The sequence below is a fragment of the Eutrema salsugineum genome, unplaced genomic scaffold, assembly GCF_000478725.1.
Source record: "Eutrema salsugineum unplaced genomic scaffold, Eutsalg1_0 scaffold_9, whole genome shotgun sequence".
In the NCBI taxonomy this organism is placed as follows: Eukaryota; Viridiplantae; Streptophyta; class Magnoliopsida; order Brassicales; family Brassicaceae; genus Eutrema; species Eutrema salsugineum.
In genome coordinates this window covers 10,793,714-10,865,802 of record NW_006256342.1, presented here as the reverse complement: position 1 = coordinate 10,865,802, position 72,089 = coordinate 10,793,714, and the positions used below count along the sequence as shown (strand labels likewise).

General features: G+C 37.4%; 1 protein-coding gene and 3 non-coding genes across 4 annotated transcripts; 3 read left to right on the top strand and 1 right to left on the bottom strand.

The window, feature by feature from the left end:
- Positions 1 to 26,721: 26,721 nt before the first annotated feature.
- On the top strand, positions 26,722 to 28,346 carry LOC18007964 (LOB domain-containing protein 6). Its single transcript, XM_006391472.2, has 3 exons — positions 26,722 to 26,807; positions 27,234 to 27,350; positions 27,644 to 28,346. The coding sequence occupies exon 3, from the start codon at positions 27,686 to 27,688 to the stop codon at positions 28,292 to 28,294; it is 609 nt and encodes a 202-aa protein (XP_006391534.1). The 5' UTR covers positions 26,722 to 26,807; positions 27,234 to 27,350; positions 27,644 to 27,685; the 3' UTR covers positions 28,295 to 28,346.
- An 11,775-nt stretch (positions 28,347 to 40,121) lies between these two features.
- LOC112087162 lies at positions 40,122 to 40,228 on the bottom strand. Its single transcript, XR_002899928.1, has one exon. It is a non-coding gene; the product is annotated as a small nucleolar RNA R71 (small nucleolar RNA).
- Positions 40,229 to 56,368: 16,140 nt separating this feature from the next.
- On the top strand, positions 56,369 to 56,475 carry LOC112087254. Its single transcript, XR_002899990.1, has one exon. It is a non-coding gene; the product is annotated as a small nucleolar RNA R71 (small nucleolar RNA).
- Positions 56,476 to 57,097: 622 nt separating this feature from the next.
- On the top strand, positions 57,098 to 57,169 carry TRNAD-GUC. The gene has a single exon. It is a non-coding gene; the product is annotated as a tRNA-Asp (tRNA).
- Positions 57,170 to 72,089: the final 14,920 nt, after the last annotated feature.

Below are 72,089 nucleotides of genomic sequence, written 5' to 3'. Positions count from 1 at the left end.
TGCATTGGGAGTGGAAGAATTGTCCAACCGCATGGAGAGGACAATATACATGCGGGTCAGGAAAACCGACAATCGTTTTAGAGGCAGTAGCATCACAAGATCTTTGGATATGGCACGCATATTTTGGACCTCCAGGTACATTAAATGATATTAACGTTCTTGATCGTTCACCAGTTTTTGATGACATCTTGCATGGTCGGCTCCAAAAGTGAGATACTGGGTAAACGGTAACGAGTACCGTTTGCCATATTATCTTACAGACGGTATTTATCCGAAATGGGCAACATTTGTACAATCAATTCATCTTCCTCAAGGAGACAAAAATAAGTTATTCGCCACAGCTCAAGAATAAAAAGATGTCGAGCAGGCTTTTGGCATTCTGCAAGCTAGATTTGCAATAATAAAAAATTCAGCTCTTTTTTGGGATAAAGAAAAAATTGACAAGATTATGCGGGCCTTTATCATATTACATAATATGATAGTAGAAAACGAACGACATGACTACACTCTATACAATTTAGAAGAATTCGAACAACCAGAAGGAAGCAGAAATTTGCAAGTCGAAAGGACGTATTCTACAAATATGCCTACAAATGTCTCAAATTTGATGATGGCGAAACGAAACGAAGTCCGTGACAAACAGATACATGAACGATTGAAAGCGGATTTAATCGAAAATCTCTGGAATAAATTTGGTACTTCTTAAATGTTTTAAGTATTTCTATATTTCAAATATTGTATGTTTTGTAATTTTCTTGTAATAAATTGTTTTCTTCTATATTGGATGTTTTTAAAATTATGTGTAATGAATTGTATTTCTGTTTTCTAATAATTAAGTGTTTATTATTTCTTTAGAACAAAATTTTCAAAAAAAAAAAAAAAAAAAATTCAAAAAAAAAAAAAAAAAAAAATCAATTTTTTATTTGGGATGAACCCCATTCCCGGGTTCACACTGGAACCACAAATCACACCCGAGTTCTTCCCAAACCTTAAAAAGAAAAAAAAAATAATAATCTGATGAACCCTAATGAGGGGTTCACCAATGGACCTGCTCTAAAGGTGTTCTCTCTTTCATAAAAAAAGGGTTGTTTTGAAAATAAGGACGTTTTTAAGTTTTAATTTGAGGAAAGGGTAGTTTTAAGTTTTAATTAGTCGGGGTAGGGACATATTTTCATAATGGCAAACTTACCCTTCTTTCTAAGAGAGAGAGAGAGAGAGACAGAGCAGTCTGTTCCTCAGAGAGAGACAGACGCAGAAAATACCGTTGGTCCCAGGCGTAGTCTACGTCCGTGCGCGTATCAGCCGGGAAGAGAGCACTCACGCGCGTGATTGGGTCTTTTTTGGGTCTGATTTCGAATTTAGGAATGAAATTCCCAAAAACCACCTAACTGGGCCTCGGTTATGGGCCGGAAACTACCCAAGTAATTACACGAAAAACTACTTCCATTCTCTTTTTAATTTTGGCGGGAAAAATTGTGGTTAATTAGGGATAATGAAGATAAATTGGTTAAAATAAGAAACAAAGTACCCTAACCAAATTACAAAACCCTAGTTTCCCTTTCCATAAGATGTTGAAATTGAAGGAGAAATTATGCGATGATCTAGAGGACAACAACCACGGTTAGTTACTTAATCCTATTATTGTACACCCATAGATTTGTCATTGTTATTTTTGAATTTTTTTCGGTCTGGTGTTCGCCATTTGCCAGTAGTTTTATAGATATGGTGTTCGCGAATTGCAGTGGATGCGTTCATTCTTGTTATGGCGGGAACGTGGATAAGGTACTATACAGGAGAATGGGATTTCAAAATGGACATATCTCGTCGTGGCAGGTGCATAAATTACAAAGATGTGTCCGGACCAGATGATTTGAGAAATCTGATTGCGCATGAGTTCGGATTAGACACGAGAGTTGTTTCGGTGGAGATTTCCTACTGGTTTGATGATGTTCTAGCTGAGCTTAATGGTGATGGGAGTTGTCCATGTGTAATAGTTACTCCTCGAGAGTACAAATTCTTCCATCGCTGCATAAGTCTGACAAGTCTGTGAATTTATTTGTCACATTCAAGGAGTTAGTAAATGGTAAAATGGTGAGATTGAAACGGAAGGAAAGTCTTGAAGTTCAAATTGCGAGGGAACAGCGAAAGTCCTTAGGGCCAACAAACTTCATAGCCTCTTCTTCGGCAGAGTCTAGTCAACCCGATGATGAAGCAGATGATGAAGATATCGATGATTGTTTGCTGATAGCACATGCCGAGAAAGTAGAGGCAGAGGCCGCAATGAACACCTCCAAAGGTGTACAACTTGAAGCTGTCTCTGTTATCCATCCTCCATTGGGATTAAAAATGTCCCAGGAATCAGAGAAAGTAGAGGCTAAGGCCAGCACTAACACATCCGTTAATGTAAAACCGGATGTTCCAAGTCATGCTGTCTCTGATGACCACCCTGAGTTGGAATTAAAAATGTCCCAGGAATCAGACGAGGCGAGAGATTCGGAAGAGAAGGAAGCTGATGATGTTGACGATGACGCACACGGCTCTGATGATGATTATGATCCGGATTATGATTTTGACTGGTGGAATGATTACGTACTAGCAGATGGAAAGGGTTTCCATTCTAAACCTGGATTTGATGAGGATAAGGATGACTCTGATAGTTCAGGCGGTTGTGGAAGTACTCGCGGAAGTGAGCCGAGTGATTCAAACCATATGGACAACTCCATTGTCTTAACGGAGAGTCCTATTCATTTTCCTGGAAGAAAGAGGACTGTATGTGAGAATGTTCTGGCTCCCCATGGAGATGATGATGATTTTGTGCAGACTCCGACATGTGATGTCAGTTGGGGGCGTCTGAATGGCGGTGCAGAGCTGAAGAAAACGATTAAACGTACAGAACTATATGGATTTCCGGATGTGGCACCAGTCTCTGATGAAATGGGAGGGGATGGAGAGATATGGGTTGGGAAAAAGTTCAGGAACAAGGAACACTTTAAAATCACGTTGGCCATCAATGCGCTGAAGAATATAGTGACGTTCGAATTCAAAAAGCATGCGAAGAAGTACACAGTCGCCGAATGTCCATCAAAGATATGTTATTGGAGAGTGTTGGGGTGTCAAGTTGGCGAGTCGGCGTTGTATGAGGTGAGGAAGGCGTGTTTGAAGCATACATGCCACCCGGATACAAGAAAGAAATTTTCAAAACATGCTACTTCTAAAGTCATGGCGGCTCTGCTGAAGTCTAAGTATGAGAATGCAATAGTTGGGCCACGTGCGAGTCAGCTACCTGCGATTGTTCTGTCCGAATATAATATTACAGCCTCGTACTGGAAATGCTGGAAAGCTAAGGAGCTGGCTATATACTCTGCTCACGGAACAGAGGAGACTTCTTTCAAATTATTACCGATTTACCTCCATGTGCTCAAGTATGCTAACCCTGGCACCATAACGCATTTGATAACCGAGAGCGAGAGAGATGAAAAAGAAGGAAAATGTATTACCAGGTTTAAGTCCATATTTATGGCATTGGCTGCGTGTATATCTGGATGGAAACATTTGAAACAAGTACTTGTTGTTGATGGGACTCACCTCACTGGTAAGTATAAGGGTTGTCTATTAACGGCCAGTGGACAAGATGCTAATTACCAGGTATTTCCAATAGCGTTCGCCGTTGTTGATGCAGAGTCTGACAAGACGTGGTGGTGGTTGTTTGAGAAGTTGTTAGAAATTATTCCAGATTCCTCTGATCTTACTATTATCTCGGATAGGCACGGTGGAATTGCCAAAGCTAAAAAGAAATGGTATCCACAGTCACACCACGGTGCATGTCTTGTCCATATCCAGAGAAATGTTCACGGTAAATTCAAAGGTTCCGGTCAGAAAGGGTTGGTCGGAAAGGCTGGAGAAGCGTTCACAGTTTCTAATTTCAAGAAACTATACGCAAGGCTGAAGGATGTTGATTATGGTTGTTGGGAGTACATGGAAAAAATCCCTCTTGCGCTGTGGACTAGATCACACTTTTCTGGTCAGAGGTATAATATGACCTCCAATAACATTGCAGAGTCTCTGAACAATGCACTATTAGCTCCAAGAGACAGTCTAATCGTTGCAATGCTAGAATTTATCAGGCGAATGTTAAGTAGGTGGCTTGAATGCAGAAGAGAGACCTTTCAAAAGATGGATGGTGACATTACAGAAGAGGTTGACAAGTTAATGAACCTGCAGCAGCAAAAATCTGATGCACTATCGGTTCAAGGCATTTCTTTGTGGGAGGTTGAAGTGAGTTCTGAGTTCAGTGTACGGAGGCTTGTTGATCTCCTAAACAAAACATGCTCATGTCTAGAGTTTCAGACATTGAAATACCCTTGCCGACATGCAATGGCCGCGGCTAGGCTTCGCCAAGTGGAGTACAGCAGTTTGGTTGATCCAATTCTTAAGAAATCAATTTGGAGTGCAACAGTTTCTGGCAAAATCCTACCAGTGCCCGACCCTGACGACATTCGTATCGCAGCAGAGGTGCATGACCTTATTATTATGCCACCTAAGGCAAAGCGTCCATCAGGAAGGCCTACGACGAAGAGAAAACTTTCAGCAGGAGAGTATCCTCAGATTAGTGTACACTAAACATATATTTTTTCCCAGTGATACTGATTACTGATTAATGATTACTGATATATGCTGTTGCAGGTTGCGAAAAAAAAGAAGCCAAACAAATGCTCTAGATGTGGAAATGCCGGCCATAACCGGGCAAAATGCAAGGAACCATTGGGTTGACCGGGTGTGGCTTTTGTGTGTCTCTTGATGTTTTTTTTGTGGGGATGTTGCTTTGTTTTTTGGGTTTGTTTGTAGCGTACACTACGTTCCAGTATTCAACGTTCTTTAAAAATGTGTAATGTTATTATATTTTCAACCTGTTTTACGTTTCCAATCTATATCTGATCCCGTTTACATAAGTAGGTGTACGTCTTTAGGTTTACGGTTTTAGGTATACGTAAGTAGGTGTACGTCTATAGGTATACGGTAATAGGTGTACATAAATAATTACAGTGAAGAGGTGTACATAATTAATTACTGCCCTAGACGAAATGATATCCTGGCACTTTCATTTTGATACAAAACATTTTAAGAGCTTCATGATTAATTACGTAAGTAGGTGTACGTTAGTAGGTGTACGTCTATAGGTATACGGTAATAGGTGTACATAAATAATTACAGTGAAGAGGTGTACATAATTAATTACTGCCCTAGACGACGAAATGATATCCTGGCACTTTCATGTTGATACAACACATTTTAAGAGCTTGATGATTAATTACTACATTTACTACCAAAAGTACCATAAATATCATAAAATCAACTACTAATTCTCCGTAGATTATGTTTATACAAAAGTAAGAGTTGCAACTAAAAACCGAAAGCAGACAAGCAATTTGAAAAACATCAGTTGTAGTTTGGAACACTTAGACAACATAAATAATTAAAGAGACACGAATGCAAGCAAATACTAAGATTACGGCTTTCACCAATCGAGCATGAACGGCCAGCTTGGAACGACGTTCCTAATGAAGCGGAAGAACCTTTGGGTCTCTTGGGCCCAGAAACAGGTTGTGCACTTTGGCTGGTTAAAGTCTTCTGCAAACCACTGGAGCCAGTAATTGATAACCCCGCAGTGACAGGTGTACAGCGCAAGGAATCTCGGATGAAAGGCAGCCGCTTTCTCAGTGAAATCCACAGGCAAATCGAAATTCCATCCGTGTGGAACGTCGGCCAGCAACAACCGGCTCAACCTCCTCCGGTTTTGCACCGTGAGCCTGCCCAAATACTCCTCTGCACGGAAGAAGTCTTCCGGCACAGCTCTGAGCCACATCCCGTACACAAAAAGGGCTCGGTCGTAGCCTCCCGCCGCAGCAGCCCTTATCAATTCCACGCCTTCACCATCGTGGAAGAAAAAGTAGGCTTGCATCCCCCTCTCGAAAATAACCCTTGGATTACCCACGTCATGGAATCTCCTCAGCATCGTTGGGTAATGTGGAACCGCCGCTTGTTCATGCACGATTTCGGCGGGATCAATGGCTCGATAGAAACCCCTGCTTGTGCCGATACGGTTGAAACGAGAACAAACAGCACGGAGGCGGGCTATTTCCCTTATAGTTGGGTTTGTAGCGGCCAGAATTTGTTTCAGCAATTCATCAGGGAGTGAGAGAAGATAGGAAAAATCAGCATCTCCACCTCTGTTTCTCCTTGGAACCATCGTTTATTTCGGTGAAAAGAGAAAAGTTAAGAAAATGGAATGAGGAAGAGGAGAAATGATTGAAAATGGTACGAAAGAGGAAGTTATGATGGTTCTAAGTAGGCAGTTACGGTGAAGGGATTGAATTTAAAGAGGTAGTGCGGTTTTAATAGAGCCGAATAGCTGTCTTTGAAGAGAGACGTTGAAAAGAGACGAAAATGTGTCTTTTCGTTTACCGGAAAAATTAAATTACCACAATAAATACAAAGAATTACCAAATCAAAGAAAATTTCACCAATTAACTTTTTTGATGAATGCTTTAATGTAATTTTTGATATACCACAATACATTTATGATTTCTGAGACCATACTATTAGTATTTCTGATATTATCGAAATTTTATTAACAAGACAGCCCTTTTATAATTGTTGGAAAATAAATTTCTTGTCATCATTACAGACGTTTTCTCAACATCACGTAAACCGAGATATAGAGTACAGATTGAGTCCACCTAGACGAAATCATGAATTTTTTTGAAAATATGCGTACAGAAATAGGTAAGGTGAGGCTTTTAATAAATAATGTCGTGTGTATATCCATGTTCTCCGAAAATTATCTGAAAACAGATAATGTCGTTTGTTTACTCAAATATATAATATGTGATAACTGTAACATTCAGGTGTATAAATTTAGGTGTACATATTGAGTCCAGATTGAGGTGTTCTTTTTTTTTGTAGTTATTAGGCGTACACAGAGAAGTAAACTGAGACTTTAAAGATATAAGAGAACGGTTCTCGAAAAACTTGCACTACCACCCACCGAAATTAAATAAAGTCAGCACAATTAAAGTATACATAGATAGAAAGCAAAACAAAATACACCTACATACATACATACGTAGTAGACCTAAATAAAATATTAAATCATAAAGTACGAAATAACAGCAACGCCGAGGTGTACTCAACTTAGGTGTACACACCAAGGTGTACACAACGCAGGTGTACACACAAAAACTGGTTGACTTGAACCAATCAGTCACCATTCTTCCATTGACGGCCCAGAACGCGCTGCATACCAAACAAATAAGAAGAACTTTTGCGTTTCATGTGCCCAGAAACACGACGTGCACATGCTTGGCCCCTTTAACAATTCGTTATGCCAATCAAGTTGAGCATTGGTAACACCACAGCGACAAGACCAAAGTGTGGCAAACTGAGCATTAGTCTCAAATCTCCTCCTCGAGAACTCTTCTGGCAAATTAACATAACCACGCTCACCTCCATCAATAATTTTCCGAATTATTCTCCTCATTGCCCCCCTACCTAGTTTTGAAAGATACTTTAAACCCACGGGGTCTTCGACCAGTGCTTTCATGTACATGCCATACATGTAAATACCTGTTTTGTATCCCATATCTGCAGATTCCTTGATGAGTTTTATGCCACATTTGTCTCCACGGCAGAAGTAGTCTTGCATCCCCTTCATGAACAGCAAACCAGGATTGCGTGCGTCATACATCGTCCTCAACAAGTTGGGAAATTCCCAATACGCGAAAAAGGCATATCGAAATCTTCGGGAATAGGCATCTCCAATTCCACGGGATCAACCGATGCTAGAAAATTTTTGGTTAAAGTGCAGGCCTGGAACCGTTTGCAAACTTGCTTCAGAGTGAAAATTTGTTGGACGGAGTTGCAACTGTATGCGAGAACCTTCTCCAATAGTTCGTCGGGAAGCGCCATCAGAGGGGATTGACAATCACGGATATCCGCATCACATCGCCCTCTCTTTGGTGCCATAGTTAATTTGTGAGGTCAATTGTGATGAAAACGGTTGTTTATGGAGATGGAATAACTGCGGTTTAGGATTTGTGAAGCGGAACGGTTCTTTATGTTGCATATATATAATAAATAAAAAAGCCCACTAAATGACCGTATACATTAAATGCGGTTACCGTTAAGATTGAAAATGAGTTTGTAAAATTGGTGGATAAACCATAAATTTCCTTGTTGTACACCTAATTGATGTACACCTAAATGGATATTGGTGTACAGGTACATATTTAGCCGGGAACAAGGTATTCACACAAAAATTAATAAATACTAAAATAAAGTGAAGTATAAACAAATTTGTCTTGATGTACTCCCATTTGATGCATATTGGTGTACAACTAAACGCTATTAGGTGTACGGATACGCAATTATTAAAGTAAACTAAATTATAAGCAAACTAAATAATTGACACACCAATTAATAGATAGTAAAGTAAACTAAATTATAAGCATATAAATTATCAAATAAACCCACATCCTAAGCATTATCAAACACATAATCCAACAAATAACCCTTGCATAAATTGTCAAGTTCAACATTAAACTTCAACATTCGTCCTAAGCGTTGGCAATAGCCGGATTCCCGACAAACTCTTCGTATGAGTCCATGGCGTATTTCTCCCTTAACCTGTCAACGTCATCGTCCGTTATCAAACCCATATCCTCCACTCCAAGGCCTGCAGCATGCATCTCTAAGAATTTGGCCGCACATGGACCACAGTCACCGGATCTTTTGTTCTGATATATGCCCTCCAAACGACTCCATGTGTAAGGGGTGGTGCGTAGGCCTTCCGTTAATTTGCTATCCAAATAACGCTTCAATATAAATGGCATACTTTGACACACGGGCGCCATATACTGCTCCACAGCCGCTTCATCATTATGACTGATGAATGAGTCCAAAATCTTTATGTTGCCCGTTTTAAAGTCAATTACAAGGCCCACCCAATGCTCAGACCCCCAGTTCATCGGGACGTATACAACGTCCACAAACCGTAGAAACATTTGCCTCTGCCGCTGATTAGCCCACTTTGCTGGTTTTCCCAATACAATGCCCTGAATGGTTTTTCCCCAGTCATACTGATTTTTGTCTCGCGATATGAAATCGTTGTAGTAGTTGCCGATGATGGATATGAACAAGGTGTCTACAAATGCTACCCTGTCTTTCAAGTATATTTCACCTCTACGTCTCCAAAGCATGGCCATTATGACTTGCATGTGCTGACGAATAATTAAAGATTTCACCTCTACGTCCCCAAAACATAAATAACATATAATACAGATAATTAAAGATTGAGTAAGTACTAACTATATACTTACCATCGTGTTAACCCACTCAGTAGGCTTCGCAATTTGTAGGAAGAATTGATTGTTCACAGTATGACCAGTGACAATGCAAAAGTCGCTGTAATGAGAGCAATTGGTAATTGATTAGAATGAAAGTTTAAGGATAAATTGCTTTCAATACGATATAACTTACATGTTTCTTTCACGCGATAATAACTCCTGAAATGCCTTGAAGTGGTCTTGGTCAACTGTTTCGAGTGGTTTGTAAGCAGCTTTCGATATGGATACAAATAGAGCTTTCACCTTTGAATCAGCGGTGTAAATATCTCGAATCTTGTCCGACCGTACACGTGCGCGTTTTGCTCTACCTCTTCCTCCTCTTCCTGTTCCACTACCTCTTCCTCCTCTTCATGTTCCTCCACTTGTTCTCCTTACACCAGACGATCCCTCAACTTCTTGTGGGGGTTTTGGAGTACAAGGGGTCTTCTGCGAAGCATCACTTGCATCCTCAGGCGCAGTATGGTAACCTTTCCCCGCATTTGAGTCATCCTCATTAGACACACCCTAAAAACCACCGTAACAATAAAGCGTATACCTAGCGTACACCTAAACACTACTGTATTCACATCCATATCATATGAACAACTTTAATGTATGACCTGTGCATCCTGCGCATCTGTCTGCGCTTCATGTTTCTTATATGTGTAGCTCAATGGGTGAGGAGTCTGAGGTTTGTAGACTACTAAGGGGCCTGACACCAAATTTGTTCAACCACCATCCACCTGAATAAGTCATAAAAAACATAGCACATTACACCGACGTTATGAAACTTAATAGAGTCAGCTGCTGACTAAACAATTAGCTCACCTCGTTGAGGCCAGAAGGTGGATCCTCATCCGGAATGACGAAGTAAGGAGGTGGACGAGTTGTTCCTGAATTGGCTTGTCCCGGTTCAGGGGTCATCGTCGGAGCTTCTGGAGTCTTCAAGTACGCATGGTCCCTGGGAGAATAATGGTCCCCGCCGTAGTAACTAGAGGTCCCTTCTTCATCATCTCTTTCTTTCTGGTGTACACCATCTTCGGGGTGTACACCATCATTATGGCGTACGCTAGACTGTGCCCCTCGATCTTCGGCTTCGTCTTCATCTTCATCCGCTTTTTCACCATCTTTTTTTGTATTTTGTCCTTGATCATCCTGTTCCTCATCTTCTTTTGACTGGTGTACATCGTCATCTTCTTCGTCCTCTTGGTATACGCCCAATCTCTTGTCCAACTCGGTCTTAATCTCACGAAGGAGCAAAGTATTCTGAAGTACTATCCATCTTTTAAGATCTGTAATCTGTCCACTTTCAGATGTTTCATCTTCCGATAGATTAGAAGAGTTGTTGCCCCTGCCTCTCTTCCCCTGCATCTTACGTTTTTCAGTTTGATGAGTTTTCTGTTTCTTTTTCGGTCGGGTGGATGGCTCAGGTTCATGTTCATTGGTAACCTCGTCCTCTGCATCACTAATATCCACGATAGGTGCCGGTGCCACTGCAAAATCTGAAGGTGTGAATTTGTACCCCTCAGCCATGAGTTCCTGCATGAATGCAACTTCGGCATCCTCTACCTCATCTCCCCAACGCAATTCATTCTGTTGGTCATTCTCACCATCATCCACTACCATCTGTTTCGCAGTCAACTAAGACAAAAAAATACAATTGCAAAATTACCAACCAAAATGACAGAGCACTTATCTTTTAAGAGAAGTACTACAAAATAAGACTACACAATACTACAAATAATTTACCAGAGGGTCGGATTCCACGGCATGTATGTCCCCAAGATGCAACAGTGTGATAACGTTTTGACAGCCTTTGGGATCTTCAAGGAATGTCTTCAAGTTATCAGGTTGAGGAAATTTGGAAACCAACATTGGTATAGATTGGAGGGCCATGAGTTGTAGTGATAGAGGGAATCCATAGCATGCACTGGTTTTCTGTTTAAGTTGACGGCGCAATCATATTACAGGATTCTCCTTTTTCTCGGCATCCGTGATTGCCTTCGGAGCTTGAAAACGAGATACTGTTTTGTTAAAGGATACCCTCCCCCATGGATACAGCATGAACCTATCCAAGTCACTTAACATCTCAACGTATTTCTCGGTGAGGGCCAGATTTTTGCTATTGCAAAACAGAACACCGTCGACAAGAACGATTAGGGCCAATGGAAGCCGTTTCCATCGGGGTAGATCCGGGTCCTTTAGCATTTCAAGCACATCATACATGTTCATAGCCTTCGCTCTTCCGAACAGGTCTTTCCAGATTCCTGTTTTTCCGACTTCTTCTTCTTCTTCTTCTGTGCTATCAGGTTCGGGATTGCAATTCAATCCAGTGATTTCCTTGAACTCCCGTATCAAATATCTCAGAGGCTGTCCACCAAAGAGGAACCAAATCTCGTGTTTCTTCGTGGTCACAAGTTGTCGTGATAGAAGGGCATGGACAAGTTTGGCGCTGTTGCAACATCTTGCAACAGGTAGATGGAATAACTTCCCAAACTGGGAATGAAGTAGCTTCTCAAGATCTTCAGTACCCTTTAACGCCTCGACAAGGAGGCCAATTACATTGGCCTTTGAATATATGTTCAACCGAGCACCAACAGGGTAGCAACCATCGCCGAGGACTCTTTTTGGTAGTTTTTCCGAAAGGTTATTTGAAGCTTCTCCATCTTCCATGCCTGTATTTGAAGGTTCTCCGTCTTCCATTCCTGTATTTGAACGAAAACACCAATTCCGAAATGCACGAAAAGATATAGTATTCTGGATAAACAGTGAAATGCAAACCCAGGGGAAATGTTTGAGGGAAAGGAGTTCGAAGGAGTTCGAAAGAGAGAACAGATATCTGGGAAAACTACCCTATTCGTATGCTCTCCTATAAAAACTTCTGTAACTGTTTCTAGATGATATAAGAGTAATCCAACCGTTTGAAATCAATATATAGACATAAGTACTACAGTTCATAACCGCTAATACATAAATGAAGCCAATCAGCGCCCCGTTTCAATCTTAATTTTAATTACAAACCGCCAGTACAGTTCAGACAAGGTCGAAATTCATAAATGTAACTTACTTTTAGAATTCTGAGCAGGCTATTCTAGAAGAAGAGGAGCGAATTGTACTTTGGCTCTACACCGCCGGCGTGGATTCAGACGACTCGAGTGAATGGGATGTTCAACCCGGTCACTCCGTCGTGGTGGCACGGGCAGCATGGGCGAGTGGTCCGTCGGAGCTGTCTTCGAGTTACTCTGGAGCACTCGCCTCGACACCGGAGGCACGGTGTTGTTGCGCCTTAACGATTTTTTTACTTTCCGCGCCATTACAACGGTAAATCGGATGGCTAATCGGAGATGGATTTCCGGAGATGCTAGATAGACGACGTTCAGATGTGGATCCCAAATTAAATTTTTATTTTAAATGTTGGGGTGTCGATAAATTATACATTTGGTTTTACTTCGGTTTATGATATTGGACTTCGGTTGATAATTTTGTGTAATCGGTTTACGAAATCGGATTTAATCAGGAATTTTTAGCTATTTTACTTCGATAATGGTAATTCCGAAAATAAAATTTGCCTAAGGGCCCTTGTGGGAAGACAAACAGTAAAAACAGCCTTTTCCTTCTATGGTTTTCAAAACATCGTATTCCTCAAATTTAAAACTTAAAAACATCCCATTCAGCAATTTTCTCTTAAAAAAAATGAAAGAGAGGGAAACAAACAGCATAATGAGTCGTAGATTGTCGAAATTTTTGGAGCAAAAAGCAATCACTATTCGTTTAAAGAGAAATGGTTTTGAAAGATTTACAAAAATCTAAGATTGGGGGAGTTAGGAGAGAACCTGAGGAAGAAGACTTGAAATCTATGGCAAGAAGAAAGTGACTGAAAACTGTGGATATCAACAACTTCACTCTCTATTGCGGTTTTGCATAAAATCTTGCATCCTCCAAATCTTCAGGTAACCCATAAACACTTTAAGCCTTACCCTTAGAATAACCCTTTTGACACCTAGCTTAGATTGCCTTGCTTCTACTTTCTTTGATGAGAACCACCAAAATTTTTAATGAATGTTAAGAGCTATTTGACTAGAAGTTAGATCTTATTGCAATAGATTTCCAACATGATGGATTAGCGGACTAGTTATGCTCGTATTTCTAGTGAGAATTTTCTAGGCTATTCCCGATTGATGCATAATGATTGATATTGGCCTAGAAGTTTGGCCTCTGATATTTTGTTTAGTTCCGGCGTTTTCAAACCACTCACCGAGATTTGGCCTTTGTTTTGTTTGAGGACAAACAAAAGACTAAGTCTGGGAGAGTTGATAACACCGGATTTTGACCATTTTTATGGATCACTTTAATGTCTTTTACAGGTGTTTTACTCTATTTTCAAAGGTTTTCGAAGGTTATGTTTTCGGATTTTAAAAGACTTTTCAGGTAATTTGGGCTAAAGAGGCACAAATTGGAACAAAAAGACTCTTTTGGATAAATGCAGACCGTCAGAACTCTCATAGAGAGACGAGGACCTTCTCACTGTCTGATCACCCTCAAAATTGGACAACTTATAGAAGAATCTAGGGGTGGGCAAAAAAACCGAACCGAACCGAACCAACCGAACCAAACCAAACCAAACCGAACTGAACCGATCTATTTTCAATATAGAATCAGTTTGGTTGATGTTTTTCTCAACCCGAACGGTTCGGTTCGGTTTGGTTTAAAACCAAACCAAACCAAAAAACCAATACATTTATTTAATTTAATTTTTAGTTAATTTATAATATTAGTATATATGAAATATTGTGAATTTGTGACACGATTTCACCCAAACTGAACCGACTTTATTAATTCTTTTTTTTTTATTAATTCTATTTTTTTCTATATATATTTTCTAACCTACTAGCTAAAAATTCTATATAAAATCAAAACCCTAAAAAACTTACAAACTCATATACCTAAGCAGCTAAAACTCTCATCTTCTTCTCATTCATTGTCGTTGATTCTCCATAGTCTAAAGGTAAGATTTTTTAACATAATATTGAAATATTCTAATAAGTCTTTTAGATCACAAAAAAACAGAAGTTTGATGCTAATGAACAATTATTGAAGGTTTTGATTTTTAGCTTTTGAAAGTCGACGTATCGTAAAGTGATTGTCTTTGATATGTGGATTAAATTATTAATAATATGTTTCTTTCCTTTGTAGATGAATAATAAAACCACGACCAGCAACAAAAGAAAAGAGTATGATTCTCAAACACAACCGCCAAAGCCGAAAAGAACACTACCACCACGATCACCGGCATGGGAAGTTTTTACGAGACTTAAGGATGATGAATTGAAGTGTTCATGCAATTTCTGTGGTAAAGTCTATCCATGTAATCCTGCTACATGTGGAACTTCCAATTTAAATACACACATGAAAAAGTGCAAAGCTTACTTGGATCATAAGGAATCTGAGTCTCAGAATGTCTTAGTGTCTAGTGGTGGAAGTGGTGATCATGGTGGTAAAGTTGTTGGTATGACAAAACCTTTTGATCAAATTGCTTGTAAGCAAGCAACGGTGAAAATGATTATCATGGACGAACTGCCGTTTTCTTTTGTGGAGAATGATGGGTTTAAACAGTTTTGTGAGATTGCTATTCCTTGGTTTATTATTCCATCGCGAAGAACAGTTACAAGAGAAGTTGCTGGTCTGTATAACGCTGAAAAAACAACATTGAAAACTATGTTAAGTTTAAATAGGCAAGCGATCTCTTTTACCACCGACATATGGACTTCTATAACTACTTTGAGTTATATGGCTGTAACTGCCCATTTTATTGATAAGGATTGGCGACTGCATAGAAGGATTATTAGTTTTAGTCCTATTCCTGATCATAAAGGAGAGACCATTGCCAATCAATTTTTAAAATCTTTGGATGATTGGGGTATTGAGAAAGTATTTGCTATTACAGTTGATAATGCAAGCAGCAATGATAAAGCTATCAACGTTTTGAAAGATCGGTTGCGTAATAGGAACACTGAAGCTTTGATGATGGATGGTGAATTTATGCACATACGATGCTGCGCACACATACTGAATTTGATTGCCAATGAAGGTTTGGATGATATCATTAACACCATAATAAGTGTTCGTAATGCTGTTAAATATGTGAGGTCTTCTGGTTCAAGACTAGACTCCTTTAAGCGCTGGGTGGAGGTTGAGAAGATAACAAGAGGAAGTGTGGTTTTGGATTGTGTTACAAGGTGGAATTCTACATACTTGATGTTGAAAAGTGCACTAAAATATCAAGTTGCATTTGATCGGATGGCTGAAATGGATAAGCCGTATGATGCATGGTTTAAAGAACTTGATTCTAGTGGAAAGAAGAGGAAAGGACCTCCAACATCAATTGATTGGGACAAAGCACGTCATATGGTAACATTCTTGAAGTCCTTCTATGATTCGACTTTAGCATTCTCTTCTTCTATTAAAGTAACATCAAATGGTTGTTACAATGAGATATGCAAAATTCAATCAACTGTGGCAACTATGTCTTATAGTGAAGACGCTGATTTGAGAGATATGGCTTCTGCAATGTCGGCTAAATTTGATAAATACTGGGAAGGTACAAAGAATATCAATAAGATATTGATAGTGGCTGGTGTACTTGATCCTCGTCGCAAAATGGTTTTTACAGAGTATAGCTTTGAACTCATTTATGGGAAAGGTAATCCAAAGTGCAAAGAAATGTCTAAGTTGGTGATGGATGATTTGCAGAGAATATTAGAGCTATATAGTGCTCGGTACACCACTTTAAAGCTACAATCGTCTGCTGCTCGTGACAGTGAGAATGTAACACAGTCCAACCAAGATCATAAGGATATGGAAGAAGACAGAATTGATGATCCCTTTTTAAGATTCATGGTTGCTAAGAGAACTACTTCAGAAGTTGTAAATGAATTGGAGAAGTATTTAAAAGACGAGTTGTACGTAGCGACTGAAAACGGTATGGGACTTCCGTTTGATCTTCTAGATTGGTGGAGGACAAATAGTTCAAAATATCCAATTATGTCTCTAATGGCCAAAGAAATTCTTGCTATACCAGTATCTTCTGTTGCATCTGAAAGTGCTTTTAGCACTGGGAATCGTATTCTAGACCAGTATCGAAGTTGTTTGACTCCTGTTATGGTCGAAGCGTTGGTTTTGACCCAAGACTGGTTACGCGCTTCACGTCGTTCAGAAGCAATGAAGACTCTCGACAATCTAGAGGAAGAGACTACATATATGGATTCACTTGAAGAAGGTATTTTATTCTCTCTTTTTTTTCTTCTTCTAAGAATTATATTCATGATTCAGTAATGTCTCACAAGTCTTTATTTGAATTTCGTAGATTTTCACCCTCCTCCTCAGAATGAGAATGATCGTCATGCGTCTACTTAAAATTAAAAGCTCAAAGCTCAGTTTTTCTACGGTAAATGATCTTTTAATATTAATGCTGTGATGGTTCATATAAAGAATTAAAGATGAATAAACATTGACTTAGCTTGTAATTTTGTATAGTGAACTAATATTTAAATTATTGACTTGTTGCAGATTCTTCGAAGTGGCGATATCAGAAAGACGAGACGGAGACTTTTATTGATTTGTTGCAGTTTTTTAATAGCATTAGTATCTTATTGCAGAGAGACAAACTCGTTATTGGATCCTTTCAATTTTTATTTATTTTAGTTTAATTAGATGGTTTGGTTTGAGTTAATGGTTTGTTTTAGCTGGAACATATAGTATTAGATGGTTTGGTTTGACTTAATGGTTTGTTTTAGTTGGAACATATACTAATGGTTTGAATTTACGTTTTTATTCTAGTTTTTTCCAAATTGATGTTTTTAACCGAATTGAAACCAAACCAAACTGAACCGAAACCGAACTAACCCGAACCAAACACAAACTGAACCAAATTTATTTCGGTTGAGTTTGGTTAGAATTTTATTGAACCCGAATTAACCAAACCGAACCGAACTCAAACCAAACCCGAAAAAAAACTGAAATGCCCACCCCTAGAAGAATCAACGGTTCGATCTCAAGATATTCCATTTGCCCCGGAGACACTCAAAGACGGCCAGCAAGTCACGCGACCGCAGCCACCAACCCATCCATCGCAGTCACGAGCTGCACGACTGCGGCCAAGCCTTTATTTTCCGCGGCCACGTTACTCCCGACCGCGGCCGGCCAACTCCGATGAAAAGTCCATATTTCTGAAGCCCAAAATCATTTCTCTGCCTCAATTCCGGAACCCTAAAGACCATGGAGTATTGAAGACTATAAATACTTATCATTTAGGTCGTTATTAGACATCACCTTCATACTTTTACAAAAACCCTTTTCCTTTAGCCGTTTTATGCGATTTTTAGAGAAGATTGTTCAACTCTGAGTTCTTCAATAGAGAAGCTTTCTTTCATCTCTTTTCTTTACTGTTTTTGATTGCTTTTATTAAAACCAATGATGATTTCGACCTCAGCCATGTCTGAGTAGATCCCGAGTTGGGCTTAGGGTTCCCGAAAGAGGCTCTCATAATCAATTAAGACATCTAGGTTTATAGATCTGGGATTTTTAACTTTGTTCTCTGTTTATTCTCGTTCTTATTGCATGTATGCTTGATTGATCACCTCGTATCTGATCTAGATAGTTAGTGTTGCAAAAGTTTTCATTAAGTATCTGACCTAGAATGAAACAGGCGATTTTTCCGTAGGAGTGGAAACCTACCTGCGGCGAAATCGTGAGTACTGGAGAGTCCTATGCAGCTCTTGCGTTCTCTCCCTTCCAAGGCCAGAGTGGAAACCTACTGGTCAGGGTTGCGAGAAACAGTTGGTTATGATCACGACAGTGACGTAGTCATACCGCCGTACTCTAGCTCTAGAACCCTATATTTCGATATCCGTCAATCCCAATCTATAATCCCTAGTGTTGAAACCGATTATGATCCCTGTAGATTTCCCAAAAGCTCAGCTTGTTTTAGTCATAGTTTACAAACCAATCGATTTTTACTTGCTCATTTAGATCTGCATTTCATTTGCTTTAGTTTGATATTCAGCTTGTTTCATTTGCCTGTCATTCTATTTTCTATTTGTTCTTTAGGATAAATTTATTTGCCTTATTTAGTTTTAGTTTAATCCGTGACAAACAACCAACCCCTAAAACCAATCTAGTCTAGAAAAAAAGTTAGAAACCGTAGAAGAATACAAGGCACACAAATCTTTAAGGATTCGATCCCTAAGTACTACAATTGATTAGATGTGCACTTGCGGCTTTCGTTTGTTTTTATTAAGGGTAAAACTTGTTCCATCACGCAGTAGACATATCAATCCTCCAATGGCAATTGGGACCATGACTCGGCTATTGACTTTCAATTCCCCATCATTGTTCAACCAGTTGAGTTTATAAGGCCTCAGGTGCTTCTCAGTGACCAAATTGAGCTTTTGAACCATCTCTTGGCTTGCTACATTGGTGCAACTTCCTCCATCTATGATGAGGCTACAAACTTTCCCTTGCACAAGACATCGGCTGTGAAATAGGTTCTCCCTTTGCTCTTGTTCTTCTGCTTTGGCCTGAACACTTAGAGATCTTCTAGACACAAGCAGAGATCCTTGAGCCGGTAGTTCTTCATGATCAGTTTGAGACTCGGCTTCTGACTCAGCTGTAGATTCCCACTCGCCATCATCTCTGAGTATCATGATCTTCTTATTGGAACATTCGTTCGTATAGTGTCCTCTCCCAAGACACTTGAAACAGTTGACGTCTCTGGTCCTTGTTGTTGATCCAACAGCTTTGTTTCTATTGTCAGGTACTGATGAGAAGGACTTAGGTTCCTCTTTAAGAGTTTTGATCGGTTTTTCCTTTCTTAGTGTTGAACTCGGCTTCTCTTCTCGGGAATACCTCGGCTTATTAGATATCGTTCCTGCTCCATAGGCTTTTTTGGTGCTCCTACTCTTGAGCTGTTGCTCAATGAGAATAGCCTTGTGCAACATATCTTATAACTCTTCATATTGTTGCATTTCCAACTTATCTTGGATTTCTCGATTCAAGCCTCCTAGAAAACGAGACATGGTGGTCTCTGCATCTTCTCTGATATCAGCTCGCAGCATCAAAGCCTCCATATCTTGATAATAATCTTCAACCGATCTGCTGCCTTGTGTGAGCCTCTTGAGTTTCTGATGCAGCTCTCTATGGTAGTGGCTCAGCACAAATCTCTTCCTCATAAGAGACTTCATTTCTTCCCAGGTTTCAATCGGAAATTGTTGGTTTCTTCTTCTGGTAGTAACAATCTGATCCCACCAACAAAGAGCGTAGTCATAGAACTCGGTAATAGCAATCTTCACTTGGTTGATCGCAGCATAATGTTGACAGTTGAACAGCAATGAAATCTTCTTTTCCCACTCTAAGTAGGCATCAGGATCGTTTTTGCCATAGAAAGGTGGGATTCTGAGTTTAACTCCCCCAAAGCTATCCTGAGATTGAACTCGATCCTCTTTGTGTCGCCTATGCCTCCTCCGACTATCTTTTGAAGAGCTACTAAGGGGACCGTAATAATCTGTGGCCGCATCATCTCTGAGAGGTCTAGTCGGTTCCAAAACTTCCTCAGGCTCTTTCCCTAGATCTCTTCTCTTATCTCTGCCAGCCTTTGATTTGGTATGCTCTTGTATTTCCTGTCGAAACTCCTCAAGACTCACAGAGACAAGCTTCTTAACTTCAGCTAACATCGCCTCCATGTAAAGCTCATTAACACCATTAGCACTGGACTCTTCTTGTTGCTCACTCATCGTTCTTGAAACACAGATAACACAGAATCACCAGAAACAAGTCTTTGTTCGTTTCACAAAACAAAAGTGACTATTCGTGTTCCACAAGTAATCATGCTCGATAGTTTGAATGCGGAAAGTTGGGTTTGCAAATCACAGATCTGATACTAGAAGTTGAAAAGTTATTTAGATCTATTCTGTCTTGGTGTAAAACAACTACTATATCATAGATAATCGATCGCAAGTGATGAATCTAAATCAATTAGATGCAGTGACACACAAGTAACAGATTTTGATTGAATGATTATGATGATCGAACTTTTAAAACACAGAAAAATCAATAAGCATGAAGGACAAGATACAACCTGATGTTTTTGACGATCCAGCGGCTTGAGTGCTTGCTCTGATACCACTTAATATGAATCTCCCTGAATTCGACACTCACTAAACTGGATCTGAGGGATAGCCTTGCAAACAAGCGAATTGTTTCAAGGTTTGTGGACTTGATGAGACTCTAAGGGTTGCGGAAGACCCTTGATGAATTGGTTTTCGAATCAACTAAGGATATTACACACTAAGATGAATCGAAAGGCCTTGAAGGATATGACACACCAACAAGAAGATTTTGATCTTACTTAGAAAAGATTTTTGATAAAAGATAAGATAGTCTCAAAAGAGAGTTTACAAACGAATATAAAGAGAAGAACAGGCGAGTCTACAAAGTATTAAAGTGTCTAGGAACTAGTTCTTTGAAAGCTGGCCAAGTTTGAATTCAAACATCCTTCACACGCTCCTCTTCGTCTTCTCTTGGACTGGACTAAATGGGCTTAGATGTGAGGTGATCCAAACTATGCCTCATTAAAAACCTATCTCAAAAAAATCCATTGGGACAAAACTTGAGATAGGGAAAAAAAGTACATAGCTGGATCACAAGCCCATTAGCCTTCTCGGACTTGGATCACAACTAGTGTAGTTGTACCCATCTCTTTTCCCTTTTGTTCCATAAGCACTCCTTGCCTAAGTATATCTCCAACAGCTTCCTTGAGCTTCTTAGTCCATGTAGGAAGCTACACCATCAACGTGCATTGTGTATCTTCGACAAAGGGTCTTCTTGTTCCATAAGCACTCCTTGCCTAAGACCATTTGAAATGAGTAAAGGGTCTTCTTGTTTCATTCCTTGCTTCTTGTCTTCGCTCCTTAGCTCCTTAACTCCTTGCGGCTCTTCTGCTGGTTCAAGCTCCTTGTTAATGCTATCCAAGATCATATCATCTAAATACACAAATATATCTAAACCTTATTTATAAATTCCATCATTATCTCTTAAACAACTTCTTAATGAGATAACTTGCACTCCAAGTCTTGAAATTATCTAACATTTATAAAAATTACCTTGAGAGTATCAGTAGCTACACCATCAACGTGCATTGTGTATCTTCGACAATAGCTCTGGCTGTATCTTCGACAATGCTGGAGTCAAAATCGGCAGTAGAGAAGGAGGCGGAGAGTATGATGGAGAAGATAATATCATAGGAATTTTTTTTACTTTGTCGACGGAGGCAGAGTACGACGAATTGTTTTGGGTTATTGTAATTTTGTTTGATTTTTTTTGTTCACAGATTATTTTTTTTAGAAGTCATTTTTTATTATTAGTAATTCACTTTTAAAACCTAAAACATATTAATATTTGTAGAAGTATTAAGAGATAACTTTCAAAAGTATTAAGGTCATAATAGTGGTGTTTTTTGTCCAATATTTTTAATTATCTCAATTTTTTATAGATGAAACCTCTCAAACTAATTCTGAGGTTTGTCTCACTACTCGATCTTGCCAAGTCTTCAGTGATTAAGAAGACAGCTTGATTCTTCCATTCCTCAAATGGCACCAATTCATTCTTTTTTCTGTACTCTCTCTCTCTCTCTCTCTCTCTCTCTCTCTCTCTCTCTCTCTCTCTCTCTCTCTCTCTCTCTCTCTCTCTCTCTCTCTCTCTCTCTCTCTCTCTCTCTCTCTCTCTCTCTCTTCTCTCTCTCATTCCTTATAACAGTCAAAGTGACTTTACAAAGACTCAAAACTCCCATAGTTTCCACAGAGACTTTTATATTATCATAGTGTCATTTACAAAAACTATGTGCCGCATTTTCATCAAAACAGATTTGTCGCATTTTCTAACTTTCTTATTTTGATGCATTTTGATTAATTTCATACGTAATAGAAACCATTCAACTGATCTTTACTCATCTAGCATAACAATTGGTCTATATACTCAGGTTTATGTCCCTAATTTCCGCTTCAAAGTATCCGATAGTGTTGTTAAGGCCGAGGTCTCGACATCTGGTAAAGCATTAGAAAAATCTAAATGTCTATTGGGCTTTTCATTAGTTATGTTTGCTATTCATTACTCGGCTTGGGCTTCGCTTTCCAAATTTATTTTTGTTCAAAGATTCTGTTAAAGAAATTGGCTTCTCTTGTTTTGGGAGATCCTATGGTTTCTTCACGTAAAACAAAAACCAATTTTAATTGCAATTCATGCAAACAAGAATCTTATTTTACACTATCTTTTTTTATCTAAGTAGTGTTATAAAAACCGTAATTGGGGGTTTCATTCATTTGTTTTGTTCATACAACTTTTATTCAACGAAGGGAGAAAATGAGCCACACGTTTATTAGAATGTGTTATACTCCATTCCACCTATAAATACATAAAATAATAATAGCACGTTTCGATCAGTCTCTATCGACCCCTTTTGGATATGTAAACTCTACTTTTTCGGTAATTTTTTTTAAGTATTAAGAGGTTCTGGGCCAAAGCGCGTAATTTCTTTAAATCCGAAACTATAGAATCTAAGATTAGTTCAATTCTAAGTGTCATTTGATTCTGTGATTTTTAGGCTTGGCCTAAGGCCTTTTACGAGTTGATATAACGAAACTTGGTCTTTTTTTGGTACATTGCTACTAAATGAAGTTAGTTTTTCAATTTTTGTAGGTTAGAAATTTGACATAGAGATGAAGCGGAGTTTTTTTTTCTCTCTTATGTGTACGTGTACCATTAGGTCATTTTTGATTGCCAAAATTATGGGTCAATCATTTTGTTTTCGATGGAAATCAATAAAATTTAGCATTATAGTAGAATCCGAAGAAATACGTTGATCGAATTTGATCTTAACTCTATATGATCTGAAATAGTCTGCTCGATCCAAATCCAAATTTTTGTATGTTCAATCAGTTCTGAAATTTGATCTTATAAAGAGACTATGCTAAGATAAATGGTTAAAAAAAATTATACATAGTGAGGCTAATTAAGAATATCAAAGTATAAATTAAGAAGAAATTTAAGTACTATCTACTCAATATCAAGTAATTTGAGTTAGAACTAATGTTTTGCTTAAAATACTTCCTTAATCAAACAAACTATTTTTTTTCATGTCTCCTTGAATAATCTCATTAGGAAGTTAAATCGTTAGACTAATCAAAAAGTAGATAGCTCCTTTAACTGTTTCTTCTATTGTAACTATTCTTAGAAGTGTTCGATTTTACTATTCTAGTCTTACTTTCTGATACTTGAATGTTCAGTTAACATTTTCAAAATCGGAGATGATGAATCTTTGTTATCACTAAAATTAATATATATATAAGAACCTTGTAATAAGCGTAGGCCCAGAAGTGTGGAAAACATTGTATTTTGAATCCAATCTATAGTTTTATAAGAGGACGCAATGTATATACAAATATAATAATAGAAACACTATATGAAAATGATATAAGCCAAACACACATATTATGAATATTAAATGGTAACATGTTACCATCCATATGGTGTGAATTCTATGATTTTTGGACCCATTGTTATAAACGAAGGAAGAAGACAAAGAACATGAAGACATAAACTGTTTTATATTTTAAAAAGTTTAATAATAAAAATTAAATAAAAAGGAATGGTTGTCGTTTGAAAATGGGTACGAGTAAATAGTGTTGCAGAACTCTGCTCCTACAGTAATTACAACAATGCAATATACAATCACGACCCACTTGCTTCTATTCATTTCTCATTCATCATGCATCCATGCTTCTCTCGCCAAATTGACAAATGTTAAATGCTATAAGATAATAATAACCGTTTATTCTCTTTGCACGTTTCTTCGTTAGGTTAGGTCGTACGTAAAAAGTGATGACTTGTATCAGTTTAATCGTAGAGACCAACTAAATTTCAATCTAGATTTGTTTCAAACGACCACCTAAACCGTTTAGACCGCATATAACTTTTGCTTAGCCTAACTTTGAACCAAAGAAAGTTTAAAAATCTTGACAATTCCGACAAAATTTCTAAAATATTTTTGGTAGTACATAAGGTACAAACACAAATTTAATGAATGTGGTTGTAGTGGTTTAATTTGGTTCTATTGGTTGAGGATTCAAATATATAAAAGTTATGACGAACAGACACACCACATTAATGTTTGAATATGTAAAATGAGTTTGAATAAATAATAATAGGAAGTAAGTGGTAATGTTGTTATACGAAAGAGAACATGTACGGGTTTTCATTACAAAAATTGCAGCAAACTGTAAATCAATAGCCATACTCGATTTACAGGGGAAAAAAGCATTCCATACGACAACTAAGTTGTGTAATTGGTTCGTACGTGTGTCTTGAGATGTACTTGAATGTGTCCTCAATTTTTAACATTGAAATGACTAAAAGCTAAAGCATCTAAAAAACGGTGCCTCTGTCCCCAACCCAAATACATCATATTAAGTCATGCTTTAATATAAAAAAATATTTTTTACTTTATTTTGGAAATACAATCTAAAATGCATACGGAATAAAACCTAACGTTCACGATTTAGTAATATTGGGTTAAATCCTTTAATTTAAACCCCATAACACAGAAGATTGTTAATATTTTATAAACAATGTTCATGGTATATTTCCTAATTTTCCCCTAGAGGAAAGTGTATATCTAGAGAAGTCTTAGATAGATATAGAAGAAAGAGTCACTAGAACCCAATATTAAACATCTTCTTTAAACTCCATAACAAATACTAGATCCCAATCTTAAGGGTTCAGTAATGTTGAGTTAAATCTTTAAAATCCATAACAAAGGGGATGTTTAATATCATTATACAAACAATGTTCTTGGTCCGTGTCCTAATTTTCTTGTAGAGGAGAGTGTATAGTTAGACTAGAAAATACAAACTAAAATGCTTTAAAATGCTAGTACCTAATCTTAAGGGTTTAGTAATGTTGGGTTAAATCTTTAAACTCCATAACAAAGAAGATGTTTAATATCATTATCCTAACAACGTTCTTGGTCTATGTCCTAATTTTCTTGTATAGGAAAATGTATATATAGAGAAGTATATGAGAAAGAAGAAAGAGTCTGTGATTACTTAGTCTCTCTCTCTCTCTCTCTCTCTCTCTCTATATCTATCTATATATCAACACACCATAAAGTTGTTCTTTCTCTCCGTTTCCTTAGCCTCTGCATCTGGGCGATTTTCTCTCTCTATCTCCCTACACCTAAGGGAGATAGTACTGATCCTAAAAACTCATCATCTTTCTATGCTTTCCTCTTTTCTTTCACTTATTCTCTTTTCTTTTTTCTTTTTTCTTTTAACTCTGCGCAAAACTAGCGAGTCCAAAAATTAAAACACTTGCATGAGCCTAATATAATAATATTGACATTAAGAGAAAGAGAGAGAAGATGAGAAAGAATATGGCAGTAGATTCATATTGATTTTTATGTAAACAAACATGAAAAAAAGGGTTTGACCGAGAAACTTGAGGCTAGTAGTAACTTTCATTACCAACTTTTCTACTCTATCATTAATTTATTACTATTTTTTTCTTATGTAAATGTGATTTTTTGTCAACCGTATCATATAAATATAATAATCGTATTATTACTATAGAGTATAATAATAGTAATAACAAAATGCTTCGTTACTGTATGTAAATCCCTAGACAAAAAGAATAAGAATAAAAAGAGCAAAATTCTTCATCCCAAGATCCATCAGGAGAGTCAGAGTCAGACCCCATCTCTCATTTCCCATCTCTCCTTTTCACATTTATTTCCTTTATTTTCTGATTAATTATTTTTTATATATACTATATGATTTTGAAAGTTAATACTAATAATAATACTTTTATTGTATTATTGTTGTTAGAGTCTATGCTAGGGTCCAAGGGTTCATCCCAAGATCCTCTCTTCTTTCTCTTCTCTTTTCATCTTGGAAACTCTCAACTTCTTCACATGGAAATCAATTCTCTCTAGCACCACCAAATCATATTACTATTGAAGGTATGTTTATAGTTATTTATTAGTATAAATTAAAAATAACATTAGTTACTACTAGTCTTATCATATTTATGAGCTCCTTTTTCTTAAAAAATAATATATTTCATTGAGTAAAATATATGACATTTAAGCACAAGATGAGCTTTGCCCATCGAGAGCCTCAAAACCCAAAAGTCTCTTCTAGCTTCACGAGATCCAATCTTTTGCTTTTTAGTTATTAATTACATCTTCTTCCTTCTCTTCTCTCTTCTTCTTCTTCTCTCTCTCACACCTACCTATCTAAGCAACACAAAGAACACCATTGATCCCATCTATTTTATTCCTTATATTTCGTTAATCCATATATCCTTACGCATTCCATCTTTAAGGTACAAAAATTTAAATTTATTTCTCTCTTTTGTTGTTCTTGGGATGTTCTTTTACAAACATTTGAAATTTCGCAGGTTGTTTCTACACCTTTTAGGTCTAGTTACCAAAATTTGACTAGCAATCATATAGCTACAAAGTCCCTCTATAAATATACACATAGGTGTAGGTCTTTGGGATGAACTTTATAGCTTCCAAGCATATATTATACTTCGTGCATACCTTTTTGTTTGACTTTAGAAAAGCACCTTCATGTTGCTCATTATTTTTCTTCTGTTTCCTTATTTGTTTTCAACAGTTTGACAAGAAGGTTCGAGTGAATATAAAACTATACATATACAATACCAAGTGTATATGTATGTGTATATAGAGCTCACCAAATATATTAAATACTAGCTGGTCATTACAAAGTTTCTCTTATTTTACAGCTTTTATATGCAACCCCAGATCAGAGCTTAGAGAAAAAGCAGAGAGGATCTCCTTTTACTTTCCTCTTCAGAGAAACAGAACCATATTCAAAGAGGACTTTCTTAATTTAGTCGCAGGTAAAAATCTTTCTTATTATCTAAAGATTCAACAACATTTCTAAATTATTTCTTTCCGTTGTCACCTATTTCGAATTTCAGTTTTTGTTTTTTCTAATCAAATTTCAAATTCAAAAGGTTTCCAAATTTCATTATTAAAACCAAAAAACTTCTCCAAATCTTATCAATTTCACAATTGATTTTCATAATATCTTCTTTCCCTATATATATAACTTCTTCCTTCATTAAAACAATTCAAAATATCAAAAACCCTAAAAAAAAAGATTTCTAATTTCAATGGCGGCTTTGTGTAGGGAGAGTGAGACATAAACCAAACTCATTACCAAAAACAAAAAATGGCATCTTCATCAACAAACTCACCTTGCGCAGCCTGCAAATTCCTCCGGCGAAAATGCCAACCCGAATGTGTATTTGCGCCGTATTTCCCACCTGACCAGCCACAGAAATTCGCAAACGTTCACAAAGTCTTTGGAGCAAGCAACGTCACGAAGCTCCTCAACGAGCTTCACCCTTCACAACGTGAAGACGCAGTCAACTCTTTAGCCTACGAAGCCGACATGCGTCTCCGTGATCCAGTCTACGGTTGCGTCGGAGTCATCTCTCTTCTCCAGCATCAGCTTCGTCAGCTTCAGATCGATCTCAGCTGCGCAAAATCTGAGCTTTCAAAGTACCAAAGCCTCAACATCCTCGCCGCCACGCATCAGAGTCTTGGCATTAACTTGCTCGCCGGCGCCGCCGCAGATGGAACGACGACGGCGACGGTAAGAGACCATCACTATCATCATCACCAGTTTTTCCCTAGAGAACAGATCTTTGGTGGGTTAGATGTTCCCGCCGGTAACAACTACGACGGAGGGATTCTTGCGATTGGACAGATCACTCAGTTTCAGCAGCCGAGAGCGGCGGCCGGAGATGACGGTCGGCGTACCGTTGATCCGTCTTGAGATTTTAGGGTTTTTGGTTGGTTCATTCGTCGTTGATCTTGGCTTGGTTACTGATGAGTTTTATGATTTAAGAACAAAAAACATTATATATTGGTGTGGAAGGAAAACCAAAAAATATATTAATCGTGCGGTACGTCTCTCTTGATGACATTAAAATTTCAGTTTTTAATATTATTTTTAATAATGTTATCATTTAGATATATAATGATAGTTACTTTTGTATTTCTTTTAATTTCATGGACAAAGGTTTTTGTTTGTTCTCTTCATTTATCTTGCATTTTATGTAGCATAATAATTCCAGATATGCCGATTCTAATAGGATTCATATATATCTTCAGCATGAAAGTATAGAGTTTATTTCAGTTGACATTGAGATGATTTTTAATATCAGACTTCTAAAGTATTTTTTATTTAATATTTGATGACTTAAAAAATCCTGGAATTGAATAAAATGAATATGAAATATGCCATTCTTTTTTATTTTTGTTTGTCTAAATGTTTAGACTTAAGTCTTTTGTGTCTTACCATTCTTTTTTACCCTTTTTATTTCAAAATTCCAACCTATTAAATATAATTAATAAAAACAAATGAAAACGAATTATAACAGACAGATGACATGAAAGTTGTTATATAGTATAAAATTATAAATAATAAAATGTTAGAAGAAAACATGTTTGATGTGGAATGTGAGATACACTGTCAGTGTCAAGGATAACGATTTGATGTAGGAAGAAGCTTAACGGAATACAACATGAACATGAAACATCCCAATAGCTCTTTCTAGGCTTTCTCTTCAAGTCTCCGCATAGATATTTACCATACTAACTGTACCATTAACTATGTAGTACGGCCGAGACTGAACATTTAATTTGTCACAATTTAATATATTTCCTTTTTTTTTGTCAAATATCTTTATGCAAAATCTCATTTTACTACTATTGCTATTTTTAATATAAATATGAAAATATAGAATCTTTCACAAAATATACAAACATTAATTTGCTTTAATACTGTTAAAAAAAATATATAAAGGATTTTTTTCTTACAAAGAGAAAAGTTAAATTTTAGTAAGATATTTACAAGAGATCATTACTTACATTTAACTTCAAATCAATAATAAAGTGTAAATAAATAAAAAAGATTTCAATTCTTTTTTATTGTGTATCCGATCAAAAGTTAAGATTTTTCCGATTTTTCCATGTATAGTATTTTGTTGTTGTTGGTTTTAATTATAGAAGTTGAGAATAAATGAAAGCAGTATACATTGGCAACTTCAGTTACAAGTCAATAGAAAGATCATTATATATGGATTTGCTTTGCATCCAATTTGACAACTGAATACTATTTTGTTTTTTTTTTTAATGTTAATTTAAATGAATACAGGAACTGAATACTTTGTTTTTTTTCTTGATAAAGAATAAGTTGAAGTTGGTTATCTGTTTCTAATTTAATAAAGGCTACACGAAAAGAACTAACGAAGTAATAAGGAGATTGAAATCAAATGTAAAAAGAATTAATCCTAGATATTGCAAACTACGAGTAGTATTTTTCTTTTTCTCTGATTGCTTTAAAAAGAAGGAAACATTGTTTGATTAAAGACGCGTTTTTTTTGTTCTTTCCGTTTTACAATGCAACTGTATCTAGTCAATTCAATTGCATTATTTATGTCAACTAGTCAATTGCATTTAAGATACATATAACAATGATGATTATATTCACAGTTTAATTGATCGATCTATTTATTAATAAAAATAAGTAATGAGAAGTATCGACACAATTCCCAGTGTTGACCAAAATCCCCCAAATTCTCAGAGTACTTTTGAAGAAACCCTAAAGTAAAGGATTGTCAAACCATTTTGCCCGCCTTTGCACCTGTCGCCCGCACGGTTGCATCATTTTTTTTACATTAAAAAAAATAAGAGAGGGAGAGGCATAAATTAGATTCTTTTAATTAAATCTTTAACTCCCAAAAAGCTTTTACTCAATCAGTCCATTTACATCGCAACTCCTATTTGATTAAATACCCCCAAAGTGTGTATCATTTTCTCTGATTATTTAAGGTTTTTGCGATTAGATTAAAAATGTTTGATTTTTTGTTTTCTCAATAAAAACATATATTATTATCTACTTGAACATAATTTAACCAATAATAGAACATATTACAAATTACAAATTAATAAATATTAAAATTTGATAAATTTTACATTGAGAATTAAAAACCTTATATAATTTGAAACTATTTTCTCTAAAACATCAATTGTTTTGAAATGAAAGAAATAGTAAGTTTCAGAGTTTTTGTTCTACTTGTACATATAACAAAAATGAAAATCCAATAGAGCTAAGAAATTTAAAACATTGTAAACAACAAATATTGATTGACATATGATCACGAATGCCACTTAAATGCTAATTTTTTTTGGTTCGCCTAATAGCAAATATGGATGTAATACTGAAGTTGTAAGATACTACAAAATAGTATTTGAATTAGTTGATATTAGTGCTTATATAATTAAAATACCAAAACAAGATGATGTCACGGCATGCGAATATGCCAATTTTCAAATAAATAGTCAATATAGTTTGGATGAATAAAATCGTACTAGAAATTAATGGAAACACATAAACCTAGCAAAATAAAATACAATTAAGGGAAACATTTTTCATAACTTGACCACAAGAAAACGAACCTAGCAAGCAAGGTGGCTCTTCATTTGAGAATCTATGCTACCATATGAAATTGTTCAAAAACTTTTGAGCTTGATCCTTTGTTAATAATCTTCAATACTTTTTTGGAAAATTATTGTTGCGTTTACCTCATTTTGCCTCCGCAAAAATAAATCAGAAGTTATTCATAAAAGGATACTATTTAATTTTATCTATTTTTTACCCCAAAAAATAGTGAAGATAAACAAATAAGAAAAAGGTGTGAGAAGTGTACTTATCTTATAGTGTGATGGCAGAAATAGCTAGGTACAAGTTCGTGGGAAATTTTTTCTTCATGAATCCATCCAAAACCCTTTTTTGTGATCTTCTCAATTCATTACAAATTGATTGCTCTTTGACACATTATCTTAACGCGATTTTTCTATTCTCTCTCTATATCTCTCTCAACAGAAAAGCGACCCCCACATAATATGAGAGACAATGTTCATCCATGGGACATGTTTCTTATGTATATACGATTCATTTTTAAGATTAAAAAATTCGAATAATACAAAACTGGGTGCAGTACTTTCAGAAAACGATTGAACTGTTTATTCAAATGATTTTTTTTTTAAATACTGCATATTATATAATAAAAAGAAATGACGATATTGCAAGGTTATGTATTATATTATTTAACTATATTATATGTGACTCATTTTGTTGGAGTGGGATTTTTTTTTGGGAGAAGGTAAAGCTTTCTTTTTGGAATTTTGATTTTTGTTACGTAAAACTTAATTATTAGGATTCAATCTGAGAAAATCATAAGCTGAATCTTTGAAACGTATCTTATAGTCCAGAATCAATTAGTCATGTTAAATGTTAATCATTAGTTCATCTCCTTTCTGCTTGGATGATGGTTTTCTTTTGCTCTAAAATAACTAAAGTCTATAACAAACTTTGGATTCTTTTGTAAATGTAAACAACCCGCTAATGCAATTCTGATATGATGAATATATTTATTCATTTAAATCACTATAAGAGAGTTACTACGTAAAACTGTCATATTTTGATCTATATGTAGCTGGCCTAACGAGACAAGTTAGTGTGATGACCGAACAAGCCCCTCCTCGGTTTCATTACTCTAACTCGGCAAAGAAAATAGTTAAGGAGATCTTGGTGTGGTTTTTGGCGTCTGAAAACTGAAGCACATTATGTATATTTTTTGTTGTTGAACATAACATAATGTATATATTGGAGTAATATAAAGCAATGAATGTGTTAGTTTAAGAAGAGAGAGAGGGAAAGAGAAAGATTGAGAATGAATAAATGCAAAAGCTCTAAAATAGTTAGGGGAGGAGAGGAGACTGTTAAGCAAGAAGGGTTTCCCAAAAGAAGAAAGCCAAAGAGACGAAATAGAAAAGGACAAAAATATCGACAAAAAGGCAAATGAATAGTGGTGGTTGAGATATGAGCCTATTCTATTTATTATTGAATCCTTTTTATTTAATTTTCTTGGCCTTTTATACAATATTTTTATATAATATAGTATATGTAAATGACAGGTGGCTAAGGATATGTCATTTGAGATGGAGAGATCATCATCGCTCATTTAATAGCTTCTCTAGCTCTTTTCCATCGATGTTCTCAATTCTATTTATTTTCTTGGAATTTTGAATTTGCATTTTTTGGTTGTAAAGCGTCATTAGTTTAACATTTGTAATGAATAATCGTTAAATATGAACAAACTTAATTAGTTTCACTATAAATTAGATTTTTATATTTTGTAGTATGATTCATATTCTACTTCTCATCAATCTCTTCTAATGAATATCTCAGCAAAAAAAAAAATGAAATACATTCATTCTTGTTTTTTTTTAAAAAAAAAATTACATTCGTTCTTACAGTGATTATAGCTTTTATTATTCAAAACACGATATTTAATGTTTAAGAATTAGCATAAATTAGTATCATGCAATATTTCGAGAAATTTGAGTTCTGGCACTAAATTAAAAGTTAAGATGGAGAGAGAGATCAATAATGAAGAAAGAACACAGCAGGGAAAATGGTTTGCTTTTCGCTCATATCCCATCACGCACAGAATTTATCAGATGCTACTGATTTGAAAGACGTAGTCAAATTTTGTAATTTTATGTAATACAAAAATCGTTAAAAATAATATAAATAAGACAGAGGTTAGGATGACAATGATGACGTACTTTCGCAATGATGCTCTTTGTCTTAAATGCATCGCCACTGTTTTACTCCCTCTCTCTCTCTCTTCCATCGTAATGTAATTGTACCGCTGACGCAAACCACATTGATTTTGGTTACTTTGTTCCTTTTGTCCATCAAAATCAAAATGTGTGTGAGCATTGGTTTTATAATTAGAATGTTTATACTAAAGTTTCCGATCCTAATCATCTTTAGGTTCAAATAAGACAGTAAATTAGCTTTTAATTTGTAAAGCGTTTAGGTATCATGACGCTGCGTAGATAATAACCATATAGATACTTCCAATTGTATTTGTGAAAGTTTAGTTAATACAATATGCAATTTATTGGTAAAAATGAGATCGCCTTGGTAAAAAAAAAAAGAAGAGAGCGATTAGAACCCTGTAATATTCAACGATCAAATTGATGATCGGAGCTTACACAAAACCAAGTGCTCAACTCTCATTTGAAATTAATAATCAAGAAGCATTGCAATTAGATTAAATAAGCTCCGTAATCACCTTAGCATTGACTCTTATTGGTTAAGGAAGAAAGTTAATTCATGCATTTTCACAAACAACGTTCGAGCATGGAAAAAAAACCATAAGTCATAAATTTGAGTGATTTAGTCAAATATTGGATTAGAGCATCTCCAGCGGTCATACGGTGTTTTGGGGATGTTAACAATTTTTTATTAATATTTCTAAGTTCAATGAACAGTAATAAACAGTAAGGAAATGATATAAAGTAATGAACAGTAATAAAAAATTAACACGCGGCCAGTACAATATCGACACATTGCCCATAAACCCCTTCTCTCAGTATGTTAACTAAACGACCGTATGTTAAATTTTGGGCCTGTTTTAATATTTTTTAAAGCTTGATCCATATGTAACTGTGCCAATAACTTCTCATAATCCTTTAATGGAGATGCTCTTAAGAACAACCTAAATAACAACCCTTGTCTTGGGAATGAGTTTTCTTGCTATAGTTTTACCATCAATAACCAATCATGGAAACATCTCTTATATATTTACTAGATGAATATCCGTGTGTACACGCAGATGCTTTGTTTGATTTAATATATATTATAAAATTATATTTTTTTACAAAATTAACCTATTTTTTTATAATATAAATATCATCCAAATTTGTAAAAATATAGTCACTAAATGTGATTTTTTAAATATAATTTATTAATAGACATTTTTCTATAAATTTAATCTAATTTTTTTGTATTTGGTAATATGAATATCATATGAACTCGTACAAATGTAGTCATTATTTTTTGTAGATGTAATACTTGTTATTTTTGCACCCAACTAAATATTTCTTCATTATTATTTTTTCAACCTGTTTTTTTTTGTTTCTTAGTTAATTTTAATGATAAAAATATGTTTTTGTAAGACAAATTTAATATCTTCACCAAATCGTATTTTTAACGTATTTCCATTATTCAGAAATATGTTTTCGCATATATTTTGTGTTAAAGATTAAAACAGAGAGAGAGTGAAAGTGGAAAAAATATGATATTGTAGTTTACGAAACCTCTATTTTTGTGATGAACTGAGCAACCTGAAATGCTATATGTCCAACTGGCCTTATTAATGGTTCTTCAGCTTATGTCTAATCACTACAAATAGGAAGAGCGTCAAGAAGATGGTTTTTGTCGAGAGACTTGGTGCACTTGGAAGTAAAGAGCAAGTATTGAAATTAAACCCTATAAACTCGTCATGTTCACAGTCCATATTGCAGGTTTATTTGAAAAATTAAGTCCTTTATAAAAAATTCCGCATTACCTTCCATTGCAAACATGTCTTGGATATCATAGATGAAGATCAGAAGCCTAAAAGAGCAGATGAGACACAAGCCAATTAGGCAACCAAAGGATAAGGACATCAACTTTTTGCACATATCTAAGGCACTTTTGTCTCAAGCTCCACCCTCAAACTTCCCTTCTTGATGAAAAGTTATAGCTACCATCCCATATTTAATATCATAACTGAAACTTCAAATCATACATCTAATAAAGTAAGAGACTTTCAACCAAAATTCAAAATACATTTCATTAGAATTTAGAATTTTAAGAGCTGATCTTGAAGCTTTATCGTTGATTTGCTTAAACAATACAGCTCATGTCCTTGTATTCTTTGACTAATCAATCAAGATTAAAGGAAATAAAAAAAAATGAATGAACATAACTTGAACCTAATCGTTCGAGATTAGCTAAATTCCTTTGAGATGAGTTTTTTCTTAACAATCAGTGGAAAATTCCCAACGGGAACAATTATAAGAGCTTACTCTCTACTTCGAATCCTCCCTTCAAAACCATCTTATCCTCTACTTTCTGCCTCGTCTCACCAAGTGTCTTCTCCATGTTGTCGTACTTATTCTTTGTGCTCAAACAGTGTTGTGTTCCTCCTTGTTTTTGTTGATTTCTGCCCGAGACTTCAAGTGTCAACCCTTTGTCCCAGTAGTAGCGTTGTCATCGGTGGATATGCCTTTATACTAAGAAAATGGATCAATGTCTATGTAAACAAAACCAGAATGAATTCAATACAAGGAATATAATGCAGCTTTCAAAATCCCATAAATCAAAGAGGAGACGAAGAATAAAAAATCTTACTTATTGACTTATGGAATTTTGAGTCGATATTAGAAAGCATTGGAGATTGTTTGAGATTCCATCTTTCCAAATTCCAAAATGGAAATTAATTTGCAGTTCATTATGAACCATAAATTAATATGCACTTCTCTTTTGGTTTCTGTGTTCAATTAAAAATGAAATTAGTACAATTTAATTATTTAATTCTCTTATAATTTTTTTTAAATCTGATGTGTTAAAAAGTTGGATGCTGATGTGTCAAGCTTGTGAGATTCAACTGAGTCTTTATATAATAGATTTATCTGTTGTCCATCGTTGGTTGAAGTGATTTATAGGTTTATAGGAATTGATTGGAATGCTTGTTAGCATCTCAGTTGCAAGTGGAAACAGAGTTTAACCGATTTACTAACAAGTGATTGATGATTTCATGGAAATAAGTTAGTTTTTGTTTTAAGTCTTTGTCTTGGAAATGAGTTTCCTTGCCACTTCTAGCATCAGTAACCAACTGTGGAATAATTCTTTATCTATTGTGATATAAGATTCAAGGAGGAGCTCACTCGGATTCAAACGCTTCAGATCTGCAAGAAGTTAGGCAGCATAATGATGGAGATTACACAGGCTGACTTTTCCCTCTCTCTTGTGTAATCTAATGATGGAAGTGAATAATGGATTAAGGATTGCTAATCAAGGGTGTGAGAACCCTTGTGATAAGATCAAAAACCTATCCTCAATGAATCCATACAAGAGATATAGATTCAAATGTTTACTAAGCAAAAAAATCCACATAACTTTGATAAACAAAGACAAAGCCTAAATTTTAAAGAAAAAACTCTGTTTGTTTTGTCAATTCAATGGTGAGTGTTACAAAGAAAATGAGTGAGCATATATATAATTACTAACACAAATAAGTTGATTGATATAATCTTTATTGCTTGATTTTTGGCCAAGTAACAAAAATGTGAGGTTTTTTATATCTAGACATCTTCGACATGAAGTGGGTTACGTCTTGGAATATTTGGACCATGGGGATGGTCTCCAATCCATCTAGTCTGAATAGAAAAAAAAAATTACACCCATTTAACATCAATTACTCGATTTGGCTTTGGATATGGAGAGGCAGAGAGCCTCTATATGCAGTAAGATATCTGATGCAGCGTCACAATTACATGGGCTTTCAGTTAACTTAGTAGTTTTTTGGGTTTTTATTAAACATCGGGCTTTTGAATTGTTTTCTTGTTTCTTTTTTTTAGTTGCTTTACCGACATTGAATTAGGGTTTTATTTATCATCTAAGTTGTATTAATAGCTTAGACATAGCTTCATAGTTTGTTGGTTTTTTTTTAATTAATAAAGAGAATACTTCTCAGAATTCTAAGTCTTTGAGTTTATTGTTCTCTCAAGAAGAAAGCGTAAACTCCAAGCAACTAGTGTTTATCGAAATCCATCGATCTTCGACGAGCCCTAGTTTATCCCGCTGCAACAGTTGATATCAGAGACAAACTGATCCTAATCATGCCGCCCAAGAACAATCTTCAGCAACAACTAGAGGAGCATAATGACGCGTTTAGAGACATCATGGCCGAATTTCAGTGTGATTTGCGAGACACGTTACAAACTTCGTTGGAAATCGTGGTGCGTACAATGATGCAGGCGCAACAACAAGCTCAAGGAGTACCACGACTTGAAAAACAAGTCTTGAGTAGGATGACGAGGAAGGAGAAGACGTCTTCCATAACAATCCGTTCGCAAGGAACCAGGAACAACAACAACGTGATGTCATGTTAGCTCCAAGGGGAGACAATCGACGATGGCAATCCAGGTTCAATTGGACCTTCCCAAGTTTACCGGTGGATTGCAACCTGAGGAATTCCTCGATTCGATCAGTGCCACGGAAGAGCTCCTCATGTTCAAAGAATTTCTGATGCTATCCGAGGAAGAGCTTCAGCTTGATGGCAACAGACAAAAGAATCCCGTGAGAGATCTGGTAAAGATCGTGTGGTGTCTTGGGAAAAGATGAAGAAATTGATGCACCGAGCTTTCTTGCCGTATAACTATGCTCGAACAAGTATACATAGCTTCAAAATCTGCGTCAAGGAACTAAATCAGTTGATGATTACGCCAATGAATGTTTTTCTTTGTTAAATCATAATACGCTTACGGAGACAGAGGAACAACTGTTTTCACGGTTTATTGGAGGACTGCGACTACAGATCCAGAACTCATTGCTGCAATTCGATCCGCGAACCGTTTTCGAAGCCCACCAGCGAGCATTGTTGATTGAACAGCAGCAGTCCCATTCGTCATCTTGGTCTTCAGCGGCATCACATGCATGATTGAGACCATCACAAGAGTCGCCTGCGATTTGACAAAGAGATCAACCGAAAGCTCTAGACGTTGTTGACAGTGTAGCAGCTGCAAAGACGACTCGACCTGCCACTTTCAAGTGTTTTTGTTGTGGAGAGCAAGGTCACCGTCAGTCTTCGTGTCCACATCAGAATGACAGAAAATACAGTTTCGGAAGAGAGCCACGAGCCGGGACCGCGACCAACACCTATTCCCCTGCGGGTGGGACCATCACGACCGCGGCCAGAAATTCACTTTCCAGACAACTTAATTAAAGCCCAGATCAATTCCTTTCGTTATTTTTGAAGCCCTAAGTGTCCATGACCACTCCAGAAGCTATAACTACCCTCTTTAGGTCATTCTAAAGAGGAGACGAATAGAGACCAAAAATTTAGACAAAAAGAGAGAGAGAGTTCGTGTGTGAGCTTCACAAACCCTATGAGACGCCGCCTTTGAAGGAGGAGCCGTCGAGGAGAGCATCATTGTGCCTCCATCTGCGACTCTGTTCTTCGTTTTTCTTCTTTAATTTCCTGCAACATTCAATACTGTGTGATGCTTTGTTACAATATGTTTGAGAAGTTATCCAGTTGGGTTTAAAGGGATTTTTCAAAGGGAATTTCGTGTGTCTTTGCTTATGAATCGATATATTTAGGATTATTAATCTTCTAGATGTTCTTCGTTTGCCTTTAATTTTACTGCGTGATTCTTTGCTGGAGACTTAGAAGCCGATCTGATATGATATGTTTTGAAAGCTTTCATTGATTGTCTTAACTAGGGTGAAACGAACAATGATTTTATAGGAGTGGAAACCTACCTATAGTATAGTTGTGAATGTTGATGAGTCTTGTTCTGCTATTGCATCTACTCCCTTCCAGGATCAGAGTGGAAACCTATTGATCAGGGTTGCGAGAGATTGTTGTTTAGTGCTGCGACTATTCATAATTTTGTGCCTCAAGTTCTAGAATATACGTAGTTGATTACCTTTATCATTTGTTTAAAATTGACATAGCCTAGTCCATGAATCCCTGCGAATACCCTTGAGCCCAGCGTTTGTTTTGGCTTACAACCTTCGATTTTATTTGCTTTTCATTCGATTTTCCTTGCTTATTCGCCTTGTTTAAGCACTTTTTACTTGCTTTACTTGCTTTCTTTTTTCAATTGCTTTTACTTGCTTTGCTTTCTAATTTAGATTTAGTGACAACCAAAACCCAAAACCAAAACCCAAACCTATTTAGTTCTAGTTTGATTTAAGCATTGACGTGAATTCGTACTGAAACAACTAAATCTCTGTGGATCGATACCCTAAGTACTACAGCGCACATCTGTGCACTTGCAGACTTTTAGGGGTTATAAATTTAAAACCTGAAGCTTACTAAAACGAAAACAACAAACCAAGTTTTTGGTGCAGTTTCTGGGGACTTTGATTTGTTTCATTGCAAATCCCAGCTTAAATCCATTAGAACACTTGTTTACTTTTACTTTTTCTTTTGAATTTTTCAGGTTTCTCAATAATGAGAGACCGGGACCACGTTCCTGGGACTCTTGGTGATCCACCATATCGTGTGGATGGTGATCCAAGTGACGATGACCTGACTGATGATGAGTTTGAAGAACCAATCTATGATGACAATGAGCTAATCGGATCGGCAAAACATGAAGATGATGATGAACTGATTGGAAGTTTTGATTCACTCGAAAAATTCATGGGAGATCGAAGGGCTATTCAACCAGCCTTACCAGAGGATGGCAAAGCCAAAATTAAGGTACCCTATATCCATTCAGTTCAACAAAATCAATTCTATGGTTATTCATCCGAACACCCGATGGACCATATCGAGACGTTCGAAGAATTATGTGCAACCATTACAGTAAATGGGGATTACCACAAGTGTAGTCTTTTTCCATTCTCTTTGAGAGACAATGCCAGCAAGTGGCTAAAATCTTTAGAACCTGCTTCACTAAAAATGTGGAAAGCGTGTAGAAAGGATTTCCTAAATTGTTTTTATACTAGAAATCGTTCCAATCTCTTAAGGAACAAGATAAGAAATTTTAAACAAAAAGAAGATGAAGATCTTTTAGATACTTGGGAAAGATTTAAGGAATACCAAAGAGATTGTCCACATCATGTATATACCGACGAATACCTGATGGGTATCTTCTATCGAGGCATAACTCCAGAGCTACAACACTCTTTCGACACAGCAAGTAATGGAGACTTCTCAACGAGATCTGTAGAGGATGCTCGTATTTTCATCAACAATCTCTCAAACAGCATCCGTAATCAAGCAACTTTTGGAAATTCTGCACTTCCTGAGAAGAAAAAAGATATCTCGGAAGTTATGAAGTGTCTCCATCACATAATGAGTCAACTTGGATTGCAACAACCAAATAAGGCACACAATACATGGAACTTTGAAGGTTGGGACAACCCAATGGATTCTCATGATCAAGAGATGATGAACACTGAAGAAGTCTATCAAATCCAAGATTTTCCCTTTGTTTCTGATCACCGCGGGTCCATTCATTTGGACCGCGGGAAACCATGCTTTCACCACTGTCGTGCTTCACCGGACCGCGGCCAAGACCCATTTTGCCACGGTTGCGAGGCATACGACCGCGGGAAACCATCTTCCGAACCAATCTGGGTTGTTCAATCTAATTCCAATCCCTATCCTAGTTTTCCCTCTTCTGAAGCTGAAAATCTAAACAAAAAAATTATAGAGCTTGAAAAATCTAGGTCTGAAGAAATTAGTGATCTTAGATCTGAACTAAAAACGATGCATGCAGATTTCAATGAAAAATTTTCTACTCTCCTTAGTCTGATATCAAAACTAATTCTAAAAACATAGATAATTCCGAGGAGGAGCCAAGTTAAAATTCTTTCGATAGCTCAAGCAAAGCAGATCCCTCCGACCATGTGAAAGCTATCACACTTAGGATTTGATTAGCTTACAAAGAGCCTGAATTTCCTAAAGATCCCGAAGATGAAGAAAAGGGTAAGGAAAATGAAAAAGAAAGAGAAAGAGTCACGATTGGAGATATTGAAAAAGAAGTGGTAGGAGAGAAGGATGGAGAAGAAGTAAGAGAAGATACATCCCGGGAAGTCACCGGAGAAGACCTGATCCCTCCTCCACCAACTCGTGTCTACAAACCTAAACCACCATATCCTAAAACCTTAAGATCCCCGAAGAAGGAGAAAGAAAAAGCTAAGCTGAAAGAGCTAATCGATCAGCTAAACATGAGATTATCTTTCGTAGAAGCTTGTGCTATGATTCCTGCTTTAAATACATGAAGGGTATTCTAACAAATTCTTTAACTCTTGAAGAAGGCGTTATGATGATAACCCATGAATGTAGTTCTATCCTGAAAAGCCGAATCCCTGAAAAGAAAAACGATCCTGGAGGCTTCGTACTTTCATCCACTATCAACAATATGGCTTTTGAGTGTGCTCTCTTTGATTTAGGATCGAACATAAACATGATGCCTCTTTGAGTAGCAAAACGTTTAGGACACCACACTTTCCAACCCACTAAACTTTCTTTAGTATTAGCTGATCGTTCTGTTAGACAACCTGTAGGTATCCTAATAGATGTTCCTGTCGAAATCAAAAAATGTTCCATACCAACCGATTTCGTAGTTCTAGAACTAGAAAGAGAACCTAAGGATCCACTTATTCTTGGGCGACCATTCCTATCTACAGCCGGAGCCATAATCAATGTCCCGGAAGGAAAAACTGACCTTCATCTAGCCAGTCTAGTTATGCAATTTGACATGAACAAAATTTTCGATAAACCGACTTTGGATGGCAAAATTTGCTGGATGGATGAGTTAGATGGAATTATTGAGGAAATCTATGAAGATCTACTTCTCGACGATCCTTTAAGTGTCACGCTTTCACCCGCAAAAGACAAACACAATTTTCTTGAAGAAATTTCAAGTGAGTGCGCACGTATGCTTGATAAGTCCAAAACTTATAGGAATCCTATGAACTATCTAAACTTTAAGGACCAAACAAACAGTCCTACACCTCCTAAAGACACTGCCGCAACAATTAATGATCTTTAGAGCGAGTTTAAAGCCCCTAAAGTCGAGCTTAAACCTCTTCCCGTCGGACTTAAGTACGCTCTCCTTGGACCAAATTCAACATATCCTGTCATTATAAATTCTGGTTTGACGAAAGAAGAAACCACAGTGCTGTTGACTGAGCTGAGAAAGCATAGAAAAGCCTTAGGATATTCACTTGATGACATACCTGAAATTTCTCTAGATCTTTGTTTGCACAAGATTAATCTAGAGGATAATGCTAAAAACTCAATCGAAAGCCAAAGGAGACTGAACCCTAATCTCATGAATGTTGTCAAGAAGGAGATTATGAAGCTTTTAGAAGCTGGAATAATCTTCCCTATCTCAGATAGCACTTGGGTTAGCCCAGTTCATGTTGTCCCAAAGAAAGGAGGAGTCACTGTAATTAAAAACGATAAAGATGAGATGATCACTACAAGAACAGTCACTAGACATCGTATGTGCATCGATTACCGGAAACTGAACGCAGCAACTAGGAAAGATCATTTTCCACTTCTCTTCATAGATCAAATGCTAGAAATGTTAGCTAATCACCCCTACTATTGCTTCCTTGATGGATACTCCGGATTTTTCCAAATTCCTATTCGACCGAAGGATCAAGAAAAAACGACATTCACTTGTCCATATGACACTTTTGCTTACCGACGTATGCTTTTTGGATTGTGTAATGCATCTGCTACCTTCCAGTGGTGCATTATGTCGATCTTCACAGACTTTATTGAAGATTTCATGGAAGTATTCATGGACGATTTCTCCGTCTATGGATCTTCTTTTGAAAAATGCCTAGCAAACCTTGTTAGAGTTCTGCAAAGATGTGAAGATAAGCACTTAGTATTAAATTGGGGAAAATGTCACTTCATGGTACGAGACGGAATCGTGCTTGGGCACAGGATTTCAGGAAAAGGAATTGAAGTTGACAAAACTAAAATCGAAGTCAAGACAAGCCTACAACCACCCACAAACGTAAAAGGAATTCATAGTTTCTTAGGACACGCAGGATTCCTTAGACGCTTCATAAAAGTTTTTTATCAAATAGCTAGACCTCTTACGTGTTTGATTTGCAAGGAAACGAACTTTGAGTTCGATGACGAGTGCTTAGCCGCGTTTCATAAGATCAAAGAAGCCCTTGTGTCCGCTCAAGTCATGCAAGCACCGGATTGGGAACTCCCATTCGAAATCATGTGCGATGCAAGTGACTATGCAGTCAGAGCAGTGCTTGGCCAACGAAAAGATAAGAAACTGCACGTAATCTACTACGCAAGCAGAACTCTACATGAAGCTCAATGCAATTATGCTACAACAGAGAAAGAACTTCTAGATGTCATATTTGCATTTGAGAAATTCCGTTCTTATCTCGTAGGTCTAAGGTTATAGTTCATACTGATCATGCTTCAATCAAGTATTTAATGTCTAAGAAAGACACTAAACCGAGATTGATAAGATGGATCCTCCTGCTGCAAGAATTCGTTATCGAAATTCGAGATCGAAAAGGAGCAGATAATGGAGTTGCAGACCATCTTTCACAAATTCGAGTTGAAGAAAGATTGCCTTTAAATGATAGTTTGCCAGAAGAAAACATATATGCAATAGATACAACCCCCACCAATGCCAATACCGCACCACCAAGGTAGCTCATGCGATGATCAGATGCTTTCAACACCCCATGGTTTAGGCACATAGCGAATTACCTAGCAGCTGATGTAGAACCACCACAATTTTTCGGTTATAGGAAGAAAAAGTTTCTGAAGGACGTAAGACATTATTTTTGGGATGAACCCTATCTCTACAAGAGATGTGCTGATGGGTTATTTCGAAGATGCGTGGCTGAAGATGAGATGGAAGAAATTTTATTCGGATGCCATAGCTCGTCTTACGCAGGACATTTCACAAACTTCAAAACTGCTTCAAAGATCTTACAAGCAGGTTTCTGGTGGCCTACTTTGTTCAAAGATACTCAATCCTGTATATCGCGATGCGATAAATGCCAAACGATGGGTAACATAAGCAAAAGGAATGAGATGCCTCAAAATTTTATTCTCGAAGTCAAAATTTTTGATGTCTGGGGAATAGATTTTATGGGACCATTTCCTACTTCTTTTGGAAACCAATACATCTTAGTAGCAGTAGACTACGTCTCTAAGTGGGTTGAAGCAGTCGCTAGCCCAACCAACGATGCAAAAGTTGTTATGAAGCTGTTTAAATCTGTCATATTCCTGCGTTTTGGAGTCGCTAGAATTGTGATAAGCGACGGAGGGTAACATTTCATCAACAGAGTTTTCGAAAATCTTCTTAGAAAGTATGGAGTTACACATAAAGTTGCTTCTCCATACCATCTCTAAACTAGTGGTCAAGTCAAAATCTCAAATAGAGAAATCAAGTCGATTTTGCAGAAAACAACTGCAGTTCATCGCAAGGATTGGTCTACCAAGCTTGACGATGCATTATGGGCATATTGAACAGCATTCAAGACACCATTAGCAACAACACCATTCAACCTAGTTTACGGAAAAACATGCCATCTTCCAGTAGAACTCGAGTATGAAGCGCAATGGACTATCAAGGAGAGGAGCATGAACACAAAAACACCTTGAGAAAGAAGAATACTTCAACTTCACGAGTTAGAAGAAATCCAACACAATGCTTACGAAAACTCAAAGATCTACAAGGAGAAGACTAAAGTATATCATGATAAGAAGATTATTCATAGAACTTTTGCTCCTAACGATAAGATTCTTCTTTTCAATTCTCGTCTTAAGCTTTTTCCAGGAAAATTACGTTCAAGATGGTCCGGACCCTTCACGATAAAGGAAGTCAAACCATACGGAGTCATTGTCCTATGGGACAAAACCGGAAACTCATTCACAATGAATGGACAACGTGTCAAGCCATATCTGGCTGAAGAAAGAGACGACGAGAGAGAAAAGTGATGTTTTTGATTGATCCATCATCGGCCAATGATGAGATCAAGGAGTGTCACGACCCCGGTTAAGTCTAATCGAGCAACAATGTCAAGCTAACGACTTGAAACAAACGCTTAGTGGGAGGCAACCCACTTGGTATTTTATTTATTTCCCTTTTGACATTTATTTTCTATTTCCATTTCTTTGTTTTTGTTTCATTTAATTTCAGGTTTTTAATAAGGAAGAATAAATACAAAAGACGAGCAGCACTCTCCAGCACGATAAGTTCACTTAAACATTTCAACTTTTCTATTTTCTACCATTCTTTCCAAGATTTATCACACTGAGGACAGTGTGAAATAAGTCTGTGGGAGGATGTTCATCCGTTACTAACGAAATTTGAATTGTTTTGAGTTTGTTTTGGACACATAAAATTTTTCAACAAGTTTTTCAAATTGTTTTACATAAAATTTTTTTCCGGCAACTTTTTCATAAAATTTTTCAAAATGTTTTTCAAAAAGTTTTTAAACCAGGAACACAGTAAACAATACTATGATGATTTAGACCAGTGTGCTTCTACGCTATTTCTTCGTTTTTTGCTCTTTTTTGTGATTTAGGTCTAGACTAGGCGGTAGCTAGAATACTTGCATTACGAACCCCCACCAGAGGACTTATATTCATGTAAATTCTTTCTAACAGGATATACTAGCTCATTTTATCTAGACTTAATTTTGACTTAATTTTCTCACTGAAGAATTAGATCAGGGAAACGAATCATACATTCAGGACTCCTTTATCCTTTTACCACTCTTTGTTGATCCTGAATGGCTAGTTTATCTTTAGCTAGTTCCCCACCGAACATAACCTCTTTCAACCACATGTACTCTTGTTTTTCATTGTTCTATATGCAGATATGTGCAAAAACGTCGGAGAGAAAGAGGATCAACGCGGTTTTCAGTCACTGAACAGAGACCTGCGATATTACCGGAATGATTCAACAAAAGGAGAAAACTCAGTTTGCTTTGGAAAAACTTCAAAATCTTGGTGCAATTTCGCCCCTTCGACTCTCCCTTTATAAAAGGTTGTTTCCTCTTTTCAAAAAAAAAAAAAAAAAATCCGAAAAAGGGGAAATTTAAAAAACCTTAGAGAGTCTAGGAGGATCGAATTCTAACCCTGAGGCAACTTGATTTGAATTTATATGGAGTTTTGGAGATTATCTTTCTGATTCCCGAAAAAGATCTAAGTCTGGGGGAACAGCTGTTTACAACAAAAGAGGAAGATTATGCAACAATATTTGGCAAAGGAGAAGTGACTGAAAATTTGCGGTCACCAACAGGTCTTTCTGGTTTTGCATAATATCTTGCATCCTCCAGATTTTTCAGGTAACCCTAAACACCTAAGCTCCACCACTTAAACAACCTTTAATACCAAATGCTGTCTACCCTGAATAATGTCTTTGATGAGAATTCACTACTACACTTCATGAATGTAGAGAGCTAGTTGACTGGAAGTTAGATCTAAGTGTGTAGATTTTCGCATGACGGATTAACGGACTAGTTTTCTTGTATTTTGGTGAGAATCTTCTAAACTAGATCCAATAGATGTTCCACGATAAGTTATGGTTTAGAAGGATGGTCACTGAGATATTGTTTAGTTCCTGCGATTTTTAAAATTCTTTCCTGACTTGATCTAAGTTTGTTTGAGGACAAACAAAAAGGTAAGTCTGGGGGAGTTGATAACACCGTATTTTGACCACTTTTATGGATCATAATTATGTCTTATGCAGGTGTTTTAAATCTGTTTAATGGTTTTTAAAGTGTTTTCAATGTTTTCGAGTTTCAAAAGAATTTTCAGGAAACTTGGGTAAAAGATATGCAATTTGGAACAAATGAGCAATTTTGGATAAATACAGACCATCAGAAGTATGACAAGCGATGAAGACCTTCTCACCGTCTGATCACCCCCAAAATTTGAGACAACATATAGGATCCAACCATATTTCTAATGCACTTGGTTTGGAGACAATCCAACGGTTAGATTTTCAGATACTCCCGATGCAAGAATGACAGAAAATGCAGTTCCAGAAAAGAGCCACGAGCCGGGACCGCGGCCAACACCTATTCCCCGCGGGTGGGACCATCACAACTGCGGCCAGACAACGTTCACTTTCCAGACGCCCAGAATAACGAAACCCTAAGTGTCCAGGACAACTCCAAAAGCTATAAATACCCTCTTTAGGTCATTCTAAAGAGGAGACGAATAGATACCGAAAATTTAGACAGAAAGAGAGAGAGAGTTTGTGTGTGAGCTTCACAAACCCTAGGAGCCGCCGCCTTTGAAGGAGGAGCCATCTAGGAGAGCATCATCGCGCCTCCATCTGCGACTCTGTTTTTCGTTCTTCTTCCGTGTTTTCTTTAATTTCCTGCAACTTTTAATACTCTATGATGCTTTGTTACAATATGTTCTAGTAGTTACCCAGTTGGGTTTAAAAGGATTTATCAAAGGGAATTTCGTGTGTCTTTGCTTATGAATCGATATATTTAGGATTATTAATCTTCTAGATGTTCTTCGTTTGCCTTTGATTTTACTGCGTGATTCTTTGCTGGCCACTTAGAAGCCGATCTGATGTGATATGTTGCGAAAGATTTCATTGATTGTCTGAACTAGGGTGAAACGACCAATGATTTTATAGGAGTGGAAACCTACCTATAGTTGAGTTGTGAATTTTAATGAGTCTTTTTCTGCTATTGCATCTACTCTCTTCCAAGATCAGAGTGGAAACCTACTGATCCGGGTTGCGAGAGATAGTTGTTTAGTGCTGCCAAAGTAAGCTATTCATACTTCTGTACCTCGAGTTCTAGAACATACGTAGTTGATTACCTTTATCATTTGTTTAAAATCGACATAGCCTAGTCCATGAATCCCTGCGAATACCCTGAGCCCAGCGTTAGTTTTTCATTGCTTACAGCCTTCGATTTTATTTGCTTTTCATTCGATTTTCCTTGCTTCCATTCGCCTTGTTTAATCGCTTTTTACTTGCTTTACTTGCTTTCGTTTTTCAATTTCTGTTACATGCTTTGCTTTCTAGTTTAGATTTAGTGACAACCAAAACCCACTTTTTAGTTCTAGTTTGATTTAAGTATTGCCGTGAATTCGTACTGAAACAACTAAGTCTCTGTGGATCGATACACTAAGTACTACAATGCACATCTGTGCACTTGCAGACATTTAGGGGTTATAAATTTAAAACTTGAAACTTAGTAAAACAAAAACAACAAACCCCGTTTACAATCGCATCAATACTGGTCCATCACTCATGCTTCAACTCAACTATCTCAGCCCTGGGAATTAGTGAATCATGGTTGCGCACTAACATTTTTAAATCCTCTTGTATTATTTGCGGGAAAGTTTGCCGTTTGGTGATTGATTCGGGAAGTTGCACTAATGTCATATCGAAAGAGGCTGTCTCCAAGTTGGCTTTGTTCACGGAACCAGACCCCACACCATACAAACTTGTGTGGCTCAACACAACGATGGAGCTGTGCGTCTCCAAGTGACTTGTGTCCCCTTTTCTATTTGTTCAACTTACAAAGATCTTATATGTTTGAGATGTCATACCAATGGATGCCTGTCACCTCCTCCTCGGTCAGCCATGGAAATATGATCGAAGGACAATGCATGATGGATTCGCTAACACCAGGGGCGGATGTAGAAAATTTTGGGACTGGGGGCAAAAATTTCAATATTAAACATTTAATATATAAAAATATTAAATACCATATAAAATCCCTATCTAAAAATGCTGTCAAACTATATATAGATATCTAAAAACTTTAATCCTTATTATAAAGAAAAAACAGATGAATAAGACCGAAAATTTAGATGAAACTATTAAAGAAATTGAGACTATTACATTAGGAAATAAAATTAATTTATTAAGTTTAAATGTCTTTAAATGCTTAGTGAAAGTAATTTAATATTAATGCATTTCATAGAAGTGGACCTGTTAGAATTTTATTTTGGGCAATAGTTTGAAACTGAAAAACTTGATGGGGCAAAAAATTTTTTTTAGCATGGGGTCGATAGTTTGGATCTTAAAAGAATAACATTGGTTATAAGATTTTGAGTGGGTGCACTTGTCACCACCTTAATGCAAGTAGATTCGACACTGGCTAACACGCATAGCTTCACGTTTGAAGGAAAGAAAATTGTTCTCTTGCCATCACAAGAACTCACGGATTCAGTTACCAACTCTGGCAGTGACGCACCACCAGTAGTTCCACCACAGATGAATAGTGTGTCATTCCTCACATCGAAAGCAGCTCTGGTTGAAGCTCTCCATACGGCAGAAGTCTCCTATGTCTTGGTTCTTAAACTGATGGTCTCACCTTTTTCAAGGGACATTCCGGAGGTTTTTCATGATCTTTTAGAAGAATTCCAAGATGTTTTTCCAGACGAGTTGCCTACAAGGTTACCATCATTGAGACATATTCAACATGGCATCAATTTAGTTTCGAATGATGTCCTTCCAAACTGCCCCCATTACAGAATGAGTCCACAGGAGCACGATGAGCTTCGACGACAGGAAGAGGACCTTTTGGCTAAGGGTTATTTGCGTGAAAGTCTGAGTCCATGTGCGGTTCCAGCATTGCTTATTCTGAAAAAGGACGGCTTGTACGTATATGTGTCGATAGTAGAGCTATCAACAAAGTCACCATTCGTTACCGGTTCCCTATACCTCGTCTGGACAATCTTTTGGATCAGATTGACAGTGCGTCCATATTCTCTAAGTTGGACTTAAAGAGTAGATATCACCAAATACGAATCCATCCGGGAGATGAGTGAAAGACGACTTTCAATACGAGGGAAGGTTTGTTTGAGTTGTTGGTGATGCCTTTTGGCGTCTCTAATGCACCCGGCAATTTTATGAGAGTCATGAACCAAGCTCTCCGTCCCTTTATTGGTCATCCGGATAAGGAAAGTTCCACATTTGAATAGTTTTTTGGATCATTCGGATTGTAAACTCGAATGTGGTCAGCTATGAACCATTCTGGGTTGGGTCCTGGTTCTACTTGTGTCTCTGATAGGTCAAAGATTATGGAACAACTTGAAGCTTGACCTAAATCTTCATGGTTGGGCCAGAATTCTTGAAAAGATGCATATATGTCCTTATAGAACCATCAGAATGCTTGCAGATTCGTAGGCTTGTATGGAATCGTTTTCATTGGGTCTCCACTGTTCTGAACTCTCGAGAGATTGACAAAGACATGCCAAGGTTTCTCGAAGCTGTGCTGATTCATATTGGGCATGTGGGCTTTACATTTTAGATTATACTTGCATTCAGTGGATCCATTGGTTTCTCTTTGATGTTGTTGATCATGTCATTGTTGATCCAAGAGATCACTAAGTAGGTTTATGTGATGATTAAGATGATAAGAATCAAAATGGGACGAGATTTCCGTAGTATAAGAGAGATTTGATTTGGACAAGGAATAGAAGGCAGGTCGGGACCGTATCTTGTGTATTGATGAAAAAGACGTTTAAAATTTTGAACTAAGTTTTGGGAGAATTCAGTTCGGTGTTCTAAACACTGGGTTACAATAAGCTCAGTTTTAGAGAGAGAGAGAGAGAGTTACAAGAAGAGAGAGAATGTAATAAATTTTGGATCCCCTCCATAAATGATCCATGGGAAGTATTTATAGCGAAGGTTGAGAAGCAGGTTCCCACCAAACCGGGGTGACATGGCAGCTTCAACGCATCCCGCAGGTATGTTGTCTCGAGCCGCACGTTCAACAACTCCACAGAGAATGATGATGAGCTCGTCGCCGAGCTATCCGCACAGATAAGTCACTGTTGGCGAACTGCTTCTACACGTGTCAGCTTCTACTCGGTCCCGTCCCCTGTAGATCAGCGTTGTGATGATGATAATTAGGCGGAGCCATGCTAACTGAATTTTTTGACTTCGGTTTGACTTGGTCATTGGGCCTTGATATCCAAAATGGACCTAGCTAATCAGGGGGTGCTAAGCCCACCTCCAACAGTCATTATTTGGACTGGATCTTTGATGTGTATTTCAAAAGTTTAGCAAAAGAAGGCTTGTGTCACCTTCTCCTCTTCATGGGTGGATTTGGATCCGATTTACACGTAACATTGTCATACCCATTGTCCATTCCGTTGCTTGTAATGCTTCTTTGTGTCTTGGAACTGTAAGCTGAAGTTTAGATTAATCGATTGACTAACATGTAACTAATTTCATAGAAATGAGTTAGTCTTTGTTTAAAGTCTCTGTCTTAGGAAATGAATTTTCTTTCGATTTTTAGCATCAATTAGCCACCATGAAGTCATATCTTTTATACATTGCCTTATCCATTTGCCAAACGTATCATTATTGTTTTTATATTGTTTGTATATGTATCCAGTTACTACATTGCTTGCATCTTTTGTTTCTTTTCCTCTTTTTTTTCCTTGTTCATGTTTGCTCCCTTTTTCATTCTGCATATACGTTGTCAGAAGTTACCACAAACCAATTCCCTTATTTGCTAATTATCTTAGACTGGTCCCTGTATACTAAGTGAGATTTGCATCTGCTTCATTGTAGATTCGAGCCTAGAACTACCACGTTTTGAAACCTTGCACTTGGGGTTAAGATTATGTGTAAGAATTATTTGGGGTCACACATGTATAATCAATGTGTTAAGTCATTATTTAAAGTAGTCAAAACTTATGTGGTCATTTTGGTATAAACAAAAGACTAAGGGATATAAGTGTTATAAAAAATTAATATGAGGATACATTCAGTAATTTCTAATTTGATGACGGGTCGAATTAGAAATTATTTTTATATATAAACAGAGAGGTTATGGTCCCCGTGACAACGCTAACGAGAAATACAGAAACTCTTTGCATCCCATCAACAGAGATCTCTAGCCATTCAGGGTTTGTTGTGGAAAAACCATTGCCAAATTCAGAGCATAAATCATAGATCCAAAAGGTACGCTTCCGTTTATGTTCTTATTAATTAGAAACTGACATGCTGTAGTGGTTTATAAAGATTGAAAACCTAACATTATGTCTTTTAAAATTTTGACTTTTTTGAATGCATTAATAAATAAATTGGAATTTACTTAGTGGATATACGATCATCCCATCTCAGTAGGTTTAGATGCACGATTATAATGATACTACATTTATGGAACTAGTCTAAGAATGCCATTTTCCAATTGATGGGGTGTAAGTTATAACCCGAAAAATACTGCATAGTGGTGTATATTGTTGTACTTAGGAGTCAAATCTACTGTGAATTGAGAGTCTGCATTTCAAACATGTGAATAAAGCTAAGACAAGAGTATTAGAGTGGCTGGAGAATGATTGAAAACAAGAAAGCAAAGCAAATAAAACACAATAATAAATCAGGATACAAATGTTGGACATCAGAGAATTCTCTAGGGAATATAGACTGTTTCATTAAAGGAATCTAGTAATAAGAAATCAATTAGATAAGTTATAGAATTCAAATTACTGATATATGATTACTATCCTTGTTGCCAATTACTTATGACTAATAATCTAATTAGTCAACTCTTGCAGCCAATTGAGCAATTAACACATACATTAAGGTCACTGTGAATGTTGAGGATTAAACCATGGCCACAAATTCACCTCAACTTTACAGATTCATTGTGACTGTTGCCCGCCTGATTTGATCCCACAACTCTTTTACAGTCTGATTCTACTGTTACTGATAAGACTGCCTTCAACCATTTTTCTCTCTATTAGGGTGTAAACCAGATTGTAATTGATTTGTATTAGGCTTGATGTAAACTGGACTATACCGGATCATAGAGATACATATTAAACTGATTGTAACAGACATTTCACATCAATACAACAGATTCTTTCTTCTTCGTCTTGCTCTTGATGCGATTCTACTAACATGGTATCAGAGCTTTTGAGCTCGAAATCTCAATCGATTCCCCTCTCTTTCATTCTTCCGCTTCTCTTCTTTGACCTAGATTAACTCGGAGATTCTCCCGATTAATCATTTCTTGAGAATCGTTAACTTTCTCCTTCATCCGAGCTTCGAATCCATTAAAATGGTTGCTCGTCGATCTATGCGTCGCGTTGTTCGTGGCAGCTCATCTAATCGCAGATCTTCCATTCCTGAAGATTCATCCCCAAATTCTCCAGAATCACCGCCTGAATCGTTCGATAGTATTCATTCCCCATTCTATCTGACGAACGGTGATAATCCTGGTATCTCTCTCATCTCTGAAGTTCTCGATGGTACGGATTACGATAATTAGAGCATTGCAATGTCTATCGCCTTAGATGCTAAGAATAAAACGGCATTCATTGATGGATCTATTGTACGCCCAAATGAGTCTCATCGGAACTTTAGGATCTGGTCTAGATGCAACTCGATGGTGAAATCTTGGTTGTTGAACTCAGTCTCCAAACAATCTACAAAAGCATTCTTCGCTTCAATGATGCTTCGGAGATATGGAAAGATTTGCTAACAAGATTCCATATCACAAATTTACCACGCTCTTACCAGTTGTCTCAACAAATATGGTCTCTTCAACAAGGATCTATGGATCTTGGATCATACTATACCACTTTGAAGACTCTGTGGGATGAGCTGGATGGAGCTACATGTGTTGATACTTGTCACAAATGTCAATGTTGCAAAGCCATTGATACCAAAGCAGAACACGCCAAAGTGATCAAATTTCTGGCCGGCTTGAATGACTCATATGCCGTCATTAGAAGCCAGATCATCATGAAAAAGCATGTTCCGGAGCTTTCAGAGATCTATAATCTCTTGGATCAGGATCATAGTCAACGCAACATCACTTCGGTTCAGAATGCATCTGCTTTTGCTATCTCTGCACCTGATATACCTCAAGCATCTATTAATGCAGCTCAATCTGTCCCAAAGCCAAACCGTCCAATCTGCTCTCATTGCGGTTATAATGGCCATACTGTGGACAAATGTTACAAGATACACGGGTATCCTCCGGGTTTCAAGCACAAGCAAAAGCCTTCAACAGACAAAACGAAGCCAGTTGTTGCACAATTGACCTTAAATGATCAAGCAACATCACCACCCGACTTGATTAACACTCTCACCAAAGATCAGATACAGGAAGTTATTGCTTACTTCAACACTCATCTCAGTCAATATATCAACGCCGAAGCATCAACATCTGGTGCTACCATTACTGCTCTTCCGGGTATGACTATCTCATCTTCTGAATTACATTTTATTGGGATTATGAGAGCAACTGGAAATGCTTTGACTAGTAAGTCATGGATTATTGATAGTGGAGCAACACATCACGTATGTCATGATAGAAGTATGTTTGAATCCTTATCTGAATTGGTGAATAGATCAGTCACTCTTCCAACTGGACTAGGAGTTAACGTTAATGGTTCTGGTATAGTCAGATTGAACGATCATCTAGTATTGCAGAATGTTTTGTTCATCCCAGATTTCAGACTTAATCTCCTAAGTATCAGTCAGCTAACCAAAGACTTGGGTTTCAGAGTGACATTTGATCAAAATAATTGTGTGATACAGGATCATATCAGGGGGTTGATGATTGGCCAGGGTGAAGTCATCTCTAATCTCTATATCCTGGATGCATCAACAATTAATAAGAATGTTCAAGCTGCTTTTGTTTCAAATGTTACTCTAGATGCTGGTTTGTGGCATAATAGATTAGGTCATCCCTCTTATCAAAAGACTGAATCTATCACTCATGTACTTGGTTTCAAACAAAGCAATAAAACTCATTTCCATTGTGAAATTTGTCCACTCGCAAAACAAAAACATTTGCCTTTTGTTTCCAAGAATCACATGAGTGCTAATGCCTTTGATCTTCTACATTTGACATATGGGGTCCTTTCTCTGTGTCAACAACAGAATGTTATAGATATTTCTTAACCGTAGTAGATGATCACACTAGAGTAACATGGGCTTATCTTTTACGATCTAGAATGTTGGAACTGTGCATTCACCAATTTTCAATGGGTAGTCTTCAAGGATTCCATATGGTTTCTTTGAGGATGAATCTCCAAAGGTGATTGACATGGGGTGATGCTTAAGACTCTTGATCCCTAGTCTCTCCACCATGTCTAAAGACATTACACTGATGCTTGATCCAGAATCACACAAAGCATTGTCCACTTTCAAATTTCCAAGAGAGCATGAGATGGAGAACTTTCCTGGATTGCCTAGCTTGGGAATAGATTTGGGTTTCACCCTTGTTGAGCCAGTGCTAGAGACTCCATCAGATGTCCTTCCTTGAACCATTCTCTGATCCTTTCCTTCAGCAATCTCAGAATCATTCTTTTTCATATCAAAACAAGCTGTCTCCCCACCTTCTTTCTCAATGTCCTCATTGAGATCACAGAACAGGAACTCAAACTCATCTATGATGGCGTCCTCATCATCTTTTGTCAGGCATTTGTCACTTGAGACATTGCCATGGAGAAGGTCCTTAATTTCTTGGACAGCAGCATGATTCTCATCATTTGAGAGGATTGCATTGCAGTATTCTGTTTGATGTGCAATTGATGTCCCTGGTAAAGATCTTTGAGCTTGAGAACTGCAGTGGCCCTTGTTGTTCTCTAGAGTCTTGACTTTGGAAGCCAAGGTTGAAAGTTGAGTTAGAAGATCAGAATAAGTGCAGTCCACCTTGTTGTTAATCTCTGCCATTTTCTTGTTGAAGTCTATGGCACCACTTGCTTGACCTTTGAGGATTTGCTGGAGCAGGTTCTGCACTTCTTGATCCTTATTCTCTGAGTTATGTTGGAGACTTTGTTGTTGGGGAGAGACAAAACCTTGTTGTTGAGTGTTTTGAGGATATAAGTTCTGGTTTGGGGGATTCTTGTAGTAGGTAAAGCCCTTTTGGTAACCTTGTTGGCCACCTACAAAGTTCACCTCAGCTGTGATGTCTTCCCTTTGAAATGTGTCTTGAAACACATGATTCACATCTCTAACAAAGTTGGCTGACTGATGAGAAGCTAAAAGAAGTGTGTCTAGCTTCTCATTGAGAGACTTGATGTTTTTCCTTGTCCTTTCCTCTTCAGCACTCACAGCCCCTCTTGAATTCCTTTCAAAGTCTGATCCATAAAGCTCATCACTCTGAGCTACGTTCTCCACTAGGGTCATGGCATCATTGACTTCCTTGGTCATGAAATTACCATTAGAAGCTGTGTCCAAGAGAAGTCTGACCTTTGGTAAAGTACCTCTGTAGAATGTACTTAGCAGCTGACAATCTGAGAATCCATGGTGAGGGCATTGCATGGTATACCCTCTAAATCTTTCCCAAGCCTCACAAAACGATTCATGGTTCTTCTGAATGAAACTTGAGATTTCATTTCTTAACCTTGCTGTTCTTGATGAAGAGAAGAACTTGGTTAGAAATGCTCTTTTGCATTGCTCCCAAGTTGTGACTGATCCTTGAGGTAGAGACTTTTCCCACTGATGAGCTTTGTCTCCTAGAGAAAAAGGAAATAGCCTCAACTTGAAACTGTCCTCACTAACTCCATTCATCTTAGTTAGATCACAAACTCTATCAAAGTTGTCAATGTGATCTAATGGGTCTTCTAATGCCAAGCCATGGAACCTGTTTGATTGCACCATGTTGATCAGGCCAGATTTGATCTCAAAATCGTTTTCAGGTGTTGGGGCTTGAATCCCATGTCTTTGACCCTGAGCATTGGCCTCATCACCAGCTCCCACAACTTGTCTTGGACGTGGAGGTGGTGGCTCTTCCTGATTCTGGTGGTTTCCATTACCACCATGAGCCTGTTGCCCTTGATCCATACCCAACCTCTCAATGTGCTCAACTCTTTCTCTTTGTCTCCTTGCTTGACTTCTGGTGTTCATACACCTGAAAACAAAGACAGCACTTGAAAGGTAATCAGTAAAACAAAAGAAAATGACTTGATCTCAAGAAGATCCAAAGTCCTAATGCTAGAATGAACTCTCCAATTGGCAAAGTCCTAATGTCGTTGTAGTATAGTGGTAAGTATTCCCGCCTGTCACGCGGGTGACCCGGGTTCGATCCCCGGCAACGGCGCCAATTGATAACTAAGGTTTTTAAAGCCTTAGATGGGTTATCAATCCCCTTGTCAAAGTAGTATAAGGGGTGTCAATCCATATGTGTGGTAGTTAGGCACTAGTTTATGTGATAGGTTCTTAAGTCAAGTAATCAAAGATGAGTTTTGTGAAACCAGCAACAAGAAAGCATAAAACAAGAAACAAACAAGCTATGATTAATGAACTAAGCAAGCAAACAAAACAAGATGATGGTGATTAAGCAAATGATAAAAACTAAACCTCTAGATGTGATCATTGATTAGGGTGCTTTAGATATTGAATCATGATGCTAAGAACATAATGCAACACTTGCTACTCTTTAGTCTAGGCTTCTTAATCAGATTAATTCATTCCCATGACAATAATCCCTTTGCAAATCACTTAATCAAGTCTAACAACCATTAGATATAATCAAGCAATCAGCAAGCATAATGCATCAAGCCTAATAAGTGACCAAACAATCTCTCAACCAAGAAGACTGAATCTTATACAGAAAGACATAACAAGCAATCACATGATCTCAAACATTTCAACTTAGAACTCTAATCTAGACTAATCCTCTCATGAAGGCATTAATCTCTACACTAATCCACTTTCAAACCAAATCATCATTTGTGAAATATGAATCAATGAGCATTAAGAAACAGTTCTAATAAGTCATTCATGCATTTAACAAATCATTCCCATGATGAAAAAGGCATAAACCCTTAAGTTAGCTCATTCAGGCATTTCATCAAACACTTTTGGTGCATGAAATGCCTATGAACCCAGATTTCACTTTCCCAAGGAAATCTGGCATTAGGAGCAACTAACTAAGGAAATGGAATGAGAATCTAAACCCTAAACATCACCAATCAAACATCTAAGCACCCTAATCTACACACCTAGAAGTTTAAAAGATGATTACTCACTAATCATGAAGAACACATCTAATCTTTTGCAAGAGATGATGTTAATCATGATTAGAAGTAGAAATGAGATGATGAGATGATGAGAAACAGACTTAGATTGATTAAATCCTTGAGATCTCTCTTAATCAAAAACGTTTTTACACTAAAAAGGAAAGAAAACTAGAGAGAAACTAAGAGAGAAGATGATCTCCTTGGGTTTTTCTCCCAAAAAACTATATATACCTAGTGCTAATGGACCGGGTCAGCCCAGGACAAACTGGGTACTGACCCGGCTCAGTTGGGTCAAGTGGAAATCCTGCGGGTCAGTCCAGTATGTCCCAGGTCGCACACCTAAGTCGCAGTAGATGAAGACTTGTCTTGTGAAGCCTGAATCGCCTTGTCTTAGCCGCACGCCTAAGTAGGAGTGTTTTGCGAGTGTTGCTGCGGCTTGGTCTCCTTCCTCTCCAACTCGCAGGGCTAAGGCGGTTTCTGGGGAATGTACAAACTGTGCGGGTTGGTCTCTATTGCACCTAGGTCGCAGGCTCAAGTCGGAGTGATTTGCGAGTGTTGCTGCGGCTTGGTCTCCTTCCTCTCCAACTCGCAGCATCCAGAGCAGCTTAGACCACTTCGCATTCCGGAGAGTGTAACTCCTATGAGACTTGTCCGAATTGAATGATTTCGGTTGCAGAAGACAGAGGACTCATTTATCTCCAACTTTGGTGAAGAAAGCTTCGGTGCTTGGGAAGTGTAAGGCTTCCTGGAGGGCACATCTTTGCAGTGCATGTACACGACCAGAGAGAGGCGTCTAGACATGTGTCCATTCCGGAGACTGTATCTTTCTGCTCATAGATCCGAATTGAATGCTCTTGGACGTTCTGGAAAGAAGACTCAAATTTCTATGGTTCTCATGAAGGACCCGGAAACTAAATCGGCCTGGAAGTGCACCGTCCTTCGCATCCTTTAGAACTGATCTGCTCGGTCAGGAATACCTGCGAGACTGGGGTTCCTTCCGACAAGCTTATCTCTCTGCTCACGCGTCCGAATTCCACGATTCTACTTGCTAAGAGACCGTGATGCAATGCTCTCCAACTTCTATGAAGCACCCGCCGTCTGAATCGGACCGGAAGGCTCCCCGGACAGGCGATCATTCAGGGGTATCGGATTGCTCCGGAATGAGTGGGAGACCTGTTCGTCTTCCGATTACCATATCTTTCAGTTCTGTGGTCCAAATGCCTTGATTCCAACTGTTATGAACTCTTGACTCAATTATCTCCAACCTTTATGAAGACTCCGATAGCTGAATCTGACCGGAAGGTTCCCCGGACGGGCGATTTCGGAAACGTGTCTGCACCCGGAGATTTTGGCCGAGAGACTTGATTCGCGGTACATGAAAATGGCCGGTAAAGCTTCCCGCGGTACATGGAAATGGCCGGTAAAACCTTCCTGGCCAGCGAGAATGGCCGGTAATCTCCCAGGACCCAATTTTCCACTTTTTTCAAGCTTTGCTCACCATTCCACCTCCTGGATTCATCTTTTCAGCTCCATATTCACCTGATAGACACTCAAAACATGCAATATACTCATTGGGACCTAATGCATCTCCTAAGTTCTAAAACAAACCCTAAGGACCTAAAATGCATGAAATAAAACATAATTTGGAATGATTTATGCAACCTAAATGATGCAAATTATGAACATATCAGAAGTTCTAACAGTATTTCCAGATTTTTTGAAGATGGTTGAAACACAGTATAAAGCAGTGGTTAAAGGTGTTCGATCTGACAATGCACCAGAGTTGAAGTTTGTTGACCTATTCAAGAGTAAAGGCATAATTGCTTATCACTCGTGTCCTGAAACTCCAGAGCAAAACTCGGTTGTAGAAAGGAAGCACCAGCACATTCTCAATGTGGCTAGATCACTAATGTTTCAATCTTGTGCTCCTCTGGAATACTGGGGTGACTGTATCCTTACTGCAGTCTTTCTTATCAACCGATTGCCAACACCTCTTCTTAAAGATAAGAGTCCATTTGAGATCTTAACTTCAAAAAGACCTGATTATCGTGGCTTGCGAGTATTTGGGTGTCTGGTATATTGCTCCACTTAATCTAAAGGTCGACATAAGTTTCAGCCTCGTTCACGACCATGTGTATTTCTTGGTTATCCTGCAGGGTACAAAGGCTACAAGCTCCTGGACTTGGAAACCAACAAGATTCATATATCTTGACATGTTATATTCCATGAAGATATATTTCCATTCAAAGGTCAGAGTGATCATCCCAATACTATCTTTGATTCTATCATAGATTCTATAGGTTTGCATAACTCTAGGATTGATACTCCTCTCCCAAAACAGAGTCTTGATCCTAGTAGTTCCACTCCTATAGATCATTCGAACACAGATAGAAGTGGGAATAAACGATCTTCTAGGCCTCCAACTTACTTACAGGACTATTACTGTAATGTGACTGAAACGGATATTCCTTATCCCATCGCCTGTTTTCTTTCTTATGAACAACTGTCTGAGGGATATAAAGACTACATCTGTGCATTGAATACTCATCCAGAACCTAAGTCTTTTGCACAAGCCAAGCGATTTGATGAATGGCTTCAGGCTATGAATGAAGAATTAATTGCGTTGGAAAGCACACATACTTGGGATATTGTTTCTCTTCCACCAGATAAACGAGCTATTGGATGCAAATGGGTCTATAAGATAAAACTCAATGCAGATGGCACACTAGAGAGATACAAAGCCCGTTTAGTGGCTAAAGGCTACACTCAACAGGAGGGAGTTGATTTTGTTGATACATTCTCTCCCGTAGCCAAGATGACAACAGTAAAGACTATGCTTGCTGTCTCAGCTGCAAAGAACTGGAGTCTTACACAACTCGATATCTCAAACGCCTTCCTCAATGGAGATTTAGACGAGGAGATATATATGTGTCTACCTCCTGGTTATACACCAAGACAGGGGGAAACTCTTCCTCCAAACGCTGTTTGTAAACTTAAAAAATCACTATATGACCTTAAACAAGCCTCGAGACAGTGGTTTCTAAAGTTCAGTTCTACTCTTGTTGGATTTGGTTTCAGAAAATCTCAGGCGGATCATACCTTATTCATCAAGAATGTGAATGGCAAATATGTTGCAGTCCTTGTATACATTGATGATATCATCATAGCCAGCAATGATGATACAGAAGTTGCCTCGTTGAAGATGGATTTACAAGCTGATTTCAAACTTCGAGATTTAGGTCCCCTCAAGTATTTTCTTGGCTTGGAGATTGCTCGTTCTACCAAGGGTATCTCTGCGTGTCAAAGAAAATACATTTTTGGAATTGCTTGATGAAGCAGGATTACTGGCGTGTAAACCTTCTACTATCCCCATGGATCCTAATGTGAAACTTTGTCAAGATTCACCAGAACCTGTTCTCGAAGATATTTCAGCTTACAGATGATTGGTGGGCAAACTTATGTATCTGACTATCACCAGACCAGATATTACATTTGCAGTCAATCGTCTATGTCAGTTTTGCTCTTCTCCTAAAAAGTCACACCTTCAAGCAGCTGATAGAGTTCTTCGATATCTAAAAGGAACAATTGGTCTTGGTTTGTTCTACTCAGTGGATTCTGATCTCATCTTAAAGGCGTTCACTGATGCAGACTGGGCATCTTGTTCGGATACTCGAAGATCAACATCTGGTTTCTGCATGTTTCTTGGTTCGTCATTAATTTCTTGGAAATCAAAGAAACAAGCCACAGCTTCTCATTCCTCTGCAGAGTCAGAATATAGAGCCATGGAATTTGCTGCAAGAGAGGTAGAATGATTAACTCATCTACTTCATGAATTTGGTGCATCTCAAGACCAATCCGTTCCTTTCTACTGTGATTCAACAGCAGCTATGCACATTGCATCTAACTCTGTTTTCCACGAGAGAACAAAACACATTGAGTTGGATTTCCATATGCTTCGAGACAGAGTGGAAAGTGGATTGATCAAGTTGCTTCATGTTCGTACAGACAATCAGTTAGCCGATGTGTTTACCAAACCCTTGTTTCCTAATCAGTTTAACTCTATCATAAGCAAGATGGCCTTACTCTCTATATTCTCGCCATCTTGAGGGGGAATATTAGGGTGTAAACCAGATTGTAATTGATTTGTATTAGGTTTGATGTAAACCGGACTATACCGGATCATAGAGATACATATTAAACTGATTGTAACAAACATTTCACATCAATACAACAGATTCTTTCTTCTTCGTCTTGCTCTTGATGCGATTCTACTAACACTCTCAATAATCGCCTTAACGCTCTCTTCCTCATTGAGTATTTTTGGTGTAGTGATGCGGTTTTTTTCTTCAGACTTGAGAGAAGATGGATATTTGGTTATTCAGTTTGGTTCAGGATATTGAGTTTCAGGCTTTAGAAAAACAGGTCTCCATTATGATAAATATATATATATATATATATGGTTCTGTCCTAACAAATTGGATTCGGTTCGGGTTCTGCGTATTGTTTTAGTTTGTGTATTATTATCACTTAATTGTACTCAGTATGTCAAATAAATGGGAATATGGGTAAAGAAACCCTGACTTTTACCAAAAATATAAAACAAATACTGACCTTTTTTCGTGGATTTTAAAACCCTGACTTTCTTAAAAAAATGGAATCGGTTCCTCACATTAACTAACCGTCAGTGTGATAAACATGCTTTGATAAAATAAAATAAAAATAAAAATCTAAAGAGATTGGATCGTTTTATTCATCCTTCATCATAATTTTTTAAAAAAATAAATTATATTATCTTTCGACTGACACATACATAGTCATCTCTCTTAATGAACTATGAAAAACACCATGGTTTTCTATAGGAACATTTGGTTGGCTATGAAATGCAGGTATTGACTGGCTATGAAATGTGGGTACTGGCTGGCTTTGAGGTGCATGTGTCGTCTCTGTCGATGGTTCTTCACTCGGCTGCTCGAGGCTTTTTTGGAGAATGATTGCTGTATCATTTGAGCATCTTTACTTAGTATGCCCTTTTTAAGACATTTGCTACATGTCTGAAAAACAAAAATTACAAAACACATCAAAATTTATTAAAATAACATCAAATCATGTTTAAGATAACAACAATTCATGAATATATATATATATATATATATATATATTTTAAAAAAACACGTAATAACAGCAACTAAGATAACAATGATGATACCATTTGAATTCCATGTTGTGTTTGTCTACCAGCAGAAGTTTCATATGCTTCAAGACATCGTTTTGGTATCTTCTTTCTCCCACGTGGGTCTTTAAAAGGAGGTGGTAACACTCTTACATCTCTATGCATAGGCCAAAGCTCCATACCATTGTTAGGTTTTAGTATGTGTTCATAACACACTTTCCATTTAGGAATTGAAAACCATTCAGAAACCAATGATTCAGGGGTATAAACACTTCGATTCTCAGCCGATAAAGCAGATATCATATGGGAGCATGGGATACCACTAATGTAACAACCTGACCTTCAGTTACCCAAATATCGATCGATTGTTACCTGTTCCTAATTTCGGTTTAATTTGATTAAACCATTTATTTTTTATTTCTTTTTAATAAATAAACCATCGATTATTTTTTAACAAAATTAAGATGAAAGAAAGATGAGATAAAAAATAATGTTTAATAACATAAGTAATATTATGTTTTTAATTTTTATAAATATGTTGATAAGAAATAGAAAGAGAGAGAGAATATCTTTACAAATTAAATGTTTGAGTATTAAATATATATTTGATATAAACTAATCTTTAACCAAATTGATGTTAATGGCATATGATGTAATTAATCTAGTAAGTTGAGTCTAATTTCAAAAAATCCTTGAGAAGCTCTCTGAGATTGACACATCAGCATGACAAAGTTGTTAATAACAATTAACATGACATAAAAGTTTTTTTTTGTCCTTCTCAAATAATAATAGAAGATTATATTATAATTATCTCCTTAACCTCTCATTCTCACCTTTGGAAACCCTAGCCACAGTCTTCTCCTCTCTTCTCCTCTCTTCTCCATCTCTAAGCCACACCATCCTCCTTCTCTCCATCTCACTGTGGCTCTCTTTCTCTTCTTCTCTCCTCTCTTCTCCTTCTCTAAACCCTGCTTCACCCTCTCTTTCATACATGTTTATTTATAGCTAGTCTCTTCTTAAACCAATGCTTAGATCTGCTTGTTAGGATTTATAGAATTGTTAGGACATTGATCCATGTTGCTTGCTTGTTGATGATTGCTGGTTGCTGGTGGAATGATACACAACTAATTTGAATATGGATATGGGCTTATGGAACCCTAGAAAAACACCTTGTTTGATGACCTATCGCTCTCTCTATGATTATGTTAATAAAAGAAAGGATTAATATTAAAAAAGGGTATTGTCTGTTGATTGTTCCTATTGTATGAGATAGTAGAGCTGCTAGGTATCCTCCACAAGAGAACCTTGTGGGTCGGACTTGATTGTTGGGGCAATGTGGTGCCTATAGGGGCCAACTGTCTCACCGCCAGGAGGGTTTTGGCGAGCCCTCATGAAGTGTCTTCGGGACATAGATCACCTGAGTGTCTTCGGGACATAGATCACCTTCGGGTGTGGAATAAGTGTCTTCGGGACATAGATCACCTTCGGGTGTGGAATAAGTGTATTCGAGACATAGATCACCTTCGGGTGTGGAATAAGTGTCTTCGGGACATAGATCACTTTCGGGTGTGGAATAAGTGTCTTTGGGACATAGATTACCTTCAGTTATGGTGCTGTCTTTGTAACCTGGCAAGTATAGTCTGTCTGTGTGACTTGGCATGGCCTGTCTGTGTGACCTAGCTGGATATTTCGTCTGTATGACTACAGCCTGTCTATGTGACCTGGCTGGATATCTGTTCTTGGTAGATGGTTGTAGGGAATTCTGTGTTCTGTGGACTGCTTGTTAGGATAGCTGTTATATCTCTATTATTATATCTTGTGGTTCAGGCTTGTTTTAGGATTAGACTTCTTATAAACATTCCTGTTTGTTATGATGGTGTTGTGGGCCTCCTTAAGGTCCATCCTCGCTGAGTAATCCCCATTACTCACCCCTCCTTTTCCTCTTATTTTATGTTAGGTATATGTAGATCAGCTATGTCTATGTTGTTGATTGTTATCTGGTCGTTTTTGATCCTGGCGGACTCTAGACTCTCCAAGGGCCAAACCTGGTGTCTTACCGAATGAGGTTTGACTACCGACTTAACATTTTCTATTTCTTTTCCACTCTAGGAAGCCCGGGATGGGGATGTTACAACTTGGTATTAGAGCCCAGGGAGATCTCCTAGCTCTGTCCTAGGAGGTCGCGCCCGTGTTTTACAATTTTTTTTTTTTGAAAACATTTTTATTAACGAGTTTTAATATGTTTTCAAACCTAGAACAACAACAACTTATAGACGCTAATCTGATAGATGTTCTTTTTGTATCCTTTTCCTTTCTTTTATTTCCTCCAGCTTAAGGAGCTAGCTGCGTATGGATTGAGCCAGACCAAGAGGGTCTATTCAGCACCATCTTGTTTGATTGCATCATCAAAGAAGATCAGTTCAAAGCTCTGTTTGTGGTTAGAAAAAAAAGTTTTCAAAGGAGTAGAACTCTACTATTATTTGTTTAAATTATTGACTACTTTTAGGATATCTTAGGAATTAGTTAGATTATATGCTGGTGTTCTTTTCATTTTTCATTTTCAAAAAGCAAATGTTCTACTCTTCCTTGTCACATTAATAAAATGTTTTTGGCTTTTACTCAAAATGTTTTTATTGCATCATCCCTTAATCTTTCTATCTTCCAATTTTCTGTCAATCAATCTGCCTTCTTAAAAATCTGAGCCCCACTTCATTTTTGGCGCCATGGTTCCTTATAGTTCCATTTCTGATTTCATTCCTGATTCCCAATTCTGATTCTTTCTCCTTCTGCGACCAAGCTCCCTCTTATCTCTTATGCTTTTATTTTCCATGGTCTTTAGCCTTTCAAATTTCATTCCAGGAACTTCTCTCTTGGGATTCAGGGACGAATCCTGTGTAAGAGGGGAAGATTGTAACAACCCGACCTTCGGTTACCCAAATGTCAGTTATTACCAGTTCCTAATTTCTGTTTAATTTTATTAAACCATTCTTTTCTTATTTATTTTTAATAAATACTTTTTAATCCCTTTTTAAAGCCCATTAAACCCAACTATCTAAATTAACCCTAACTATAAATATCTCCTTAACCTCTCATTCTCACCTTTGGAAACCCTAGCCACATTCTTCTCCTCTCTTCTCCTTCTCTAAGCCACGCCATCCTCCTCTCCATCTCACCGTGGATCTCTTTCTCTTCTTCTCTCCTTTGGGCATCTCTCTCGTCCTTCATCTGCTTCTCTTTTCTTCTCTCTAAAACCCTAGCCGCTGCATCCTTGTAGGATGATTTCATGGCGATCCGTGAGGATCCACACAACAATCTATATATTCAATATTAAAGCCCCGAGTGTCAGCTTTCTAAGGAGACCAAGTTCGTCCCAATCAGAGATCTGAATTAGGAGATATCACCATTTCCGTGTCAGATGTCAGATCTGTCCAAAGAGGAGGATAAAGAGTATCTTCTTCTATAAAGGCATCTGTGAGGACTTCCTGCTTCACCCTCTCTTTTATACATGTTTATTTATAGCTAGTCTATTCTTAAACAATGCTTATATCTACTTGTTAGGATTTATAAAATTGTTAGGATGTGGATCCATGTTGCTTGATAGTTGATGATTGCTGGTTGCTGGTGGAATGATACACAACTAATTAGAATATGGATCTGGGCTTATGGAACCCTGAAAAAACACCTTGTTTGATGATCTGTTGCTCTCTCTATGATTATTTAAACTCACCATGGAATGTGCATCTTAATAAAGGAAAGAAGTAATATTAAAAAATGGTATTGTCTGTTGATTGTTCCTATTGTATGAGATAGTAGAGATGCTAGGTATCCGCCACAAGAGAACCTTGTGGGTCAGACTTGATTGTTGGGGCAGGGTGGTGCCTATAGGGGCCAACTGTCTCACCGTTAGGAGGGTTTTGGCGAACCCTTGTGAAGTGTTTTCGGGGCATAGATCACCTTCGGGTGTGGAATGAGTGTCTTCGGGACATAGATCACCTTCGGGTGTGGAATAAGTGTCTTCGAGACATAGATCACCTTCGGGTGTGGAATAAGTGTCTTCAGGACATAGATCAGTTTTAGGTGTGGAATAAGTGTCTTCGGGACATAGATTACCTTCGGGTATGGTGCTGTCTTTGTAACCTGGCAAGTGTAGCCTGTCTGTGTGACCTGGCATGGCCTGTCTGTATGACCTGCCTGGATATTTCGTCTATGTGACCACAACCTGTCTGTGTGACCTGGCTGGATATCCGTTCTTAGTAGTTAGTTGTAGGGAATTCTGTGTTCTGTGGACTACTTGTTAGGATAGCTGTTATATCTCTATTATTAAATCTTGTGGTTTAGGCTTGTTTTAGGATTAGACTTCTTATAATCATTCCTGTTTGTTATGATGGTGTTGTGGGCCTCTTTAAGGCACATCCTCGCTGAGTAATCCCCATTACCCACCCCTCGTTTTCTCCTTATTTTATTTCAGGTATAGGTAGATCAGCTATGTCTATGTTATTGATTGTTACCTGGGCATTTTCTATCCTAGCGGATCCTAGGCTCTCCAAGGGCCAAACCTAGTGTCTTACCGAATGAGGTTTAACTACCGACCTAACATTTCCTATTTCCTTTCTTCTCTAGGAAACCCGAGATAGGGATGTTACAAGTAACCTCGTATCGACGACATGCACAAGAAACTTCATTTCTTACATTGACACGATAGTTGTCCCTACCATGATCAACCTCATACCAACCTCTTCCACCACTAACTGGAGTGTAATCTTTCACCTTTTTTTTTTCTATCGAGTAATTTTTTAACATATGGTGTTACCTCCCCTTTGTATCCGTCTATCATGCGCATCTTTCCTTCATTAGTTATCATGAAGTGTATCCGAATATCTTCAAGCAACCCCACTAATGGTTTAAATTCTCCATCATCGATGACATTGTTAAATGATTCATTCATATTGTTCTCAACAGCATCACTCTTAGCAAAACCTGTGAAGAATGCTCTGCAAGAAAATACAATTAAAATTGAAATATTATATTAAAATAGAGTTTAATTTCACTTATGATTATAATATTGTTGTGTTCTTTCATACCTGGACCAATGACATGCAGACCATCACTTAAGACATTCATATGCTTCATTATTTAAAAGCTTAAAGTCTTCTACTCTCTGCTCGAAAACTCTGGTATTATATGCTTTTGCCATCTTCCATAATACAATATGTAAGAGACCCGACTCATCAGTAAGGAAGAACATAGTCTCTAACTGCAGGACCCTTCTATTGATCTGAAACAAGAGTTACACCATTTCCTAAACCAGATCCAAGTCTTCGAATAGTAGTGTCATAAACCACTTCTAATTTATCTTGTTCTCGACAGGAACAACATCCCATGCAACATGGAACATTTTATCATTAGCATCTCGTGAGTACTTCACCTTTATATTTTGTGAGAATGTATGAAAATGTCCTCCTAACCATGGTTTCTTGCAAAGGTAGCCTCTGATAAGTCTACCTTGCTAGACTAACCTGATTAAATTTGTTAATGTCCATCGTACCCAGATGTTCAACATTTTTACGAAACTGCCATTACTATTATTTTTTTTATTAAAAGATAATTATTATAGAAATTTTTTTATTTTTTATTTTTCTCTCTCTTCTTCCTCTCTCACTCACAACACAATTTTTTCTCTCTCTTCTTATTCTTCTTCCTCTTCTTCGAGATCTTCTTTCTCTCTCATCCACCAAAGCTAAAGCTCAACAGCGAAGCTCAAACTCCGGCGTCAATACCGATTTTTTGGTTCACATCCATCAAAGAGTTTCTGCGCAGTTCAAAGAGTTTGCAGAGTTACGATGACGAGGAAGAGTTTACAGAGTTATTCGAAGAGTTTACAGAGTTTTTTGAAGAGTTTGCGGAGTTACAATGACGTCCTCTGATGATTCTAGGGTTCGTCCGAGTCGTCTCTGCGGTGAAGTTGCAGCTTGTGGTGGCGGCGGCTGTTTTAGATATTGGTAGACTTGTTTGTATAGAGATAGGTAGACTTGTTCGTAAATGATAGAGAGTGGTAGACTTGTTCGTAAATGATAGAGTTATGTTTGGTATACTTGTTCGTAAAGATATATATTGGTAGACTTTTATGTATAGAGATTGGTAGACTTTTTCGTAAATGATTGAGAGTGGTAGACGTATTTTCCAGATCTGGGTTTTTTGATCGAGATTCCGGTGAAAGCCAAAGATTCCGGTGAAGAATGTTGAGTTCTGTATTTTTTGTATTTTTTGTTTGGAAATTTTTTTCAGATCAGGATTTTTGGATTGAGATTTTGGTGAAAGCCAAAGATTCCGGTCAGGAATGTTAAATAGGATATGTGGTTTGGTAGATTTATTAGTTATTTGATGGTAGATTTGTTTGAAAAATGATATGTGGTTTAGTAGATTTATTGGACGATTCATGGTAGATTTGTTTATTAATGACTGTAGAGTTATCGTTTTATTATGGTAGATTTGTAGTCGTATATTTGAACTTTGCGTATGAATGATGACATTTTTTTGTTATTCTCTAACAGGTTATAAGCTTTGCTGCATCAAACGAGACTCCGACGGAATTTGCGGCATCGATCCGGTGTGTTCTTATACAGATTATAGATACAGATTTGGTAGGTTTGTTTTTCAACTGATGGTAGACTTGTTATGTCGACGAAAGTAGACTTATTATGTATGTCGAGCTCTAATGATGGTAGACTTATATTGTTTTGTATGTCGAACAGTAAACTTTTTGGTCAGTTGTTATTAGGACTTATTACTGTAACTATACTTTCAAAAACCATGCTTTTTTTGGGCATGATGTTGGTCCTTTGAAAGTTTGGTATATTTGTTGTCTAAACCGTAAAATATTTTGCATCAAATACAAGAAGTTCGAGAGACCAATTATTACAAGAGAGTTCGAAAATGCAGAAAGTCGTACAAGTCCAATAGATCGATTATTACAAGAGAGTTCGAAAAAAGTTGTACATCTCTTGGCATTACACTATTCGCATAAGCATGTTGCAAGTAGTTCGTTCGGTAAAAGGGATGGCATAGGTAGATATAGGTGAAATTTTTCTTGGTTACGCGGTGGCTATGACATGTACACAAGAGATTTTATCAAGATCAAGCCTACCACGTATATGCTTTTTCTTTCAATGTAGTACTTGCCAACAGAATATATATCCATTGAAATATACTTTAATAGAAAGGTTAATAAAAAAAATCATCTAAGAAAACAAATCTACTATCATTACTGATAAACAAGAGTTTTCAGACTCTTTGGGTTATCAATCCCTTTATCAATGTAGTATAAAGGATATCAATCCATAATGGGTGAGATATACACTAGTTCATGTAAGTTCAGATTTAATTCAAGCAGAAATAAAGAGTTTTTGGTTTCAAACAAGAGACTAAACAGTTCTAAACAAGATTAAACACTAAACAAGCAATAAACAAAAGCAAGTAAATAGATGATGATGATGGATGTAGGACCTGTTTGTTATGTTGTCGCTGCATTAGCAATCGCGGCCAATAATTAAAACATCATCAGAAGCAAATTAAACAGTGGATAACTGAAAAGATGACGCTGCGTTCATTTCTATCGGTGTTGCCAACATCACCGGGTGTCGCTGGAAAAAACAGCGTCCAATTTTTATGATTGCATTGGTTGCTGCGATCACTTTTGCAACTTCAGAGATGTTATTCTCCACAAACTGGGCGTTTGAATTAGTTGATTCTTTGTGTCGCCGGACGCTGACGCAGCGACAACGTAACGAACAGGCCCGTAATATGATGAAACAAGGCCTTAGACAGGATAATTGATTAGGGTGCATCAATGCTTAACTAGGGAGCTAATGACAAGTAATCACACAAAACCATTTAACTTAGAGCTTAAGTTTAGACTAATCCTCTCATGAAGGTATTAATATCTATACTAATCCACTTTCAAATCCCATTTGTGAAATATGAATCAATAAGCATTATGAATCAGCTCTAAAATATCATTTATGCATTAAACAATCATTCCCATGATCAACAAAGCATAAACCTCTAATTAGCTTGGTTCAAGCATTTCATCAAACACTTTTGGTGCATAAAATGCCTTTGATCTAGACCCAAGTGATTATCAGAGATCTAGCTTTAAGAACAGCTAATTAGAGAATGAAAGATGCATGATCTAAATCCTAAACTCCCTAATCTAACATCTTTGCACCCTAATCTACCTATCTAAAACCTTATGAAGTGACTACTCACTAATCATACTTAACTTTCTTGATCATTTGCAAGATGGGTAGATAAGCATGATTAGTTGATAAGAAATGATAGAGGATGATGAGATGATGATAGATAGATGATTTGAACCCTCCAAACTCTTTTGATTTAAGAAGAAAATGGAGATATCTCTCTTCAAGGAGTTCTTAGCACAAAAGAGGCAAAAAGCTTAAGGGAAAATGAGATGATCCAAAGGGTAAAATCCTAAAAAGTAATAATACTGGTTCCCTAAGTTCCGGGTCAACCCGAGACTAACCGGGTGTTGACCCGGAAAGAAAACTCTTAAAAAGCAAACACTTCTACACCAGATTTGTTTTGGCCAATGTTGTGGCCGGTGTAGAAATGTCCTGAAGCTTGTATTGGGCTTGTGTGCTGGCACCGAGATCCATATGGCCGATGTTGTGGCCGGTGTAGTGGTAGATGCTTAAGTGATGGAGATCACACCGGGCAAGGTTTGGCTGATGTAGTGCCCAGTGTAAAATGTGCTGAGCCACTATGAGATTCACACCGGAGAGCACATATCCATGAGGCTGCTCGGTGTGGAG

Coding starts and splice junctions, on each gene's coding strand:
- LOC18007964 (XM_006391472.2), top strand. CDS start 27,686: ATGGCATCTTCATCAACAAACTCACCTTGCGCAGCCTGCAAATTCCTC.